Source organism: Loxodonta africana, chromosome Y (assembly GCF_030014295.1).
Source record: "Loxodonta africana isolate mLoxAfr1 chromosome Y, mLoxAfr1.hap2, whole genome shotgun sequence".
Classification (NCBI taxonomy): Eukaryota; Metazoa; Chordata; class Mammalia; order Proboscidea; family Elephantidae; genus Loxodonta; species Loxodonta africana.
Window position 1 is genome coordinate 24,885,575 of NC_087370.1, and position 72,089 is coordinate 24,957,663.

General features: G+C 48.3%; 1 protein-coding gene across 1 annotated transcript; it reads right to left on the bottom strand.

The window, feature by feature from the left end:
• Positions 1 to 4,915: 4,915 nt before the first annotated feature.
• On the bottom strand, positions 4,916 to 46,592 carry LOC100655607 (glycogenin-2). Its single transcript, XM_064278868.1, has 9 exons — positions 46,540 to 46,592; positions 38,950 to 39,091; positions 28,706 to 28,880; positions 25,494 to 25,656; positions 24,063 to 24,189; positions 21,986 to 22,208; positions 17,916 to 18,056; positions 12,639 to 12,746; positions 4,916 to 6,977 (listed from the first exon to the last, which is right to left on the bottom strand). Exons 1-9 carry the CDS (start codon positions 46,544 to 46,546, stop codon positions 6,816 to 6,818), a joined length of 1,248 nt encoding a protein of 415 aa, XP_064134938.1. The 5' UTR covers positions 46,547 to 46,592; the 3' UTR covers positions 4,916 to 6,815.
• Between the last annotated feature and the right edge of the window lie 25,497 nt (positions 46,593 to 72,089).

The window sequence follows — 72,089 nt, forward strand, 5'->3', positions numbered from 1 at the left end:
GTCCATTTGCCCTAGTAAATCCCCAAAGAAGATGTTTGCTTTTAGGGGGCAGGACCAAAACACCTTCCCTCTGCCTTCTCAGGGATATAGAAACTCTCCAGGACTCTGTCACGGCTTCCTCTGCAGAGATTGATCACTATTTTACTTCACAAGACAACACACTGGTCCACTATGACATCGATGGTGTTACGCTGACTTGGATGGGTTTGATCAGGAAGTAGCAACACTTCTAGACACCTTGGTAAGACCAATGTTGACCAGTGGGTAGGACATAAAGACCTTGTTATGGATTGAATTGTGTCCCCTATAAATGTGTGTCAACTTGGCTAGGCCGTGATTCCCTGTATTGCGTGGTTGTCCTCCTTTTTGTCTTCTGCTGTAATTTCGCATGTGTTGTAAATCCTAACTTCTATGACGGTAATGAAGCCGGATTAGAGGCAGTTATGTTAATGAGGCAGGACACCACCTACAGGGTTAGGTTGTGACTTGAGTCACTCTCTTTTAAGATATGAAAGAGAGAAGCTCGCAGAAAGGAGAGGGATCTCATACCACCAAGAAAGAAAGGCCAGGAGTGGAGCGCATCCTTTGGACCCGGGGGTCATGCGCTGAGAAGCTCCTAGATCAGGGGAAGGTTGAGGACAAAGACGTTCCCCCGGAGCTGACAAAGTCTTCCCCTGGAGCGGGCGCCCTGGATTCAGACTTCCAGCCTCCCAGACTGTGAGAGAATAAACTGCTTGTTAAAGCCATCCCCTTGTGGTATTTCTGTTATAGTTGCACTAGATAACTAAGACACCCCCTAAAAATCCATAGGTCTGCCACCTTAGTGAAATTTCTAGGAGTCCAGGGTCTGCAGCATGGTGACGTGTCCTTTCGAATGCGAAGGACACATTGCTGCATCTGTTCCCTCCTGCCACTGGGAACGAGGCACCAATCCTAGTGGCCTCTTTAGTTTTTGGAGACAACATGCACATGATTTGGGCCAGCTCTCCTGACCCATTTTCTGAGTAACCCTAACGTCTACGAGTTTTGAGTGGAGCCTCTGATACAATTTCAACAGGAAACAACATTTTCCAAGCGTTTGCGGGTCCTTTAATCATGGCGTTTTAGTCATGAATGTAGCAAAACTTTTTTGGGTCATCATAATTGTCTTAGTTTTCTACACCATTTTCTTACCAACCTTCACTATAAGGACATGGAATTCAGCAAGCACATAGAAGACCTGGACATCACCATCGCCGCCAACCAGGTTGACCTTTTGCGTGCCATCGAGTCCATTCCGACTTCTAGTGACACTCTATGACAGATTAGAACGGCCCCATAGGGTTTTGTGGGCTGTAATCCTTATGGAAGCAGATAACCAGGTCTTTCTCCCTTGGAGGAGCTGGGTGGGTTTGAACCGCCAATCTTTCTGTTTAAGCACTAAGAGCTTAACGATTGCAGTTTTTCTGTAAACATAAACTTCTCTGAAAATAGTCTATTTAAAAACAACAAAATACGTTACCCTTTTTTAAAAAGGTTTTATGGCAATGGCTGCATAATCTTTTGAACTTTCTTATATTTTCTGTGAACTGACTAGACATCATTTGTTTTTTTTTCCATTAAACTTAATATTGTAAAATACATGTAATGTAAATTTTGCCGTCTTAAGGTACATTCACAAGACTGTGCAAGCATCACCCCTATAGATAATGGATGATACGCAGACAGATAGGTAGATATATAGATACGGATAGACACAGATAGCTAGATAGATGGAGGATGGATGGATAGACGGATGATAGGTGGTAGGTGGATGGATCGATGAATGATAGATGATATATAGATAGATGATTGACAGATAAATGATAGGTAGAGGGTAGATCGATAGAAGGATGCGCAGATTGATTGATAGATGGTAGACAGACATGATGGATGGATGCATTGAGGATGGTAGATATGTAGATAGATGGTTGATAGATGATATATAGAAGATGGACACCAGACAAATAGATGATTGATAGATATAGATAGGTGATGGGTAGATAGATGGATGATAGATATATAGATAGATGGATGATAGATATATAGATAGATGGTACCTACCTATCCACCTGCCTACCTTAGAAACAAGGACGGTGAGACTTCAGCTCACTTCCTTTGGGCATCTTATCAAGAAAGACCAACCGCTAGACAAGGACATCATATTTGGTAAAGTGGAGGGTCAGTAAAAAACCCTCCATGAGATGGATTGACAGAGTGGCTGCAACGATGGGCTCAAATGTACCAACGATCATGAAGACGGCGCAGGACCGGGCAATGTTTCATTCTGTTGTACATTAAATCGCCATGAGGCAGGAGTGACTCGAGAGCAGCTAACAACAACAACAAAAAGTTTTCAGCGTTTGTCTATGATTTAACGACGTGGATAACTTTTTTTTTTTAGCCTTAGTAGTGTTCACTGGGTTAGTGTTTTACAGAAGGCAAATGATTGGCAGTGTCTCCAGAAATTCCAGTAATGTTACCAATGACAACAGCAACTACAGATTGAGTGCTTAAAACCACATGTCACGCTGAGCTGTGTTCTGTATCCTATTTCATTCTCTGCAAAACCCTGCAAGCACGCATCATGATAAACTCTTTTTACAGATAAGGAAAAAGGGAAGGAAAGCTTATTTTTTGTTGGGATTTTTCAGAGGAGGGCTTTTTAAGCAATGGGCTGTGTTCCATTCATGAGATGGGGCTGTTTTCAAAAAAGCACCGCAATCGGATGTTTAAAAAAAAAATGCTGATTACAGGTCTGAGAGGAGCAGGCATACAGTGTTTCTAGCAAGCTGTGTTTTCCCAGGAAACAAGGAAGTGGCCAGAGACCAACGGGGGCGGTCCAAAGTTATACCAGCTGCTGCTGAGTGGACCCTGGCTCATGGTGCCCTCATGGGTGCAAAGTAATGGTGCTCCACAGGGTTCTCAATGGCTGGTTTTTTGGAAGTAGGTTGCGAGGACTTTCTTCCAGTGTGCATCTGGGTGGACTCAAACCTCAAGCCTTTGAGTTAGGAGCGCAGTGCACTATGCACATGGCACACACACATCACACACCTAAACCAGTTGCCATCGAGTTGACTGTGACAGGAACCCCCGTGTGTCAGGTAGAGCTGTGCTCCACAGGGTTTTCAATGGCTGGTTTTTTGGAAGTTGATCTCAAGGCCTTTCTTGCAAGGTGCCTCTGAGTGGACTGGAATTGGCAACCTTTTGGTGAGCAGCTGAGCACGTTAACTGTCTGTGCCACACCCACTGCTGTCGAGTAGATTTCAACTCATAAGGACCCCTTGTGGCAGAGCAGAAGTGCCCCATAGGGTTTTCTAGGCTGTAATTTTTATGGGAGGAAATCGCTAGGTCTTTCTCCCGAACAGCTGCTCATGACTTCAGACTGCCATCCTTTAGGATAGAAGCCAAGTGTTTAATGTTTGTACCACCTAAGGCTTCCATATACACATATAAAAACCAGATAAAAAATCAACCAAACCCGACGCCCTTGAGTCAGTTCTGACTCATAGTGACCGTATAGGACAGAGTAGAACTGCCCCATATGGTTTCCAAGGAGCACCTGGTGGATTCGAACTGCCGACCTTTAGGTTAGTAGCCGTAGCTCTTAACCGCTGCGCCACCAGGACTTCCATGTAGCATATACATACATATGTAGTCAGTTGCAGTCAAGTCCACGCCAACTCATGGCAGCTCCATGTGTGTCAGTGTAGACCTGAGCTCCACAGGGTTTTCAATGGCTGCCTTTTCAGAGCTAGGTTGCCAGGCCTTTCTTCCGAGGGACCTCTGGGCAAACTCAAACGTCCAACCTTTCAGTTAGCAGCCAAGCACGTTCACGGCCTGTACCACCCAGGTGCTCCAACAATTCTGAGAACGCATTTAATAAGTCTCCTGTAGGAAAAAGGCGACCACGCGTCTTCTTCCAAACACAAAACGTTCCTGATTTCTCGCAACATATGCAAACACAAACCAGACAGAGAGACTACTGCTGGTTAAAAATTTTAATTTAAATGCGTTAGCGTTAGTCCAAACGTGATAATGCACGTAGAATACAGAATTCCGTGTGGAACTTAGACCTTGATACGATTGACCAGCGGCCCTGAACAAGCATTCATTCTCTTCTCCAGAGAAACCAAAACAGAGTCACTCTTCTCTGCAGTCTTCCCTCTGGACTCGTCGGGCAGAGACTTGTGTTATTCACAGCCAACACCATAGCTCACGGCACCTGCGCTCTGTCTCTGACCTGTACACTGGCTTTGATTCCCACCGCATCCCAGTCCACCCGAGACTCTGCCTGTATGGCCCTGTTAAGTCAGCCCCTGAAACATCTCGTACGCACTGCTAATCCAGACCGCAGATCACCTCCCAGAGGGAAATGAACCCTCCAGAACCCACGCCTTCCCCACATGGATGCCACAAGCAAAGAAACACAAGGGAAATTTCACCCAAATTCCCTGTTGGCTCAAAAATAATTTGCTTCAGGACCCGGTTAATCAAACTATCTGACATAGTCCTCCAGCTTTTTCAAAACCTGGGTCTAATTCATCCTTTGCTTTTTAATACTGAAAAACAAACAAAGAACCGTTGCCATCGAGTTGACTCATGGTGACCCCATGTGGCAGAATAGAACTGTGCTCCGCAGGGTTTTCAGTGGCTGTTTTTTTCCGAAGTGGATTGCCCGGCCTTTCTCCCAAGGCACCTCTGGGTGGACTTGAACCTGTAACGTTTAGGTTGGCAACCAAGGGCTTACCCATTTCTACCACCCAGGGACTCATTCTTAATTTTACAAATCACACTTCCTTCTCTTTGTTATGCTGATTTCCGTTTCCGATTATAATGGCTGTGGCTGCAAACTGGAGGCCCGATGAGATGTTACAACACAGTATATCATCAACACAGAAAACTAGGATATTTCTGAAGACGAGGCTCCCCCGTGGAATAAAGTGTCCGGCCTTATAAAACGGAGAACTCTCCTGAGAGAGCTGGGTTGAACGGCTTGGAGAACACAGTGGCTCCAAAGGTCATTTAGACTGAGGTAGTGAGGCTGAGAGATAGCAAGCTAGGCCAACCAAATTGCCATCAAATTGACCACAGATTGGCTTATCTTTAAATGAAGAATGTCTCCAAATCCTGTTACTATGAGTGAGCTGTTGATTGAAATTACAAACAAACAAACAAAAAACGCCACACCAAACCAGTTGCCATGGAGTGGATTCTGACTCATATCAACCCCATGTGTGTCAGAGTAGAACTGTGCTCCACAGGGTTTTTGATGGCTGATTTTTTGGAAGTAGATTGCCAGGCCTTTCTTCCGAGGTGTCTCTGGGTGGTGTAATTAAAAATGAAGTTCGACAAGGCAAACTAGACCACGTACTGTATATTTATGAAAATAATGCACGCCTTCTGTGTGTGTTTGCCAGCCGTGCCCTCCTCCACCCTGAGATAGTTTCATAGGCACTGCTATGCCCTTTTTTTGTTTTACATGTTGCTGCATTATTTTCATAAAAATACAGTAATCCTACTAAAACCAGTGGCCGTTTGAGTCGATTACGACTCATGGCGACCCCATGTTGTGTCAGAGTAGAACTGTGCTCCACAGGGTTTTCAGTGGGCCATTTCCCAGAAGTAGATTGCCAGGCCTTTCTTAGAAGGCACTTCTGACTGACTCGAACCTCCAACCTTTTGGTGAGCAGCCAAGTGTTTACCCATTTGTGCTACCGAGGGACTCTTGTCCAGAATCATTTAGGGTAAGGTCCTGAGTGCTTCTAAACCAGTCAGTAAATTTAGACGAGATTACATCACCACCATGCCTGTTAAAATCATCCTTCCAGATTTCTCTGGCATTTCCCAAGTTGAGTTCCCATCAAAGGCACCGGGAATCCTGAAAGATTTCAGAGCTGAGCGGACAGCCACCATGGTGGTTCTCAGACATGCTACACCGCGACTAAATGAGCGTCAGTCAAAGAGGACATCTGGATGCTAACTTAGCCCTAAAGGAGCAGACGTTTTTGTCCATGTATTCCGTATGTTGAAAACCGCAGGGAATAAAACGTCTGCTCCTTTCGGGTTTCAACATACGGAATACATGGACAAGTGTCAGTAGCTTAGCGGCAGAAGGAAATTTGCAGGGAAATGTTTAACTACACATAAAAAAAAAAATGTTGCCATGAAGTCATCTCTGACTCAGGGCGCCCCCATGAGTGTCAAGGTAGAACTGTGCTCCATGGGGTTTACAGAAGTGGACTGCCGGGCCTTCCTTCCAGGCACCTCTGCGTCGGTTCAAATCTCCAACCTTTCAGTTAGGAGTCAAGCACTTCATCATTTGTGCCACCCAGGGAAGCCCTGCCGGAACTCTGTTAGAAGCTCACTCCTGCTCACTCTGCCCACAAGGTGAAAAGACAGACTCGGCCTTTCCGGAAAGCCTGGAGGTTGTTTGTCACTCGGATCAGCAGTGGGCTGGGTTTTTTATTTCCGATGTGATTTTCCTAGGCACTCAAGTTGGTCGACCATAAGTAGAGGCACGTGGTTTAACAGCGTTTCCCTTTAGGATAGGAGATGTCCGAGTAACAGAACCATGGCAACAAGATAGTCTCTGACCACACACACACGCACATAAACACACACCTACACAGATCACTGCAGAAAGCGGTCCAACTTCTCCTGAATTCAAGCGAAGGCATCCACACACACACACACACACACAGCTGCACAGATCACTGCAGAAAGCGGTCCAACTCCTCCTGAATTCAAGCGAAGGCATACACACACACACACACACACACACACAGCTGCACAGATCACTGCAGAAAGCGGTCCAACTTCTCCTGAATTCGAGCGAAGGCATCCCTGCCCAGGTAGTCAATACGTCCCTCTTCCCATTTCTTCCGCTCTTCCTCCGGACTCAGTTCTCTGACCTTTTCCCGGATGGAGATCTCGGAGACAGAAACGGCCAGGTCGACCTGCAGAAGAGAAGCCGACAGAAGAGGGGTGTTGGCACTGTCCACCGCTGAATGGAAGGTGTCTACAGCATCCGTCTGCTCAGTAATCGATTCCATGAACAGTGGTGTCACGAGGGGGGTGTGGGGAGAGTGCACCACACCGGGTGACGCCATCAGAGGGGGTAACACCAGAATGACTGCCTCTAAAACTTTTGTACGGTGTTGCAGCAGACATTATTTTTTATAAATAGAGGGTCCTGCACAGAGCTGGAGAAAAATGTAAAGCAAAATTCTAACAACAGCAACAAAAGACCAGACTGACATGTCTGACAGCGACTGGAGAAACCCCGAGAGTATGGCCCCCGGACACCCTTTTAGCTCAGTGCTGAAGTCACTCCTGAGGTTCACCCTTCAGCCAAAGATTAAACAGGCCCATGTAATAAAACAAGACTAAAGGGGCACAGCAGCCCAGGGGCAAGGACTAGAAGGCAGGAGGGGACAGGAAAGCTGGTAATAGGGAGCCCACGGTTGAGAAGGGAGAGCGTTTATACATTATGGGGTTGACAACCAATGTCACAAAACAATATATGTATTAATTGTTTAATGAGAAGCTTGTTTGTTGCGTAAACCTTCATCTAAAGTACAATTGGAAAAAAATCTCCGCAGGTAGTTGTAACAACAAAAACATTTTTGGTAAGTCCAGCTTACATGTATCAATATACCTACAAAACTAAAACTCTATGCTAATGTACTTTGGTGAACTTCTAATGCCCTCCGGTCAGAACTGTCACTGTTACTCAATTACAATGACGCTTCGTCTGCACACGCTACAGGCACGCGCTGTTTTTGTCGCTCATGTTTTATAGTCGCTGATTTTGTCAAATTTTCTGGTGTTTTAGCTACGATACTGTGGTAATTAGTATTTGTGAACCTAAATCAACAACTTTTTTGAGAACGAAGTAGTAATTAAAGGAAAACAAGGAGTGATATACAGGAATTAAGGTTCACGAGTAACATCAGTACGAAAAACATGAGTAAGGATTCTGTATGGCCTGGTATGGGAGGAGGTCCATGGCAGGGTGACCCCAACCCTAGAGATGCCGGTGGCCATAAAGGAAAGTCGGTCCTCAGAGAGAGCCTGCAACCAGCAGCACTTTTTCTTGAACAAATACATACTGAACCTAATGTGAGATGCTTTTTGCACGTGTTCTTTGAAATTTTATAAAATATATTCATTGTACATATGTTCACATTTTTCCTGAGAATTGCTGTTTAATTTCTAATGTGAGCTGCCTGAGTCAGTCTCCAACTTACAGCGACCCCATGCATGACAGAATGAAACATTGCCTGGTGCTGTACCATCCCCATGATGGATTCCAGATCAGACCACTGTGCTCCACAGGGTTTATGCTGGGTAGATTTCAGCAGTACATCTCCAGGCCTTTCTTCCTAGTCAGTTTTGGATCAGACTGTTGTGATCCGTAGGGTTTTCGTGGGCTCATTTTTGGAAGCAGAGTGCCAGGCCTTTCTTCCTTGTCTTAGTCTGAAAGCTCCAGTGAAACCTGTCCAGCATCACAGCAACAGGCAAGCCTCCACTGACAAACGGGTGGGGGCTGCACACGAGGTGCACTGGCTGGGAATCAAACCCGGGTCTCCCACATGGAAGGCAAGAATTCTACCAGTGATCCGCCGCTGACCTACCTCCTGATTTCTGTGGGATTAACCATTTTCTGCACGCACACACAGACACACACACACACAATTGATTTAATATTTCCACTCACCAAAACCTTAATTTTGTATCACGGTAAATAATCAAGCTACGTTAAAGGAAGAAAATGTTCACCTCGTGTAAATTAAACCTATACTGTTTGGAATTGGATGGCAAAAAAAACCCAAACTCATTGCTGTCAAGTTGATTCCAACTCATAGGGACCCTATAGGACAGAGTAGAACTGCCCCATTGAGTTTCCAAGGAGCGCCTGGTGGATTTGAACTGCTGACCTTTTGGTTAGCAGTCATAGCACTTAACCACTATGCCACCAGGGCTTCCGGGACAGCAAGATAAGCTAAACAATTTCCTCTTTCAATGGCCAGGCTTCTATATTCTTAAGCGATAAAAACTTATTGCCGTTAAGTCGATTCTGACTCATAGCACCCTACAGGACAGAGTAAAACTGTCCCATAGGGTTTCCAAGGAGCGGTTGGTGGATTTGAACTGCCGACCTTTTGGTTAGCAGCCGAGCTCTTAACCACTATGCCAGCAGGGCTCCAGATATGATATATAAATATGCAGGTGTTGAAGCACACACACACCTTACTTCTGTTTAGTATTCAAGAGAGTCCACAAAAATAAACACATTTGCTTTAAAAACTTCTTACTAAGCATTAGAAAAAGACTTTGAAAAATACGTATTGGCAGTAATAACAGACTCACACAGACACACGTTTGACACTAAAATTGACCAGGCTTTCCCCAGATGGTCAGTGCTGGACACTTAGTTGTTTTCTGCTATTGAGTCCACTCTGACTCATGACGACCCCAGGTGATGTGGTAGAATTGCCCCATAGGGTGTTCTACGCTGTCGTCTTTACGGGAACAGATCACCAGGTCTTTCTCCTGCGGAGTCGCTGGTGGGTTCAAACCGCTGACCTTTCGATTAGCAGCCGAGTGCGTAACCATCGCACCACCAGGACTCCTTACAAAAGGCCTATCGTTAGGTGCTGTCAAATCAGTTCCGACTAGCAACCCCATGTGACAAAGTAAAACTGCCCCCATAGGGTTTTCTAGGCCTTTCTCCCACGGAGCCTCTGGGTGGGTTTGAACCGCTGACTTTTCAGTTAGCAGCCGATCGAGTAACCCATGATGGACACTAGCTACGTGAATTACAGTTCACGGGTGGAGTAGTGGTTAAGAGCTATGGCTGCTAACCAAAAGATCACCAGTGTGAGTCCACCAGGTGCTCCTTGGAAACCCTATGGGGCAGTTCTACTCTGTCCTGTCGGGTTGCTATGAGTCGGAATCCACTCGAAGGCAGTGGATTTTTTGGGGGATACCACTGGGCACACACTCGTTTTTCCACTTATTTTTTGCTCCGGTGTTTTCACAGTTAAGATTCTGCCTTCTACACAGACCATCATACATTCTATCTAAATATAGCCATCCCATTGATTAAGGAAATAGCAAGAGTTAAAAAAAACAAAACAAAACAAAACTCTATTTCAGGTTAGCATCACATTTCTCCCCCCCTAAGGAGTATGGAAAAACCTGTTGCCGTCAAGTCGATTTCAACTCATAACGACCCTACAGGACAGAGTAGAGCTGCCCTATAGGGTTTCCAAGGAGCACCTGGTGGATTCGAACTGTTGACTTTGTGGTTAACAGCCAAGCTCTTAACCAGTGTGCTTATGATAAACAGAGAAAAGATTGAAGTTGTCAAGGATTTCATTTTACTTGGATCCACAATCAGCACCCATGGAAGCAGCAGTCAAGAAATCAAATGACACATGGCATTGGGCAAATCGGTTGCAAAAGACCTCGTTAAAGTGTTGAAAAGCAAAGATGTCACCTTGAAGACTAAGGTGGACCTGACCCAAGCCATGGTATTTTCAATCGCATCATATGCATGTGAAAGCTGGACAGTGAACAAGGAAGACCGAAGAAGAGTTGACGCCTTTGAATTGTGGTGTTGGCGAAGACTATTGAATATACCATGGACTCCCAAAAGGATGAACAGATCTGTCTTAGAAGAAGTACAACCAAATGCTCCCTAGAAGCACGGGTGGTGAGACTGCATCTTACACACTGTGGTGACTGAACCAGTCGGGATGAAAAGGAGAATCCGACAAACCAAGTGGCCTTCGGTTTTGTGAAACAGATTGTTAAACGAGATGCTAGTTTGGGATGTTGCATGATACAGGGGCAGGAGTATGGCCAAGGGCCTGGTTAAATGGACAGATGACGACAGCAGGTCGCCTTCCCAGCCACGAGGAGGCCGGTTGGGGTAGGACTCCATATATATGGCAATGCCTCAGTGAGCTACGACACTCTTGGTGTCATCCACTAAGAACAGACCGGCAGTGGGACCGGAGCAGAGCATACAAATCAGGCCCTAAGTAGGGTTTCCTCCAGACCCCCTCTCCGACCTATCCCCCCAGCTCTCTGTGGTAGGGAGCTTGTCTGTATCTCACAGATACTGGGGGGAAGTCAACCAACTTAACCAAGGTCCCAATCTACTCTAGGGCAAATCTGTCAATGTGAGGTCTCCCATGATTCCTCTTTGTGCTCTGAGAATATAAATTCCATGATTTCTGGTGGGTCATTCTGTGCATGGAGCCCTGGTGGTGCAGTGGTTAAGACCACAGTTGCTAACCAAAAGGTTGGCAGTTTGAATCTATCAGCCGCTCACTGTAGGGTCATTATGAGTCTCAACGGACTCCATGGCAATGGGTTTTTTTCTTTTTTTTTTTTTGTATCCTGCATATACATGTCAAGGTACACATTTTGGATACCTCTTGAAATGGAAGGCTAGTTTGTCGACAGACGAGTTCACTATGTTGTTGTCATTTTGTTGTTGAGTGCCATCAAGTCAATTCCAATTCATAGCAACCCCGTGTGACAGAGTAGAACTGCCCCATAGGGTTTTCTAAGCTGTCATCTTTACGGGAGCAGATCGCCAGGTCTTTGTCCTGCAGAGCTGCTGGCAGGGTTCGAAGCAATGACCTTCCGGTTAGCAGCCAAGCACTTAACCGCTGTGCCACCGGGGCTCCTCCCACGCCACCTTACCAGCTGCAGTTGTTGAAAAGGCTTTAAGGAAATCTTTACTCTCTTGGAGAGCTGAAACCTGGTCACGCTGTTCTCTGAGAAGCTCTCTGGAGCCATCAGAAAACCAGTTCCCGTCGAGTCCAACTCCGACTCTCAGTGACCCCACATGTCAGGGGCAGAACTGTGTGCTCCATGGGGGTTTTCTGCAGCTGAGTTTTTGGAAGCAGATTGCCAGACCTGTCTTCCAAGGCACCTCTGGGTGGACTTGAACGAGCAACCTTTCAGTTAGCAGCCGAGTGCTCAACTGTTTGTGACACCCAGGGACTCCACTTTCCCCCCAGTAGCCTTTGGCTATTTTCCATTTACAATTACGTAGAAACCAATATGCCTCAGGAGATCCCTGTTAGGGGGCAAAGAAGACATGAGCCATGGCTGTCATCGAATGCATTCAGGGACAAAATGAAGTCTGAGACGGGAACACCTGTTCCCAGAGGAGCACTGGGCAGGAAGCAGGTGTCTTTCATTGTATTCTTAAAGACAGGACCACTGAGTGCTGCTGGGTTTGGATTAAAACTCCTCCCTCCTCCCCACCCCTTGGTTTCACAGCTCGGATTCTCTTCATTTCAGAAAAGGAATGGCCGTGAGTCAGCTTCCACGTAAATAACCTTTGCAGAGAAGTTTTCTAGGGCAAGCACTGCACGATTATCAGAGCCGTGGGCAGGAGACAGAGCAGACCAACCACCCCAGGCAAACACCGACAGACCACAGACAGACGGAAAGAGGGAGCCCAGAGAGACAGGCAGCTGTTATTTCCATCAAGCAGGGCTGAAATTGAGTTAGTGTGCCATGTATGCTTGCAGCCCCACGGGGTGCTGATGGCAAAGAGATTTCATCAGGAGGGACAGGGGTTTGGATACCACCTGCAATGTGTCCTGCGGAGCTGGGTCCTTTGGGGTCTGGACACGGGGGTCCTGCCAGGGTTCCAAGTTGTCCTCCTCTGGGCTGCTCTCAGCTTTATCCACTGGCTGCCAAAGACATAACCGCTCCATCAGTAATCTGCATTAGGCTCCAGGGACTTCAGTACCAACCCAGGGACTGGTTGTCCTTGAGTTGACTCCTACTCAAGGTACCCCATGTGTGTCAGACTGGAACTGCACCCTACAGGGTTTTTTAATAGATGTGCTCTTGTAGAAGTAGACTGCCAGGCTTTTCTTCCAAGGCGCCTCTGGGCAGACTCGAACCTCCAACCTTTCAGTAAGCAGCTAAGTGTGTTAATTGTTTGCACCACCCAGGGATCACCAGCCCAAAAGACAGAGAGATATTTTTCCCCAAAATTAATCAGCTGCGCTAGCTAGTCTTCTCTGGGGAGATCAAAAGAGCTTTGCTGCACAACTCCTAGCTTCCCCTGAGCCACACACATCATGTCTTATGCAAGATGAGATGCTGAAAGTTCTTAGGAAGTTTATCAAAGCTAGCCCGTGGGGATGCAAAGAGTCAGTGCGCTCAGATGCTAACCAAAAGGTCAGAGGTTTAATTCTGCCCAGAGGTGCCTTGGAAGAAAGGGGTGGCTATCTGCTTCTGAAAACAGCCACTGAAAACCCTATGGAGTGTAGTTTTTACTCTGACACACATGGGGGCGCCATGAGGCAGAGTCCACTCGGCCGCAGTTTTCTTTTGGGGGGGTGTCTGATTTAAATCATTTCCCCAGAACAGTTTGGATGTTCAAAGGAAAAAGAGGCTCTACATACAGCAACTTCTGAAACAGAAAAGGCAGTGAAAGCCTTTGATAGTAGAGGTTAAATGGGTAGATTCTTCTCCGTAAGACAGAAGTTACCGTGCATCTAGAGGAGTGGCTTTGGTGGTACAAAGAGTGAAGGTGCTCGGCTGGTAACAGAGAGGTCCGAGGTTCGAGTCCACCCAGAGGTGCCTCTGAAGAAAGGCCTGGTTATCTACTTCTGAGAAATCAGCCACCGAAAACCCTGTGGAGCCCAGCTCTACCCCCCGACACACGTGGGGGCCACCATGAGTTGGTGTCAACGCCTGTTTTGTTTTTGTTTTAACTGGTTGTCACTGAGAGTAAAGGTATCTGTAGAGTCTGTCATCAGACAACGTGCAGCAATGAAAGCCCAGATTCATTGGGGGTGAATTTTTTTTTTTTTTAATTAAACTTCCTCATCCTTAAATACAGATTCTAGATATTGGTGAAAAATCCCACCCACGATTAAAAAAACAAAACAATTTAGTGAGATAAACATGGCATATTGACATTATATCTTTTTACTTTCTACTTCCTAAAATAAGGAGCAAACGGCCAGATGACCGACATGGAATACAATGACAATATGAAGGAAAAAAAAAGTTTGAATAGATAAAAACCAAAAAATCCAAACGAGCTGCCCTGGAGTCAGCCCTGACTGATGGCGACCTCACGGGAATTAAGAGTAGAACTGTGCTCCACAGGGTTTCCAGTGGCTCATAGTTCAGAGGTAGGTCGCCAGGCCTTTCTTCCGAGGTGCCTCCTAGTGGACTTGAACCTCCGGCCTTTTTGCTAGCAGCCAAGCGTGTTGACCGTTTGTACCACCCGGGGACTCTTTGGATGGACAACCAGTAACCTTATCCTCGTGGATAGTAAGAAGTGAATGAATGATAACACGCTACTCTCTGAGGAAAGACTAGTCAGAAAGAACGTAGGATGCAACGCTTTCCTCGGTAGTTATCGGGCATAGACAAGCTGAGAAAACGAGGAAGGACGGAGAGAGATGTGTTTAAGGAGCATCACGGAGATATACCAAGGGCATTTCAGCCTCTGTGATGTCTGAGAACTGGGGGGAGGATGGTGAAACCGGGCCGCGCGCTACTGCAGCGGAAGTCTCCATTTCAGGGCGACCTATCACCTGTTACAAAGATAAAAGAGCAAAGGCAGGTTAAATAAAGTCAGGTCAGCCGCAACCTTCATGCCGATAAAAGCAGTTCAATGGAAAACACCCCATCTATTTATTTCTGCCTCCACGATGCAAAGGAAGCCTGATGCTGAGTAGGTCTTGTGCAAATGGTTTACGTTCGGCTGCTACCCCAAAGGTCGGTGGTTCAAACCCACCCAGCAGCACCATGGAAGGAAGTCCTGGCAATCTGCTTCCATAAAGATCACAGCCAAGAAAACCCTGTGGAGCACAGTTCTAGTCCGTAAAACATGGGGCGGCCGTGAGTCGGAATGCACTCGGCTGCAACTAACAACAACAACACGTCAGAGAGCGACAGGCTCACTAACACCTGTGTTTGCCCCTTCCTGGGCACACACCTGAGTCTACTTCTCAGCCTCCTCGTAGTCGTAAGTACGGCTATGGGGCTGATTCTCCCAGTGGAATAGGAGCAGGTGTCCTGGGGGTCCCCACAACACTGGGAAGGGGGAAAGGAATGCCCTTCCTACTTTCCCTTTCCCCACTGGCCATGTGAAGAACAAACCCCCAAGCCTTCCTCAATGGGGGTTTCACAAGAGAATGAAACCCCAGGAAAACAACCCTACTGACTCTTTTCTCAGTTCTAAAACCAAACCAAACCAAATCCGTTGCCAACAACTCGATTCTAAGTCACAGCAACCTGAGAACTGCCCCATAGGGTTTCCAAGGAGCGCCTGGGAGATTCAACTTTTTAGGTAGGAGCCGGGATCTTGCACACTGCGCCACCAGGGCTCCGCCACAAGTATAGTAATTTGGGAAAGCAACAGTCTCTTTCGGCCTGGATTCTGAACCAAAATAACCCGTAGCCACCCAACGGATTCCGACTCATGGCGACCCCATGTGTGACAGACCAGAGCGGCTCCGTAGGGTTTTCTTGGATGTAATCTTAATGGAACCAGTTTGCCAGGCCTTTCTTCTGTGGCACTACTGGGTGGGCTCGGACCTCTAACATTTAGGTTTGTAGTCGAGCTGAAACTTTTTTGCGTTCACCTGAGCTCCCCTGAAAAAGAAGCCACAGTAGAAGGACCCAGGGGCTCATGGTCCTCAGACCTTCTGTTAGCCCAAGACAGGAACCTTTCCCAAAGCCAACTCTTCAGACAGGGCTTGGACTGGACAACGGGATAGAAAATGATACTGATGAAGAGTGAGCTTCTTGGATCAAGTAGACACATGAGACTATGTGGGCAGCTCCTGTCTGGAGGGGAGATGAGAGGGCAGAGGAGGTCAGAAGCTGGCTGAATGGACACGAAAATAGAGAGTAGAAGGAAGAAGCGTGCTGTCTCGTTAGGGGGAGAGCAACTGGGAGTATAGACCAAGGTGTATATAAATGTTTCTATGAGAGACTGACTGGATTTGTAAACTTTCACTAAAAGCACAATAAAAAAAGAAAAAGCCACCTTCAGAAATTCAATGAATGGCCAGTAGGTGGCAGCAATGCCGCATAAATTAATTATCGAGCTTAAGTAGGAAGCGGGGGTGGAATAATGAGGTCAAAACCTGTGCCTTGTTGTCTCAGACTCATGGCGACCCCATGTGTGTCAGAGCAAAACTGTGCCCCACAGGGTTTTTGTGTGTGTCTGCGTGTGTGTGCTTTCGGTGAAAGTTTACAGCTAAATTAGTTTCTCATTCAAACATTTGTACCCGAATGGTTTGGTGACATTGGTTGGAATCCCCACAACCGTCAGCACTCTCCCCCTTCCCATCCCAGCTTCCCTGTGCTCATTTGCCTGGTTTTTCTGTGCCTTCCTGCTTTCTCATCTTTGCTTTTGGGCAGGTGTTGCCGACTTGATTGAACTAAGAAGCACGTTCCTCACCTGTGTTATTGTTTGTTTTATAAGCCTATTTAATCTTTGTCTGAAAGGTGGACTTTCGGATTTCAGTTCTATCAGTTCTCAGTTAGCAGAGTGCCCTGGGGCTATAGCCTGGGGGGTTCCCGCCAGTCTCCGTCAGACCAGTAATTCCGGTCTTGTTTCGTGACTTTGAATTTTGTTCTACATTTTTCTCCCTCTCTGTCCGTGTTTTCTATTGTGATCCCTGCTAACTGACAAGTTAAAGGTTCGAGTCCACCCAGAGGTGCCTCCAGAGAAAGGCTGGGGAATCTGCTTCTGGAAAACCAGCCATGGAAAACCCTGTGGAGCACAGTTTTACTCTGACACACACAGGGTCACCATGAGTCAGCATCAACTCAAGGCACCTGTTTAGGAGTCCCTGAATGGCACAGTTAACACACTTGGCTGCTAACAGAAAAGTTGGAGGGCACCTCAGAAGAAAGGCTCGGTGGTCTCCTGCTGAAAAAGCAGCCACTGAAAACCCTATCTGTGGAGCGCAATTCTACTCCGATACACACGGGGTGGCCATGAGTCGGCATCAACTTGACAGCAACTGGTACTGGCCCCATTGATGACGCTGGGCCGACCCATATGGCCCAGGATCCCCTTCCATCTCCTCTCATGAATCCCACCTGCAAAATCAGTCCCCTGTGCCTGATGATGTGCCATATCCATGGACTCCAAGGATTACGACCTGGACCCTCTCACAGACGAAACCTGTTGCTGTCGAGTCGGTGCTGATTCATGGCAACCCCGTGTGTGCACGGTAGAACTGTGCTCCACAGAGTTCTCAATGATTGTGACCTTTCAGAAGGAGATCACCAGGATTTTCTTCTGAGGCATGTCTGGGTGGATTTGAACCATCAACCTTTTGGTTAGTTTGCAAGCACTTAACCGATTGCACCACCCAGGGGGCTCTTTGGACATTCTTGGGGGGCCATTGTTGAGCCTATCACTACATGTGAATATGCAACGTCCTATAGGACAAAGTAGAACTGCCCCATAGGGTTTCCAAGGAGTGGCTGGTGGATTCAAACTGCCGACCTTTTGATTAGCTGCTGAGTTCTTAGTCACTGTGCCACCAGGGCTCCAAATGAAGGCCCTCATTCCCATCGAGTCAATTCTGACTCATAGTGACCGTAGAGTACCAAGTAGAACTGCCCCATGGGGTTTCCAAGGAACAGCTGGTGGATTCGAACTGCCGACCTTTTGGTTAGCAGCCAAATGCTTAACCACAGCGGCACCAGGGCCCCTGAAATGAAGGCAGGAGCCCCTAATGTCACAGAAGCCCTGGACGCCAGCTCTTCTTTGCCCTCGCTCCTCCCCAGGGAGCTGTGAGGGCCCCCTCTGCGTTCTCCCAATGAGGGTTAGGGTCTGACCTCCGTCACAATGTGGGTGAGGTACTCACGTCTTCCAGATGGCACCCGACGGGGCAGGGCGGGGTCTCGTCCACCACCACGGTCTCCGCTGGGGGGCTCTGAACAGGTGAGGGCTCGTTGGCACCTGACACTGAGCGAGCACACGGCTCCCCAATGCCACCTGGGGAAACCTGCAAAGTGGAGACACCTGGTGAGTGAAAGGCCTGGCAATCTCCTTCCCAAACCTCCCAAAATCACCAAAACCGTATGGATCACGGCGGTCCCAGCTATAACCAATCACAGGGATGGCTCAGGACCGGGTAGTGTTTCATTCGGTTGTGCACGGGAGAGTTGTGGGTTGGGGCTGACCTGACCTCAGGCAACAACGACAACACACTAAATTTTTACTCCTCCTTCAAAAGTAGCACCTGTTGTTGTTGTAGGGTGCCGTCAAGTCCTTTCCTACTGATAGCAACCCTGTGGGACAGAGGAGAACTGCCCCACTTTTTTTTTTTTAATCTTTATGGGGGAAACCCTGGTGGCATAGTGGCTAAGAGCTATGACTGCTAACCAAAAGGTTGGCCATTCAAATCCACCAGGTGCTCCTTATGAGAAGCTGGACTATATGAAGAAGAACGGGGCGTCAGGATTGGGGGAAGACTCATTAACAACCTGCGTTATGCAGATGGCACAACCTTGCTTGCTGAAAGTGAAGAGGACTTGAAGCACTTACTAATGAAGATCAAAGACCACAGCCTTCAGTATGGATTACACCTCAACATAAAGAAAACAGAAATCCTCACAACTGGACCAATGAGCAACATCATGATAAATGGAGAAAAGATTGAAGTTGTCAAGGATTTCATTTTACTTGGACCCACAATCAACAGCCATGGAAGCAGCAGTCAAGAAATCAAAAGATGCATTGCATTGGGTAAAACTGCTGCAAAGGACCTCTTTAAAGTGTTGAAGAGCAAAGATGTCACCTTGAAGACTAAGGTGCGCCTGACCCAAGATGTCACCCTGAAGACTAAGGGGCGCCTGACCCAAGCCATGGTATTTTCAATCACATCATATGCATGGGAAAGCTGGACAATGAATAAGGAAGACCGAAGAAGAGTTGACGCATTTGAATTGTGGTGTTGGTGAAGAATATTGAATATACCATGGACTCCCAAAAGGATGAACAGATCTGTCTTAGAAGAAGTACAACCAGAATGCTCCTTAGAAGCAAGGATGGCGAGACTGCATCTTACACACTTTGGACATGTTGTCAGGGGGGATCAGTCCCTGGAGAAGGACATCATGCTTGGTAGAGTACAGGGTCAGTGGAAAAGAGGAAGTCCCTCAGTGAGGTGGATTGACACAGTGGCTGCAACAATGAGCTCAAGCATAAAAGGATTGTAGGGATGGCGCAGGACCAGGCAGTGTTTCGTTCTGTTGTGCATAGGGTCGCTGTGAGTCGGAACTGACTCAACGGCACCTGACAACAACAACAACAACAACAAGGTGCTCCTTGGAAACCCCATGGGGCAGTTCTACTCTGTCCTGTAGAGTCGCTCTGAGTGGGAACCGACTGGACGGCACCTGACAACAACAACAACAAGGTGCTCCTTGGAAACCCCGTGGGGCAGTTCTACTCTGTCCTGTAGGGTCGCTCCGAGTCAGAACCAACCGGATGGCAGCTAACAACAACAACAACAACAAGGTGCTCCTTGGAAACCCCGTGGGGCAGTTCTACTCTGTCCTGTAGGGTCGCTCTGAGTGGGAACCGACTGGACGGCACCGGACAACAACAACAACAACAAGGTGCTCCTGGAAACCCCGTGGGGCAGTTCTACTCTGTCCCATAGGGTCGCTCTGAGTGGGAACCGACTGGACGGCAGCTAACAACAACAACAACAACAACAACAACAACAACAAGGTGCTCCTTGGAAACCCCGTGGGGCAGTTCTACTCTGTCCCATAGGGTCGCTCTGAGTGGGAACCGACTGGACGGCAGCTAACAACAACAACAACAACAACAAGGTGCTCCTTGGAAACCCCGTGGGGCAGTTCTACTCTGTCCTGTAGGGTCGCTCTGAGTGGGAACCGACTGGACGGCAGCTAACAACAACAACAACAACAAGGTGCTCCTTGGAAACCCCATGGGGCAGTTCTACTCTGTCCTGTAGGGTCGCTCCGAGTCGGAACCGACCGGACGGCAGCTAACAACAACAACAACAACAAGGTGCTCCTTGGAAACCCCGTGGGGCAGTTCTACTCTGTCCTGTAGGGTCGCTCTGAGCGGGAATCGACTCGAAGGCAATGGGTTTTCTGTTTTGGGGATTTTTATGGGAGCAGATCACCAGCTCTTCCTCCTGCAGACCCACTGACTGGGTTTTAAGCACCAACCTTTCCGTTAGCTGCTGAGCGCTTAACCATTGCACCACCAGGGCTCCTCCTAGCTCCACACAAATAAAAGCTGTAATACAGTGACGCCTGTGAGAGCCGGTACCCGACAGGACTGCCTTGTTTTTCTGGGTCTCGCAAGTTTTCCGCCCTTGCAGTCTCACCACTTTTCTGTCCTCTCTCTTGTCTGTTCCTGTTGCCATCGAGTCAGTTCTGACTCCCAGCGACCCTGCAGGACAGAGTGGAACTACCCCTATAGGGTTGCCAAGGAGCAGCTGTGGATTCAAATAGCTGAGATTTTGGTTAGCAGCTGAGCTCTTAACCACCGCGCCACCAGGGCTCCATCCTCTCTATTAGTGGAAAGCATTTGAGTTTTCCTTCTCTGATAGATTTTACTGTACAATTTAAAACGTGAACTCTACTCAAGGTCCCAAGCAATAAATGTGCTGACCCTTGACTAGGTGGCGATAATAAATTTGGTAAAAACAGACCAAGAATCAAGAATTTCCTGAGACTTCACTTAAGAGAGTCTTTTGTAAGACGGAGGCATCCGTATTTACGGGGTGGCAGAAGGGTCACTGTTGAGGGCGTGCTTGCTTATCGTGACTTAAGAGCAAACAAAATCAAGTCGGTGTCTATCAAAGCTTTAGGAATCCACTTCAGAAACTTCCTTCAACCGTTGCCTCAGATGATTTAAGTGGAAAAGAACTACTCACAGGAAACCGTAATCAGCAATTTAGGCACTTATCAGCAAGGGGCTCTTTCCCCGATGAGGGTGGCTGATTTAAATAACCTGCTTACCCGCCAGTTCTACAAATCTCAGGGGCACTTTTGCTCTTGAAACTTCACTATTTCCAGCCCGATTCTTCACCATCCGTCTTCATGAAATAGTGTCTTTGAACACAAAAGGGTCGTAGCTGAAGAAAACACCTTAGGTGTTGATAAAGGGAAGTCATGGGTAATGCCAAGGGTTAATGTGCTCGGCTGCTAACCGAAAGGTTGGAGAGTTGAGTCTGCCCAGAGGTGCCTTGGAAGAAAGGCCTGGCAACCTACTTCCAAAAAATCAGCCTTTGAAAACCCTGTGGAGCATGGTTCTACTCTGACACACATGGGGTCTCCATAAGTTGGGGTGGACTCGATGGCAACTAGTTTTGGTCAGTTGTGGCCAACACATGTTGGTACAAGAATGTAGTTTTCTCTTCGCTCAGCTTGACCCACGATACAGGGCGAGGTAAAGTCCAGTAACCCCGCAGCTTACAAAAGGACTACATCTTTTCAAGGAATTTAAATGAAGGCCCTTGGGTGTTGCGAAGAGTTAACTCGCTCAGCTTCTGACCGAAAGGTTGGAGTTCACCAAGAGGCATGTCAGAAGAAAGGCCTGGCAATCTACTTCTGAAAACTGAGCTATTAGAAACCCTATGGAGCACAGCTCTACTCTGACACACATGGGGTCACCAGGAGTCGGAGTCAACTTGATGGCACATGGTTTGGTTTGGAGGTCCCCGGGTGGTAAAAACCATTGATATGCTTGGCTGCTCACTGAAAGGCTAGGGGTTCGAGTCCACCCAGAGTCACCGCGGAAGAAAGACTTGGCAATCTACTTCTGAAAACTCAGCCGCTGAAAACCTTATGGAGCAAAGTTCTACTCTGATACACATGGGGGTGCCACGAGTCAGAGGTGACTGGACCGCAAGGGAACGGGTGTTAGGAGGAACCCCCCCCAGCTTACTTGGTGTCCGGGGGCTGCGTGCTCGTCCACGTCTCTAAGATTTTCCAAAAGAGGCAGGACGCTGCTGTGGTAGACCCCCCACCAGAGATTCAGAAATGCCAGCTGGTGTGGGGTGTCCGCACCCGAGCCGTCCTGCACGATGGAGCCGGTCTGCGGGTTGTACTTATAGCTCCAAGGTTTGGTGGACCCCAAGAAGTGCACCACCTTTGCGCCAGAACCAAACCTGAGAAGGAATCAGAAAGGATTCGATCAAAGATCCACAGAAAGCATCTACTTCAGACACTTTGCAGTAACGAGTGGCTATTGATGATAACCCACCGCTGCCCAGTTGATTCCAACTCACCGTGACCCCGTAGGACGGAGTAGAACTGCCCTGTGGTGTTCCCAAGGAGCGGCTGGTGGATTCGAACTGCCGACCTTTTGGTTAGCAGTCGAGCTCTTAACCACTGCGCTGCCAGGGCTCCATTTATATACGTATCTACTTTATATATACATCTATAATTAAAAAAAAACCAAACCCATTGCCATCGAGTCGGCTCCGATGCATAGTGACCCTATAGGACAGAGTAGAACTGCCCCATAGGGTTTCCGAGGAGTGCCTGGTGGATTCAAACTGCCAACCTTTTGCTTAGCAGCCGAGCTCTTAACCACTATGCCACCAGGGTTTCCATATATATAATATAAACAACAACAAAAAAAAACAACCCCGTTGCCATCAATTTGATTCTGACTCATAGGGACCCTACAAAGGAACTGCCCCGTAGGATTTCTGAAGCTGTCATCTTTACAGAAGCAGACTGCCACATCTTTTTCCCTCAGAGGGCCTGGTGGGTTTGGACCACCAAGTTTTCAGTTAGCAGCCGAGCACTGTAACCACTGTGCCACCAGGGCTCCTTATATAAAAAAAATGTATAATACCTATATGCATATATACTTCATTATATATATATATATACACATACACAGAAACCCTGGTGGCGTAGTGGTTAAGTGCTATGACTGCTAACCAAAGGGTCAGCAGTTCAAATCCGCCAGGCGCTCCTTGGAAACTCTATGGGGCAGTTCTACTCTGTCCTATAGGGTCGCTATGAGTTGGAATCGACTTGACGGCACTGGGTTGGGTATACATATATACATACATACACACGTATATATAATATGGAAATCCTGGTGGCACAGTGGTTAAGAGCTATGGCTCCTAACGAAAAGGTCGGCAGTTTGAACCTACCAGCCGCTCCTTGGAAACCCTATGGTCCGTGTATTATACATGTAATATGTATCTCTCTGTCCACATATATACATGATAGCTATGTATATAATGGAAAGGTTGGTGGCATAGTGGTTAAGAGTTCGGCTGCTAACCAGGAGGTCAGTAGTTCAAATCCACCAGGTGCTCCTTGGAAACCCTGTGGGGCTGTTCTACTCTGTCCTGTAGGGTCGCTATGAGTTGGAATCGACTCAATGGCAATGGTTTGGGTGGTTTTATATATATAATATACCGGAAAAAAAAAAAAAAAACATTGCTGTCAAGTTGATTCTGACTCATAGTGACCCTACAGGACAGAGTAGGACTGCCCCATAAAGTTTTCAAGGCTGTAATCTTTACGGAAGCAGACTGTCATATCTTTCTCCCAAAGAGCAGCTGGAGGGTTTGAACCAGCGACCTTTCAGTTAGCAGCTGAGCATTTTAACCACTGCCCCACCAGAGCTCCTATTGATAATATAACCACAAAAATTGTTAAGGTCGCCCTGGGTGATGCGTACGGTTAAGCGCTCAACCGCTAACAGAAAGGTTGGAGGTTCGAGTCCACCCAGAGGCACCTCGAAGGAAAGGCCTGGCGATCTGCGTTGGAAGGTCACAGCCTTGAAAACCCCGTGGAGCCCAGCCCCACTCTGCACACACAAACTAGCCCCGAGTCAGGATCGACTCGACGGCAACTAAGGACAGCAGTTATGCTCCACAAGGGCAAGTGGGGGGATGACCTAAATCCCTTCCACGTGGCACAGGCCGGCGTCCTCTGAGGGAGAAGCACGCCGAGTGGCACCGGGCCGGGAGGGCGCGGCGACGAGGACTCACTGTCTGAAGGCAGGGCCGTAGGTGTAAGCCGCGTTGCTGCTCAGGTTGTAGATGAAGGGCAAGTGTTTGCGGATGTCCGCCGTTGGCCAGCTACTGAAGAAGCTGTTCAGTAAGCCTTGGTCCGCCCCTGCGTCATGAACCAACACCGTTAACAGGTTAAGGCAGCACGCTGTAGGATGGGAACCGTTCCCGACTGTCTGTCTGTCTGTCTGTCATACTGTGGAGGCTTGTGCACTGCTGTGATGCTGGGAGCTATCCTGCCAGTATTTCCAACACCAGCAGGGCCACCCACGGTGGACAGGTTTCAGCAGAGCTTCCAGAGGAAGACAGACTAGGCAGAAAGGCCTGGAGATCCACTTGTAGAAATGAGCCAATGAAAACCCTATGGATACCAACAGCACATTGTCCGATACACTGCTGGGAGATGAGCTCCCTAGGTTGGAAGGCCCTGAAAATACATGCTGGCTGCAAAAATGGACTCAAGCGGACCAACGATCATGAAGGCGGTGCAGGACCGGGCAGCACTTCATCCTGTCGTGCATGGGGTCGCCATGAGTCAGAGCTGACTCGACGACAACTAACAACCGCAAACTTGGATTATTAGTAGCCGTTACGGGTGAGACTGTACATATGTCCTTGTTGTTGTTATTCCCTTTGAGTTACCCCCAACCCACAGCGACCCCCCTGAACAGCAAATGAAAAGCTGCCCCATCCTGCACCATGCCCATAACCTGCTGCGGATTGGACTGTCATGATCCAGGCGGTTTCCAGCACCTGGTTTGCGGAAGTAGATCTCCAGGCCTTTCTTCCTAGTCTCTCTCAGTCTGGAAGTTCCACTGAAGCCTGATCAGCATCACAGCCACATGCAAGCCTCCACAGACAGACAGGGGTGGCTCCGCGTGAGCCGCACAGGCCGGGAATCGAACCAGGGTCTCCCGCACAGAAGGCGAGAATTCTAGCACAGAACCACCACTGCCTTCTGTTTGGAAATGGGGTTTTCTTTGTTATGTGAATGAGGTCATAACGGTGGAGGGTGCCTCACAAACCTGACCGCTTCTGAGTTACAGAAGGAGCATGCTAGACACAGTGATACACAGTGGGAAGAAGGCACCGTGTGTAGACAGACACACACAGCGGATGCACCTACAAACCCTGGCCCTCCAAGGATGGCCGGCAACTACTAGAAGCTGGAACAGACAAAGAAGGACCTCCCCCTAGAACCATGCTCTGAATTTGAACTTCTAGCTTCCGTAACTCTGAGAAATAAATGGCTGCTCTTTAAAAACACCCACCTGCGGCATTTGTCTTGTTTCGTTTTGTTATAGCAGCACTAGGTAAACAAGACACAGGGAAACGGGGGCTGGCAGGGAGTGGGTACGGACTGACAACAGCCCCGTTCTCTTCTGCAAATCCGCAGGTCCCCTTGTTTACCATCAAAGCTGCCATGGTTGGCCGCGTGTTGCAGCAGTCGGCTGTGCGTCTCGAGAGAAGGCTGGAAGACAAATACGCCGCTGTTGAAGCAATCTGGCCACCCTGGGTCTGGGGCTGCAGACAGCTCTCTCCGGTCAAACAGCTCGTCGATATTGGACAGCACCTGTCGGAGAAAAAGGTACGAAACCCGTTGAAACATGTCTCTACCTCAGGTACGCAAGTAAGAAATGAAACGGGAGGTTAGGGTGGGCCGTCGGGAACCTGTGCCCAACTTTTTTTTTCACCCAGTATCAATATTTTGGGGATTTTTTTAATTGGGTGAAAATATACACAGCAAGACGTACACCAATTAGCAGTTTCTACATGTACAATTTAGCGACATTGATTACGTGGACCTCCAACCATCTCACTATCTTCTTCCCAGTTATCCCTCCACTATGAGCATAAACTCACCACCCCCTAAGTTTCCTATCTAACCTTTCGAGTTGGTGTTGTCAGTTCGATACCATATAGCTAATTCTTTAAAAGAGTATGATAATTAAAGGAGACATTCTTTTCTAGTTTGGCTAAATTCTTACTTGGTTCAAAGATGACTCCAGGGGATACTTTCCATTCAAGGTTTAAAGGTTCCCTCAGGGTAATAGTTTTTGGGGATCTCCAAGCTCAGTGGCTCCAGAAAGTCTGGATTCTGTGAAAATTTGAAATTCTATCCCATATTTCCCCCCCTTTTGGTCAGGATTCTCCTACAGAACCTTTAATCAAAATGTTCAGTAATGGCACCCTGCTAACTCAGAACGGAAGCCAATGCGCGAACCACCTTTCAGACAAAGATTAGACAGACCCATAAAACAATCACACACGTGAGGAAAATGCTTCTTTGTTCAACCAAGTGTATGAGACCAAATGGGCAACACCTGCCGAAAAGCAAAGATGAGAAGGCAGGAAGGGACAGGAAAACGAGACAAATGGAAGGGACAGGAAAACTGGACAAATAGACACAGGCCATCTGGGGTGGAAAGGGGGAGAGTGCTGACACATCGTGGGGATCGCAGCCCATGTCACAAAACAATTTATGCATAAATTTTTGGATGAAAAATTAATTTGTGCTGTAAGCTTTCACCTAAAACACAATAAAAAAAAAATTATTGATTTGGAAATTAACTTGCTCTGTAAACCTTCACCTAAAGCATAATGTTCAAACACACACACACACACACACACAAACACACACACACACACAAATGTTCAGTCATGTAGCCGGGCACCATCCAGGTCTTCTGGTCTCATGGTAAAGGAGGCAGTTACTCATGGAGATGCCTAGTTTTTCAAGTGATACTTTTGGGTTTATACTCAAAGGAGAAAACTTTGTGGGGAAGACTGCTTTCCAGCTTATTCTGAGCAATTGAAGTAGTGCCGTTTCCACAATGAAATTACTTTCTTGAGGCTCTTAAGATCCTCCATGGATTTCTCTTAATCGTGTGCCACCCCCGACCCAGCCAATGTGACAAGTGAAAGTGTGAATCCTATCCACAGAGACGGTGTGAGGGAGTACAACGCGATCAGTTGCCTTGGGGAGCGAGGCTGCTAATGGCAGTTCCCCCTGACACACGCTGGCTTTCTACTAAATAGTGCTCAGTTTAGAAAAACCACTGTTTTCGTTACTCCATTGGTCTTGGGAGCCTGGCGGCGCAGTGGCTAAGAGCTCAGCTGCTAACTGAAAGGTCGGCAGTTGGAATCCACCAGCCGCTCCTTGGAAACCCTGTGGGACAGTTCTACACTGCTATTTTTATCTTCTATTTTTTATACCTCGTCTCTTCCTTACAGAGCTGCTATTGTGATACCAAAAAACCAAACCAAGCCTGTTGCCGTCGAGTTGATTCTGACTCATAGCGACTCTACAGGACAGAGTAGAACTGCCCCATAGGGTTTCCAAGGAGCGGCTGGTGGATTCCAACTGCGGACCTTTCAGTTAGCAGCCGAGCTCTTGACCACTAAGCCACAATAGCCAAGACAATTCAGGACTGACCTCTGACAGGGGACCTTATTCTGCATTCTGACTTCCCAATGGCTGTTTTTGGAAGTGCCCGCCATGGGCTGGCAGAAGCCCTGGTGGTACAGTGGTTAAGCACCGCTGTTAATCAAAAGGTTCGAACGTACCCAGTACTCCCAGGGAGAAAGATCCAGCAGTCTACTCCCATAAAGATTACATCTTAGGAAGCTCTATGGGGCAGGTCTACGCTGTCATTGGGGTCGCTGGGAGTCCCAGTCGACTGGACGGCAAACAACGCACACAGCTAAGACACCCATGGAGTCTGTTTCTGTCCCTGCTAGGCCTCTCTGTCCTTCGCAACAACCCCAAAGATGCCACAGCTCCGTTCTATGCTTTCTGTGCTTCTGAGTTTGGCAATCCGTTCCACCTGGTAAAGCCCCTGTCCCGCCTTTTAAAAATTACCCAAAGTATCTACAGCACAGATCCAGAAAGGAGCCCTGGTGCCACATCAGTTAATAGCTAGGCTGCTAGCCTAAACGTCGGCAGTTCAGACCCACCCAGCAGCTCTGCGGGAGAAAGGCCTGGCGACCTGCTCCTATAAAGACGAAAAACCCACTGCCATCGAGTTGATTCCAATTCATCGTGACCTAGCAGGGTTTCTGAAGCTGTAAACCTCTACGGAAGCAGACTGCCACATCCATCAAGACTACAGTCTGGGAAATCCTATGGGACAGTTCTACGGTGTAACACATGGGGTGGCTGAGAGTCCTAACCTCGGTGATGTTAATGAGGCAGGGTTAGGCTGTTATGTTAATGAGGCAGGACTCAATCTACAAGATTAGGTTGTGTTTTAAGCCAATCTCTTTTGAGATGTAAAAGAGAGGAGTGAACAGAGAGACATGGGGACCTCATACCACCAAGAAAGCAGCTCCAGGAGCAGAGTATGTCTTTTGGACCCGGGGTTCCTGCACTGAGAAGCTCCTAGTCCAGGGGAAGACGGATGACAAGGACCTTCCTCCAGAGTCGACAGAGAGAGAAAATCTTCCCCTGGAGCTGGTGCCCTAAATTTGGACTTGTAGCCTCCTAGACTGCGAGGAAATAAACTTCTCTTTGTTAAATCAATCCACTTGTGGTATTTCTATTATAGCAGCACTAGATGACTAAGACAGAGGGGTTCATCAACAAGGGGAGCCTCTGGCCCTCACCATCCCCCTGAACTCACCAGCGTGTCCGCGTCCAGGAAGACGCACTTGCTGTAATGGGTGAGGGTCCAGCAGTGGAGCTTGGTGAGGGTGACCCCGAGCTCAGGTCTCTTCAGGTAGGCCAGGTGGATGTAGTCTGCGCTGCGTATCAGGTTCACCTCAATAACGTCATCGAACACCCTCGAGAGGATGACCCTGGAAAGACACGGGGCAGCAGCTACTGAGAGGGCCGGGATCAGCGAACACAGGACACCTCACCTCTTAAGGGGTGCCACCGACAAACATGGAGCATGGACCTACTTCCACACCTGTTACGGATGGAATTGTGTCCCCCCAAGATATGTGTTGTAAATCCTAACCCCTAAACCTGTGGGGAGCCCTGGTGGTACAGTGGTTAAGAACTCAGGCTGCTAACCAAAAGGCCAGCTGTTCGAATCCACCAGCTGCTCCTTGGAAACCCTATGGGGCAGTTCTACTCTGTCCTGTGAGGTCACCATGAGTTGGAAACAACTCCACGGCAACTCGGTTTTTTTTTTTTTTTTGCATACTTATGGATATAATGGCATGTAGGGATGGGGTTTTCTTTGTTATGGGAATGAGACCATATCAGTGTAAGGCGTGTCTTTAACCAATCACTTCTGAGATATAAAAGGAACAACTCAGGCACAGACACAAGCACAGATGGGGGAAGACAGATGGCGTGTGAGGATCCCCAAGGAACCAAGCAACAGAAGCAGGAAGGAGACAAGGACCTTCTCCCAGAGCTGACAGAAAGAGAGCCTTCCCCTAGAGCTGGCGCCCTGAATTCGGATTTCTAGCCTCCTGAACTGTGAGAAAATGTCTGTTCATTAAACCCAGAAACCCCAGTGCCGTCGAGTCGATTCCGACTCATAGCGACCCTATAGGACAGAGTAGAACTGCCCATTAAAGTTTCCAAGGAGCGCCTGGCAGATTTGAACTGCCGACCCTTTGGTTAGCAGCTGTAGCACTTAACCGCTACGCCACCAGGGTTTCCATCAAAGCTTCCCCCTTTTGGTATTTCTGTTATAGCAACTAGGAGACTCAGACACCATGACACTCAGTGCAGTTGCCATGTTTGGGGTTGGTTTTCCACGGTTGTCTTAGAGCTCGGCGCACTTTTCAGTTATGCTGAACACTTACGTAAACTTGAAAAACACGACAAATTGAACAGAACGGTGTTGAGACTCCAACTCGTGGCAACCCCGTGTGTGTCAGAGTGTAACTGTGTTCCATAGATGTCTTTGTTATCTAGTGCTGCCATTACAGAAATACTACAGGTGGATGGCTTGAACAAACAAGACTTTATTCTCTTACAGCCTAGGAGTATAGAAGTCTGAATTCAGGGCGCTGGCTTTCTCTCTCTCTTGGCTTTGGGGGAAGGTCCTTGCTATCAATCTTCCCCTGGACTAGGAGCTTGTCAGCGCAGGGACCCCAGGTCCAAATGATGGGCCCTGCTCCCGGCACTGCTTCCTTGGTGGTATGAGGTCCTCATGTCTCTCTGCTCCCTTCTCTCTTTTATATCTCAAAAGAGACTGGCTTAAAACACAATCCAATCTTGTAGATTGAGTCGTGCCTCAACGACATAACTGCCGATAATCCCACGTCACAGAGGTAGGATTTACGACATAGAGGAAAATCACATCAGATCACAAAATGGTGAACAATCACACAATCCTGGGAATCGTGGCCGTCTTAGTCAGCTAGTGCTGCTATAATAGAAATACCACAGGTGGATGGCTTTAACAAAGATAAATTTATTCTCTCACAGTCTAGTAGGCTAGAAGTCTGAATTCAGGGTGCCAGCTTCAGGGGAAGGCTTTCTTCCTCTGTTGGCTCTGGAGGAAGGTCCTCGTCTTCAGTCTTCCCTTAGTCTGGGAGCATCTCAGCACAGGAACCTCAGGTCCAAAGGACACACTCTGCTCTCGGCACTGCTTTCTTGGTGGTATGAGGCCCCAACTATCCGCTTGCTTCCCTTTCCTTTTTATCTCTTGAGAGATAAAAGGTGGTGCAGGGCACGTCCCAGGGAAACTCCCTTTACATTGGATCAGGGATGTGACCTGGGTAGGGGTGTTACAATCCCACCCTAATCCTCTTTAACATAAAATTACAATCACAAAATGGAGGACAACCACACCATACTGAGCATCATGGCCTAACCAAGTGGACACATATTTTTGGGGGACACAATTCAATCCATGACAATGGCCTAGCCAAGCTGACAGACATTTCGGTGGGACACAATTCAAGCCATGACAATAGGGTTCTCAGTGGCTGATTTTTCAGGAGATTGCCAGCCCTTTCTTCAAGTCACCTCTGGGTAGATTCGAACTTCCAACCTTTCAGTTAGCAGCCGAGCATGTTCACCATTTGCACCACCCAGGGGCCACCCATGGGGTCACCGTGAGTCAGAGTTGACTCGATGGCAATAGAAGTCCTTGGATGATGCAGGGGGTTAATGCAGAGGGTACTTTCCCTTTGAAAAACACATGGGTGGAGAGGCGTGAATGCTGAGCAGGTAGAAACCAACAGACTTCCGCTGCAACTTCTGTTGATACTAATTAGAAAGGAGTCCTGCTGGAGCAATGGTTAAGCGCTCAGCTGCTCACTGAACGTCTGTCAGTGTGAACCCACCAGCCACTCTGAGGGAGAAAGACCTGGTGATCTGCTGCCGTAAAGATTTTACAGCCTTGGAAGCCCTATGGGGCAGTGCTAAAGGGTAACTGTGAGTCGGAATCAACTCGACGGCACACAACACAACATCAACAACAACAATAACAGAACAATTAGATAAATCAGCATTTAGACCTAACTCAAAGTTTTACCCATTTATTTAGCACTGCTTCTTGTTCACAATTTCTTCTTTTCTTGATTTGTATTTCATTTTGCTTGAGTATATCCTAAAGTGATTCTCTCTCAAAGGTCATTGGTGAGTAAATTTTTTTTTTAATTTCTGCATATTTAAAATACCTTCATTTTGCTTTCAAAACATGCTAATTTAGCTGAATACAGAAGCCTCTTTTCAAACTTATTTTGCTCCAGAACTTTGAGACATCAACTTTCTCAACCCCGACAGATACTGAAGGGTATCTAAGTACTTTTTCTTTATCCTTGGGGCTCTGACATGACACCGCTTTGTAACAAGTTTGGGCTTCCTTCGCTCATCACGTTCAACCATCAGGAATATTCTCAGCTTCAAATTCTTTCTCAGAGCCGAGATACTCCATGAGATCTTTTCTCCACTCCATTCCCTCTGCTTTTCTTTCTTCCTGAAGCTTCTACTGGACAGGTGCTGGAGTTCCTGAATCTACTTTTTTTATCTCCCTGAACTTTGCTCTTGTATGTATTACATGTCTGTGTTCTTTTCCAGGCCACGGTTTCCAAGGTAATCCTGTCTCTAAGAAAGTATTCCATCTATTCCCCCACCACAGCCCCCTGCTTCCCGCTCAGTCATTCCTGGAATCTGTGGTATCTCCATGGTTGTGGAAAGATCCGGGGAGGCCAAGCAAAAGAGTATTCTGCTTCGGTACAAATAACAGTCTGATAGATGTTCCCCAATCCTGCTGGTCAGCTCTGCTCGGTCCCCTAAAATAAGTCCCTGGAAGTAGAATTAAGTTTCATGAATGCAACTTGTTCAAAGCTTCAGGCATACGGAAGATGTGGGTTTGTTTCACTTGCCGAAAGGATACCCCACCCCACACTTGTTCCAGAGCCTGGGCGAGTGGTGGTCTTTGTTACCCACATACCCGGTCATTTCTGGTTACCAGCCACTGTGTGTCTCCTAGGAGTGTGAGTATCAGAGGCCACCTCCAACCACCCCTTCCAACCAGTGTGTCACCTACATAATTCAGGTTTTTCAAAAGCTAAACCAGTCCTACAACTTTGAACTCCTCCAGCATTTCTCTGGAGTTCTTTCTGAATATTTTAATGTTCTCCGTGAGGACCTAACCTCTTTTTTGTGTGTGTGCTTTAGGTGAAAGTTTACATTGCAAATTACTTTCTCATTCAAAAATGTATATATAAAATTGTTTTGTGACATTGATTGCAATCCCTGCAATGTGTCAGTACTCTCCCCCTTTCCACCCCGGGTTCCCCGTGTCCATTCATCCAGGTTTCCTGTCCCTTCCTGCCTTCTCGTCTTGCTTTTGGGCAGGTATTCCCCATTTGGTCTCGTAGACTTCACTCATCTAAGAAGTACGTTCCTCATGTGTGTTATTGTTTGTTCTCTGGGCCTGTCTAATCTTTGGCTGAAAGGTGGGCTTTGGGAGTGGCTTCAGTTCTGACTCAGCAGGGTGTCCAGGGGCCATTGAGTAGATCTTGTTGTTGGCTGTAGTCAAGTCAGCCCCTGACTCATGGCAACCCCACACACAGCAGAACAAAACGCTGCCTGGTCCCGTGCCATCCACATGATTGGTGCAGATTAGGACAGGGTGATCCGTGGGGTTTTCATTGGCTGATTTTTGGAAGTAGATCACCAAGCCTTTCTTCCAGGTGTGTTTTAGTCTGGAAGCTCCCCTGAAACCTGTTCTGCGTCACAGCAACACGCAAACCTCCAATGACAGACGGTGGTGGCTGCGCCCGCGCTGCACTAGCTGGGAATCAAACCCAGGTCTCCCGCATGGAAGGTGAGAATTCTACCACGGATCCACCGCTGCCCCCTCACAGACGAAATAGGTCATATAAAGGCTAAACCAGTCCTGCAACATTTAACTCTTCTCTGTATTTCTGTGACATTATCCTAAGTATTTAAAAGTTCCTCTGGGAGAACCTATGTCTTGAGTAGACCAAGTTAATATTTTGGATGTTATGAGCCATCAAGTCGATTCCAACTCCTGGCGACCCCGTGTGACAGAGCACAACTGCCCCGTAGGGTTTCCTAGGTTTTTTTTTTTTAATCTTTACTGGAGCAGATTTCCAGGTCTTTTTCCTTGTGGAGCCACTGGGCGGGTTCAGTCATCAACCTTTCACTTAGCAGCCGAGCACTTAAAAGTTTGCTCCTTGTAGGAAGAATGAAGAAAACTAAAGACACAAGAGAAAGATAAGTCTAAACGACTAATGGACCACATCTACCACGGGCTACACCACACTGAGTCCAGCACAGTCCAGCACAACTAGGTGGTGCCCAGATACCACCACTGACTGCTCTGACAGGGATCACAATAGAGGGTTCCCGACAGAGATGGAGAAAAATGTAGAACAAAACTCTAACTCAGAAAAAAAGACCAGACTTACTGGCCTGACAGAGGCTGGAGAAACCCCGAAAGTATGGCCCCCGGACACCCTTTCAGCTCACTAATGAAGTCACCCTTGAGGTTTACCCTCAGCCAAAAATTAAACAGGCCCATGAAAAAAACAAGACTTAAGGGGCACAGCAGCCCAGGGGCAAGGACGAAAAGGCAGGAGGGGGAAGGAATGCTGGTAATGGGGAACCCAAGTTTGAGAAGGGAGAGTGTTGACATGTTGTGGGGTTGTCAACCAATGTCATAAAACAATATGTGTACTAACGGTTTAATGAGGAGCTAGTTTGTTCTGTAAACCTTCATCTAAAGTATGGTTAAAAAAAGTGAAAAAAAAGTTTGCTCCTTGAGTAAACCTCAAGGCTTAAAAAACATATGTTGATCAAGCCTAAGGAGGCAGGAGTTCAGGAGAGAGTCAGGTATGTTTTTCGGGACCCTTTTGGGTTTATCCTGACAGTTCTATAAAAGAATATAACTGTCCCACTGTTGTGAATTGAATTGTGTTCCTCAAAAATATGTACTGGGCTCTGTTTAGAAATAGGAGGTTTCTGTTATTATTATATGTGAGGACTGAGGTGGTTCTGACCCAAGCCATGGTGTTTTCAATCGCCTCACGTGCATGTGAAAGAATAAGGAAGATAAACAAGGAAGACTAGAGAGGAACTGATGCCTTTGAGTTATGGTGTTGGTGAAGAATATCGAATATACCATGAGCTGCCCGAAGAACAAACAAATCTGTCTTGGAAGAAGTACAGCCAGAGTGCTCCTTAGAAGCGAGGATGGCGAGACTTTGTCTCACGTCCTTTGGACATGTTGTCAGGAGGGATCAGTCCCTGGAGAAGGACTTAATGCTCGGTTAAGTAGAGGGTCAGTGAAAGAGAGAAAGACCCTCAGTGAGATGGCTGGACACAGCGGCTGCAACAAGGAGCTCAAGCATAACAATTGTGAGGATGGTGCAGGACTGGGCAGTGTTTCGTTCTGTCGTGCAGAGGGTCGCTATGAGTCGGAACCGAATCCGCGGCACCTAACGACAACAACAGTTATAATGTTATGTTCCAGGGTATCACAAATGTTTTGCATTCTACTGCTAACCTAAGAGTTGGCAGTTCAAACCCACCCAGTGGTGCCTTGAAAAAAAGGCCTGGTGATTTGCTCCCATAAAGATTACAGCCAAGAAAATCCTATGGAGCACAGTTGTACTCTATAACACATGGGGTAGCCATGAGTCTGAATAGAATAGACTGCTGGAAACGACAAAATTGTTGTGTTCATGAAGCCATACCGGAGTGGTGGTTGTTAGTTGTCATCAAGTCAACTCCGATTCGTGGTGACCCCATGTGTGCAGAGTAGAACTGTGCTGCATAGGGTTTTCAAAACTGTGACCTTTCAGAAACAGATGGCCAGGCCTTGCTTCCGAGGTGCCTCTGGGTGGGTTTGAACCAGCAACCTTGCAGTTATTAGCCCAGAGCTTCATCATTTGCTCCACCCGGGGACTACTAGAGCAGGGTGAGTGCTAAACCTTCTGAGTCGTGTCTTATAAAAACCGCAGAACAGACATAGAGACATACATGCAGAAAGGGAAAACACTGGCCACGTGTGGGACCGTCTACAAGCAAAGAAATACCAAGGATCGCCAGCAGACATCAGAAACTAGGAGAGACACCACAGAAAGAATCGACAAGGCCGAGACCCCGATTTGCACTTTTAGCCTCCAGAACTGTGAAAAAATAAATTCCTGTTCTTTAAAGCCACCCTCTTGCGGTATTTCTGTCAGGGCAGCCCTAGGACGTTAAGACGTCCATTCAGAGTCTCATTTAGGGATGATTGGATGGACAGGAGGCAGATCCCAGAGGGGCCCCCAAGACAAGCACCCACTCACAGGGCACCATTCCGTACCCCAGGCGCCTGGGGACTCCGGCCTGAATCTGGAGGCCCAGGGGGATGTTTACTGCAGCTAAATGAATTCTGTTCTCGTTTCTTCCTCTTTGGGGCCCGAAGGGTTCATCTTGGGCAAGAAGAAACACAATTAAAGGATCTGTTCGCTGCAAGTATGTTGTAAGAGAATGGGTTTCGATGCCAGTGCGGTCCAAGTCTAACCACACCGCTTGGTGGCAACGGAGAAGGCTGGCCTCGAGAGCCAACTTTTAAAGAAATATTGGCAACCCGACTGGGGGAAAACATTCCTAACATACTGTGTGATTTATGACTTCAGTTTCTCCTGAAGCTGAGCAAGGATTGAGGGTTTGTGTCTTCTCCCCACGGCTGTATTTGTCCGTCTTGTCCTACTGTTTGTAGGAGTTCTCTATAGATTATGGACAGTAACGCTCCCGCACCCCCATATATTTAGGAGTCCTGACTGCTAACTGAAAGGCTGTCAGTTTGAACCAACCAGAGGTGCCTTGGAAGAAAGGCCAGGCAATCTACTTTCGAAATACCAGCCATTGAAAACCCCGTGGAGCACAGTTCTACTCTGACACACACGGGGTCGCCAGGATTCGGGATCGGCTCCACTGACCACTGGTTACTGTACCTGTTCACTCACTTTTTTCGGTTTACTTAGGACAGAAAAACTTTCCTCTCGTGGAGTTATATTTTGGTAAGTATAATCTCAGCAGCACATTCATCTGTACCATTGGAGGGGTTATCATTGGATATCCACACTCATCCATTACCCCTCACCGTGGAGTCGATTCCGACTCAGCGACACCATAGGACTGAGGAGAACTCCCCCATAGGGTTTCCTAGGCTGTCATCTGAGGCATTTTTCTCCCATGAATTGGCTAGTGGGTCCAAATCGCCAACCTTTCAGTTAGCAGCCAAGCGCTTAACTGCTGCGCCACCAGGGCTCCTCATATACATATCCAGATACACCCTATATTTACCATATTCAATATACTGCCGACTCGTAGGACAACAATGGAGTCCCTGGGGGCACAGTTACCATGTGCTTGGCTGCTAACAAAAGGTTGGAGATCCAAATCCACCCAGAGGTACCTCAGAAGAAAGGCCTGGCAACCTACTTCCGAAAAATCAGCCAGTGAAAACCGTACGGAGCACCGTTCTACTCGGACACTCACGGGGGTCCCACGAGTCAGAATCAACTGCACGGCAAACAACATTATAAATATGTTTCCCAGTCTGTTGTTTGCCTTTTGTTTTTATGTATAACACATGCACCAAAAAACCAAACCCACTGCCGTCGAGTCGATTCCGGCTCACGGCAACCCCAAGTGTGCGGAGTAGAACGGTGCTCCATGGGGTTTCCAATGGTGTGACCGTAGCAGATCAGCAGGGCTTTCTCCCGAGGCGTCCCTGGGTGGATTCGAACCATCGAACTTTTGGTTTGTTTTCGAGCACTTAACCAACTGCAACACCCAGGGACTCCTTGGACACTCTTGGGGGGGCATTATTCAGCCTGTCACATGTGTACTGTGGGGTGTCCTCTAGGACGGAGTAGAACTGCCCCACAGGGTTACCGAGGAGTGGCTGTTGGATTCAAACTGCTGACCTTTTGGTTAGCAGCTGATTTTTTTAATCACTGTACCACCAGGGCTCCAAAGGAAGGCCCTCGTTGCCACTGAGTCGATTCTGACTCATAGCAACCCTATAGGACAGAGGAGAACTGCCCCCATTGGGTTTCCAAGGTTGTAATCTTTAAGGAAGCAGGCTGCCACATCTTTCTCCTGCTGAGCAGCTGGTGGGTTCAAACCGCCGACCTTTCGGTTAGCAGCCGAGCGCTTAACCACTGCACCAGCAGGGCTCCTTGTAAACACATGAAATACAGACACACAAACACACGCCTGTATAGTGAAAAACCCAGTCAGTGGCCACATACATGGAGGAAACAGGGACCTTCAAACCCCGAGAAACCCCACGGAGCCAGCTGTGAAGTTAACAGGACTTCCAGGCTTAAGTCTTTTACGTTGCTTACCGTGACTGCCTCTCGAAGTTGTCTTTTTCCTCAAAATTGGCTTTTTTTGTTGCTGTTTTTTTCTAATTGGGGTGAAAATATTCACAAGGAAACCACATCGATTCAATAGTTTCCACGTGTGCGATTCAGTGACACGGCTCACAGCCTCTGAGTTGTGCACCCATCTGGCTCTCCTTTTCCACCACCACGAACACAAACTCCGTGCCCCCTGAGCACAAACTTCCCCCTCCCTCCCACCCCTGGTGACCACGAATACGCTTAGATCTCTATGTATTTGCTTATTTCATGTAAGCGAGGTCATATAATACTTGGCCTTTTTGCAGCCGTCAAAACACTGGCTTTTCAATCTCCGTAGCTAAGAAAATGAACAGTAACCGTAACAAAAATGTCGTTTCTTATGCATTCCGTGACAAATCCTTGTACTTCAGGGATGATCTTAGGACACTGTACAAATGTTTTCTGCCTACCAGGATTGCAGACCACCCAGGTCTATGAAAAATGGTGCTCAGAAAACCGTCTGGTTTTCCCTATAAATGTGAAGCATTGAGTTACCACCGTTGTTGTTTGGTGCCATCGAGTCGGTTCTGACTCATAGCGACCCTGTGTACGACAGAACAAAACACTGCCTGGTCCTGCGCCATCCTCACAATCGTTAAGCCTGAGCCCACTGAGTTACCGTGTGACCCAGCAACTCCATTTCGAAGTATATACTCGACAGCATAAAACTTAGGTCCACGAAAGCTTGTACGTGGAGGTTTCTAGCAGCTCTATGCGTAAGAGCCAAACTGTGAAAGCCACCCAGACGTCTATCCACGGGCGAATGGATAAACAGACTGTGCTCCGTCCATACACTGGAATATTATTTGGTAATATTTATTAATCAATCTACTTACCTTCTCTTAGCCAGAGTCAGTATAAGCAATCTATAACTATCAGTGACTTTTTAGAAAAATAAAAATATGCAATTTGTTTTTAAAGATGGTGAGTCCAGACATTCAGAACAATCCCTGGGGCTTCCTAGAATATTAGGGGAACTGCTCCCAGGGCAGAAGCCACCTTGGGACACCTGGCGTCTTACCTGAGCAGGTGGGACACCTGAGGTGTAATCAGCACCGCCAGCTTCCTGGTGGTCCGGTGGTTCCTCAGTGACTGTCCCAGGACCAGCGCCCCCTGGCAGTAGACATCATTGGTGGCCAGTGTGACGAAGGCCTGGTCGGCCACTATGGGGTGGACAAGACACCAAGGTTACGCTCCCGAGGGGGCTCGTGGGGTGGAGGGGTGACGCTCACTCTCCCTCCACCCTGGCACTTCATGACCACTCAACCGAGTAAGTGGTCCACGCTCTACGGGTGTTTGCTGGTGACGCTTCACACACACCGTCTCATTCTTTTAAACACAGGAAGTGTTGTAAGGAAAAGCATAAACAGGAGGCAAAGTCAACTAGTACCCTATTGCTGTTTCCTAATACTACAGTACGATACTACACTGTCATACTACAATTCAACACCAGAATACAACATGACACTACAATACTACAACATAATACTATAACACTACACTACAACACAACACCACAACACCACAGCATAATAATATAAGACAATACAATACTATACTACAACACAATACTATAACATGACATTATAATTAAAAAAAACCCAAAAACCCATTGCTGTCGAGTTGATTCGGACTTATAGTGACCCTATAGGACAGAGCAGAACTGCCCCATCGGGTTTCCAAGGAGCAGCTGGTGGATTCGAACGGCCAACCCTTTGGTTAGCAGCCAAGCTTTTAACCACTGCGCCACCAGGGCTCCTATACTGTAGTACTACAACACAGTACTACACTACGCCATGACACAATGCTACAATACACTGTTACAACACAATGCTACAATACGTTACAATATAATACTGTGCTACAACACAGTACTACAATGCTACAGCACAACGCTACAGTACAATGCAATACTGTAACACTACAACACAACACAATACTATAACACTACAATACAATGCTGTTGTTGTTAGGTGCCGTTGAGTCGGTTCCGACGCATAGCGACCCTTGTACAACAGAACAAAACACTGCCCGGTCCTGTACCACCCTTACAATCATTGTTATGCTTGAGCTCATTGTTGCAGCCACTGTGTCAATCCACCTCGTTGAGGGTCTTCCTCTTTTCCGCTGACCCTGTACTCTGCCAAGCATGATGTCCTTCTCCAGGGACTGATCCCTCCTGACAACATGTCCAAAGTGTGTAAGACGCAGTCTCGTCATCCTTGCTTCTAAGGAGCATTCTGGCCGCACTTCTTCCAAGACAGATTTGTTCGTTCTTTTGGCAGTCCGTGGTATATTCAATATTCTTTGCCAACACCACAATTCAAAGGCGTCAACTCTTCTTCGGTCTTCCTTGTTCCTTGTCCAGCTTTCACATGCATATGATGCGATTGAAAATACCATGGCTTGGGTCAGAGGCACCTTAGTCTTCAGGGTGACATCTTTGCTCTTCAGCACTTTGAAGAGGTCCTTTGCAGCAGATTTGCCCAATGCAACGCGTCTTTTCATTTCTTGACTGCTGCTTCCATGGCTGTTGATTGTGGACCCAAGGAAAATGAAATCCTTGACAACTTCAATCTTTTCTCCATTTATCATGATGTTGCTCATTGGTCCAGTTGTGAGGATTTTTGTTTTCTTTATGTTGAGGTGGAATCCATACCGAAGGCTGTATACAACACAATACTGCAATATGCTACAATACAATAATATAACACAATACTATACTACAATACAACACTTCAATACAACACAGCACTACAGTAGGCTATAATACTACAATACCATGCAGTACTAAAGTACAACATGACAGTACAACACAACACAATACCACGATACAATACAATACCACAATATGATACAATACTCCAATATAACACAACGCTACAACCCTGTGCAGTACGACAATAACCTAGAACCCATTGCCGTGGAGTAGACGCATAGCAATCCACGTTACGGAGTAGAACTGCCCCATAGAATTTTCCAGGCCCTGGTGGCACAGTGCTTGAGAGCTCAGATGTTAACCAAGAGGTTGGCAGTTCGAATCCTCCAGTTCGAAGCCACCAATAAGCAGCCCTATGGGGCAGTTCTACTGTGTCTATTCTAGTCTGTCTGTCTGTCTGTTCTATTCTGTCTCTATGAGTCAGAATCGACTTGACAGCAATACGTTTTTGATTTTTTAATCTTTACGGGAGTAGATTGACAGGTCTTTCTCCCATGGAGCCGCTGGGTAGGTTCGAACTGCCGACCTTTTGGTTAGCAGTCCAGCGCTTAACCCATGTGCCACCTGGGCTCCTTCAATACTATAATACAACAGTACAACACAGTACAATGCTACAACATAACACTATAATACAACACAACACTACAATACAATGCCACAATACTACAATAAAATATAATACAAGGCTACAACACCACACTACAACACACTACTACAATACAATACAATGGTACCGTACAACACCACACTACAACACACTACTACAATACAATACAATGGTGCCGTACAACACCACACTACAACACACTACTACAATACAATACAATGGTGCCGTACAACACCACACTACAACACACTACTACAATACAATACAATGGTACCGTACAACACCACACTACTACAATACTGTAGTACAATAGAACGTGCATGGATATACCAATGCCTGTTGCCATCAAGTCACTTGCAACTCCTGGCGACCCCACGTGTGTCCGGGTTAGAACTGTGCCCCACAGGTTTTCAAAATCGCTGCTTTTTCAGAGGTAGGTTGCCAGGCCTTTCTTCCAAGGTGCCTCTGGGTAAACTCGAACCACCAACTTTTTGGTTAGCAACTGACCACGTGAACCATTTTCACCACCCGGGGTCTCCATGCATAGATGGAACACCTTGTTTTATTTTGCACTGGCCTCTTGCCTGTATGGACCACAACGAACGTTGTCCGACCCACAAGTGATCTCACGAAGATGGCACAGGACCGGGCAGTGTTTTGTTCCAGTGTGTGGGGTCGCCATGAGTCAGGGCGACTGACTCCACGACAACTGACAAGAACAATACAGCAATAGAGTCTTGAAAACTCACCCCAAGTACCTGGATCTTCGATGCAAGAAAAGCTTAAGAGTGGAAGCAAGGAGCCAATGGCTTAATTAAAATGAAGATGCCTCCCCAATTCAAAAGAGCCACGCCAAACGTGTTAAGTACATTCTTCACAGGTCCGCGGGAGGATCGCTTCGACTCAAGAACATGTATGAGGCCACGGAGACGGGAGAAGGGGGAATATATTGTTTCATGAACCCAAAGCACCTTAGTTTCAGAATGCCTCAATAAGAGAGCCAAAAAGTGAGATCTATTGAAGCCTAAAGTCATGTCCATGACGTGAACTTTTACAGTGACTTTAAACCACTCATTCTGGGCCCCCCAGAGCTCGTTTCTGGGATAGACAACACAGCCTGCGGGGGCAGATGAACCAGTGAGCAAGGTATGCCAGGCTTACTTGTGTTTGCTTACCAATCTGTAGCGCATGAATTTCACATGGGTTTGTGGTGAAAAACAGGTGGGACAGAGCACTACAGATTAGTAAACGAGCACCAGTAAGCCCGTGCGTACCTTGCTTCTTGGGTAATCCCTCCCTGGTGGCACGGAACAAACAGCCACGCTGGGAAACCGGGACCTTGTCAGACTCCGGCGCTATCTAAAGAAGTGAGACTTCCCAGCACTGAAGCGGGGCCAGAACACACAGACCTGTGCTTCCCAAAGACACCATGTTGTCCTCCTTCCTCCCTGAGTGCCCTGGGGCAAAAATATTCACAGTCACACCAAATAGACCCACCGAACCTAAGCTCCCCGGGCCTCCTCGCTCCCCAGGCTAAAGGGCGGCCTTCTTGCTCCAGAGGTATAAACCCTGCAATGTGCCTGTGACAAAAGATGGGTGTCCACACGTTTCTGGCATGTTTGTAATTTGAGTAGGACAGACAGGAAACTTTTGAACACCAATCTGCAGATACCTCTTCAGTACCTATGTCTGTATCAATATCTTTATCTAGGAAGCAAAAAACCAAACCTGTTGCCCTTGAGTCGATTCTGACTCATAGCAACCCTACAGGACAAAGCAGAACTGCCCCAGAGGGTTTCCAAGGAGGGCTGGTGGATTCGAACTGCCGACCTTTTTGGTTAGTAGCCGAGCTCTTAACCACTGTGCCACCAGGGCTTCATATTCGTATATATACATTTGTATATATGGAGGAGAGATTTAACTATATATGTGTATTTTTTTATATGATATAGCATACGATGTTCTGTGTGCTCCATGGGATCTTCACTGGCTGAGTTTCAGAAGCAGACTGCCAGGCCTTTCTTCCTAGTCCCTCTTTAGTCTGGAAGCCCCACTGAAACCTGTTCAGCATGACAGCAACACACAAGCCTCCATTGACACACAGGCGATGGCTGCACGTGACGTGCATTGGTCGGGGATTGAACCTGCGTCTCCCACGTGGAAGGCGAGGATTCTCCCACTGAACCACCCTGTCCTCACGTATTCTACACCCAGGTCAAAAAGCAGATTTGCTAGGAAAATCAGATTCAGCTTGGGGAGGATGGTGCCTGGGAGTTTGATAACGGGCCTGTAAAAGAGAGCCCCTGGGTAGTGCAAACGGTTCACACTCTCGGCTGCTCACCAAAAGGTTGCAGGTTCGAGTCCACCCAGAAGTGCCTCAGAAGAAAGGCCGGGCAATCTCCTTCCGAAAAATCAGCCGTTGAAAACCCCAGGGAGCACAGTTCTGCCCTGAGACACATGGGGTCGCCATGAGTCGGAGTCGTCTTGATGGCAACCGGTTTGGTTTTTTTTTGTGTGTTTTCCTGTTAAACATGTTTATTTCTATCCCTCGCCAGCCCTCCCCTCAACCCATCTCTCCTCACCACCTCCTGAAATATCATCCGCGGCGTCCTGCACCTTCCTGCCCCTCACTCAGAGGTGGTGTTGTTTCCTGCACTGAGCTGATGATACGCACACGGGATCCTCTGGCTGCGTTCCGAGGCTGATCGAGGTGTGCTCGGACGTCTGTCTGTGAATGTCGCCATTATTCAGCCCCAGCACTTTGGGGAGATGTGTGGTTTTCACTCTGGAGGGCTCCTGACTGCTCTCCCAACAACAGAGCGTCTTTTCTGCTGCTCCTCCAAGTGGAATCTTACAGCCACTTCTCCACAAAAGTGCCCTTTCTACTCCTGGCCCCACAACGTTCCTTTCCAAGGCCAGAAAACCAAAACAACAAACCCGTTACCATCGAATCGATTCCACCTCACAGCAACCCTATAGGACAGAGCGGAACTGCCCCACAGGGCTTCCAAGGCTGTCTTTTTTTTTTTTTATTTTTAATTGTGCTTTAGGTGAAAGTTTACAGCTCAAATTAGTTTCTCATTCAAAAATGTATACACAGTTTGTTTTGTGACATTGTTTGCAATCCCCACAATGTGACGCACACTCCCCCTTTCCACCCCAGATGCCCCATGTCCATTCGTCCAGTTCCTGTCCCTTCCTGCCTTCTCGTCTTGCTTTTGGGCGGATGTTACCCATGGGGTCTTCAATATTTGATTGAACTAAGACGCACGTTCCTCACGTGTGTTATTGGCTGTTTCATAGGCCTGTCAGTGGTTAACAGCTTGGCTGCTAACCAAAAGGTTGGCAGTTCAGATCCGCCAGCAGCTCCTTAAAAACCCCGTGGGGCAGTTCTGTTCTGCCCTATGAGTCGGAATCAACTCAGTGGCAACGGGTTTGGTGTTTGGTTTGAAATCTTTGAAAAGTGGGCTTTGGAAGTGAAGGCTGTAAATCTTTACGGAAGCAGATTGCCACGTCTTTCTCCCTCAGAGCAGCCGGTGGGTTCGAACTGCTGACCTTTCAGTTAGCAACCGAGTGCTTAACCATTGCGCCCCCAGGGCTCCACTTTCTAAGGCTGGTGGGTGCCTTCCTGTCAGCTGTGACTCACGGTTCTCCTATGGGTGTCAAAGTACAACTGTGCTCCATAGGGTTTTCTTGGCTGTAATGTTTATGAAAGGAGATCACCAGCCCTTTCTTCCTAGTGTCTTAGTCTGGGAGCTCTGCTGAAACCTATTCAGCAAAACCCAAGCCTCCACTGAGAGACAGGTGGTGGCTATGTGTGAGGTGCGCTGGCCGGGAATTGAACCAGGGTCTCTCACATGGAAGGTGAGGGTTCTACCACGAACCACCTCACCTCCTGTTAGTTACATAAAACCAGTTACCGTCCAGTCGGCTCCAAGTCAGGGAGACCCCATGTGTGTCAGAGTAGAACTTCTCCCTAGGGTTATCTTGGCTGTCATCTTTATGGAAACAAATTGCCAGGCCTTTCTTCCGTGGCTCTGCTTTGTGAGTTTGAACTGCCGACCTTTAAGTTAGCAACTGAGCGCAAACCGCATGTGGCACCCAGAGGGGTGAAAAAAAATCACAGAAGAAGCTCAATGATTTGCCAAATCCGTCCTATGAGTAAAAAGTAACCTCTTTAAAAAAAAAAAATCCTCATGCATAAATTATCACGTGGGACTAATTCAAGGAGTCCTTGGGTGGTGCCAATGGCGAAGATACTTGGCTGCTAACTAACTGAGGTTGGAAGTTTGAGTCCACCCAGGGGTACCTCAGAAGAAAGGTCTGGCTGGCAATCTACTTCCAAAAAATCAGCCGCTGAAAACCCCATGGAGCACAGTTCTACTCCAACACACATGGGGGCGTCATGAGTCCAAGTCAGCTTGACAGCAGTTGGTGGCACAGGTCTAGTGCAAGACGCATACGTCTTAATGATAAAAGGAACCTCTAATCTTTCTTCATCCTTGCATTTTCTCGGCCTTTAAAGTCAACTCTCCAAACCCGATGTTCACAAAACTTCTGGGCAGACCTCCTGGGATCCCCAACCTTCCCTGAGGTCCTAGCTACCTGGGTTTCCTTGAAGGGGGCTTTATTCCAACACGTTTTGCCTGTGGCCTGAATTCAGGAGAACTCTCCAGCACCAGAGGAGCCCTGGTGGCACAGTGGTTGAGAGCTTGGCTGCTAACTGAAAGCTTGGCAGTTGGAACCCACCAGCCCGTTGGGGAGAGAAAGATGTGGGAGTCTGCCTGGTAAAGATTACAGCCTTGGAAACCCTATGGGGCCCTTCTGCTCTGTCCTATAGGGTTGCTATGAGTCGGAATCTCAGGCTTTGTTGGGGTTGCTCGGGCACCATCTCCTTGATGGTTTTAGGGACAGGCACGTCCTTCCATCTTGCAGGCCAGGAGAATCACGACAGTTTAAGGATATTCCCAAGAAACTCACTGAATGAAACTTCCAGGATAGTTTTACATTTTACCGAGGGACAATTAGGAAAATTTTATGCCCCCTTACTAAGCTATAAATCACCCTTCCCCCTCCAGCAGCTGGGACCCACCCATGTCTCCAGCCAGCACAGGGTAGCCTCTTCAGTTCCCACAGACCAAGGAATGGGGCCAGGGAGACCTGGGGAAAGGCAGAAAACTGGACCTTGGGGTTTGGGGAAGCCCAGCGGGGTCTCCCTGGCTGAGCCTCATCTCTCAGGAGCCAGCAGGAGCAGGGGCTGGACCAGCGGGGCGACCCCGACTCACCCGACATGGTCCGGGCGCGGGGTGCCGGTTGTGGGGCGTGGACGAGCTGGGCCGGTGGAGGCGCCGCTCTGGACGCGCGGGTTCCCGGCCTGGGGGGACAGAGGTGCTGTCGAGACCCGCGCCTGCGACCCCCTCCCCCGGCCACCTCCCCAAGCTCGGGCTCGCTCTGTCACCTGCGCCCCGCCACGCCCCGGCCACCCCATGTCCTGGGGCCCTCCTTGCCTCCCTGCCCGGAATACCCCGGCCTCCTGTTTGCCCCCCGTCACCTGCGTCCGGCGCTCAAAGGGCCTCCCACGCACCCCAAAAAACGGCTGCCTTTGGCCCCGGAGACCCCCCCACCGCGCCCCGGCCACCCCCCTGCCCCGGGGCTACCTCTGCCTCCTCCGCGCCTGGCCGGGCCCCCCGACCCCCTGCCCACCTCTGTCCCCACCGCGCTCCTGCCACCCCGTGAACCTACCCAGCCCAGGGACGGCCTCTGCCTGGATCCGGAGCTCCGGAGTCCCTGCGCCCAGCACCGACTCTTCCCCCCAGACCCAAATCTGCCCAGTATCACCGTGGCTTCCCCGCTCCTCGACCATTCGCCTGCTCCTCGACGCCCCCGGCCACCCCTGGACCCAGCGCCCCCCGCACCCCCTGCAGCTCCTCGCCCTCGGCAGCCTCTCCCCACCAGCGCTGGGAGGCCGGCGGCCGCGCCCCGCAATCGGCAGCCCCCGGAAGCGCGCCCCGCCTGCTCAGCCACCGGGCCCGCGTCCCCCGCCTCCACCGCCGCAGCCCCCGCCCCGCCGCCTGGAGCTGGGCCGCCCCGAGAGGGGGAGGGGAGGTGAGGAACGGGACGGGGAGGGGAGGCAGGGGAGGGGAGGGGGGAGAGGAGGGGGAGGGGAGGGGGAGGGGAGGGGGAGAGGAGGGGGAGGGGAGGGGACGGAGAGGGAGGGGAGGGAGGGGGAGAGGAGGGGGAGGGAGGCGAGGGGACTGGGACGGGCGGCCCTCTATTGCGTCCCGCCCCCTGCCCGGCCAGTAGCCCGCGCTGCCTGGGTTGGGACATTTAACCTTTCATTGGCCATCCCCAAAGTAAATGTTTGCAATGGCTTAAGGGCCTGGGCCCAAGGCCAGCGGGCTGCCCGGGCGAAGGCCACGCTTCAAACCGCCCAGCCGGGCCCGGGCGCCAGGGCCTCAGTTGGTGATCTCACTGGGTGATGAGTGAGGGGAGGAAACAAGGAACGCCTGGGTGCCTGCGTGGAGGAGTGAGTGCGTGAGCTGAGCGCAGGACAGAGTGAATGAAGGAAGTGATGCTTGATCAGCGCCTCGGCTGAATGTATGCATGAGCCGATGAATGCAGGGGCCAGCGAGTGAATTCGTGGGCGAGGGAGTGAATGCCTGAGTGAATGAATGAAAGGATGCTTGTGCGAGTGAATGAATGAATGAGTGAAGGCGTGATTGAATGAGCGAAGCATGCATGGATGAGTGAATTCAAGGCACAAAAGCATCCATGCACTGATGAATGAATGATTCTATGAATGACTGAATGAAAGGACATATGCGTGAGTGAATGAATGAGTGAGTGAATGAGTGAAGGCACTGTGAACGAGTGGAGGAACAAATGGGAAGATGGCTTCTGATGGGAATCAGCCACCCCTGAGCCTGGTGACTGACTGGGCCGGGACCCCTTCACTGTCTCATGGCCGGAAGAGAAATAATCAAGGAGGGAGGTGAGGTGTGTGTCTAAGATGCCAGCTCTGGAGGCCAGGAGACCCGAGTATCCGATCTCCCCTCTGCTCCTCTGTTCTACATCAGGGCTTATAAGACCAAGTGGGCAGAGACCCATTCGGTAAGGCCACTGGCCCAGCCAGCACTGGGGCAGAGGGGTAGCAGGCTTCAGGCTGGCCCTCACCTTCAGCCAGATGTGTCTGGGGGGGGGGTGCGGAGGGATGATGCTGGCCAGGGTTGCCCGATCCTTATGATTCGTTCCGAGACACCCCAAGTTCCTGTGTGGTTGTCAATGGTGGCCAGAAGGTAAAGTTCCTCAGAAGTGAGGATGGCGAGACTTCTTTTCACTTACTTTGGACACGTCATCGGGAGAGACCAATCACTAGAAAAGGACACCGTGTTTGGTAAAGTAGAGGGTTAGCAAAAACGAGGGGAAGGCTCCGTGAGATGAATTGACGGAATAGTCTCAACAATGGGCTCAGACATACTTAGGCTCGTGAAGATGGTGCAGGACCAGGCGCCGTTACCTCCTGTTAAACGTGAGGTCACCGTGAGCCAGAGCCGAGTCAACGGCACCTAACAACAGCATGTATATGTGTAGCGTGACCAATTTCTAGAAAAGGACATCACGTTCGGTAAAGTAGAGGGTCAGCGAAAATGACGGAAACTGTCCCTGAGATGGATTGACGCAATAGCCAGAATGGACTCAAACACACCACTGATCGTGAAGATGGCGCGGGACCAGGCAATGTTTCGTTCCGTTGTGCACAAGGTCACCATGAGTCAGAGACAATTTGGTGGCAACTAACAGCAACATGTATGTGTGTATAGTGACCAGTCCCTGGAGAAGGACATCATGCTTCGTAAAGTACAGGGTCAGCGAAAAAGAGGAAGAGCGTCAGTGAGACAGATGGACACAATGGCTGCAATAATGGGCTCAAACAGCAACGATCGTAAGGATGCTGCGGGACTGGGCCAGGTTTCATTCCGTTGTACCTGGGGCCCCTAAGAGTTGGAGCTGACCCGAGGACGCTTAACAAGAATTTCAGTAAATCAAATCAACAGTCCAGCAAGGGGAGGGCGAAGGAGGTCTGTGGCTCAGGCATGGCCCCCGGTGGCAGCCAGTTTGAAAACTCAGATGCATGGTCAATAGAGTTGACCCTAAGAACTGAAGAGGGGAGGAGAGGGGAAGCTGAGTGTCCAGGTTTCCTGCCCTCCAGAGCTGGTGTCTAGACACACGCCTTTGAGGGGCTGGGGAAGGAGCCAGGAAGAAGCAAGTGCCATCTGTCAGGTAGGGGACACTTGCAGCCCTGAGAGTTCTAGAAGGGGGCGGGGTCATGACTGCCCGAAGGGGCAGGGTGCGCCTCAGAGAGAAGGCAAACCTCAGCCAGGGCCAAAGGAGAACACAAAACCCATGCGTGGAAGGACAGTCAATTATTTCAGGGATCCCCATCTTCCTGGACCTTCTTGGTTCAGCAGCTTCTTTGTCCTGAGGGCTCAAGTCTCCAGGGATGCAGCCCCAGAGGAAGGCGACATTCCTACTGTATAGGAATGCTTCCCCCCCGCAAAAAATTCCTCGAGTGTCACCTGGGGTGAGAAGGGGACGGCCAAGAAGATCACCTCCCCAATAAACCCTGCCGACCACACCAGCAGCCTTCTCTCTCGTGATGTTTTTACATCAGCAAAAATGCCACCACAATTAAAAAGACAAAGGATGTCTCAGAATTCTTTTTTTAAAACTTAATTTTGTTGTTATTCTTGAGAATACACACAGCAGAACATACACCAACCGAACAATCCCTATGTGTGCAATTCACGGACGTTGGTTACAGTCTTTGAGTTGTGCCACCATTCTTGTCCTTTTCTGAATTGTTCCTCCCCTGTGGTGGTGCACACACACAGTCTTGGAACTCCCACCCAATTGATTGGGTAGGACCGTGCAGATAAGCTGACTTTTCGGAGTTAGATTGCCAGGCCTTTCTTCCAAGATGCCTCTGGATAGACTCCACCATCCAACTTTTCAGTTAGCAGCTGAGCCTATTCACTGTTTGCAACCCAGGGACTCTATTTCATGCTAGATCATTCTTCGTTGGGGGGCCGTGCTGTGCACTATAGGGTGTTGAGCAGCATCCCTGGTCTCCACCCCCTAGTCATTCTCTGTGGTGGGGGCTGTCCTGTGCACTGTAGGGTGTTGAGCAACATCCCTGGTCTCCACCCCCTAGTCATTCTCTGTGGTGGGGTGTCCTGTGCACTGTAGGGTGTTGAGCAGCATCCCTGGTCTCCACCCCCTAGTCATTCTCTGTGGTGGGGGCTGTCCTGTGCACTGTAGGGTGTTGAGCAGCATCCCTGGTCTCCACCCCCTAGTCATTCTCTGTGGTGGGGTGTCCTGTGCACTGTAGGGTGTTGAGCAGCATCCCTGGTCTCCACCCCCTGGTCATTCTCTGTGGTGGGGCGTCCTGTGCACTGTAGGGTGTTGAGCAGCATCCCTGGTCTCCACATCCTGGTCATTTTCTGTGGTGGGGGCCGTCCTGTGCATTTAGGGTGTTGAGCAGGATCCCTGGTCTCCACCCATTGGATGCCAGCAGCATCACCCCATCCCCTACTTATGGCAACCAAAAGTATCTCCAGACATTGCCCAATGTCCTTGGGGGTGGAATCACTCCAGGTTGAGAAACACTGCCCTACAGCAACAGAGAAACTTCTGGGTAGAAGGCCACTGGAAACTTCACCACACAGACCTCCCCTCCAGCACTAAGAAAAGTGATGGGGCCATTCCACTATCCACAACAGCCCAGCAGCCCTTTGATGTTTGCTCTAGGGGTCTTTGCGTGCAACAATCTAAGCTGACATCCAATTAACATGGTTGAAGGTGATGCCCTTACAATTAGAAAAAGCAGAGCCTTCCTGTAGGTCTGGCTCCAAGACGGATCCCACCACTTCCGCCCCCCAACCCCCGCCCCTGCCTGCAGGGAAAGAAAACACATTTCTCTCTCCCAGCAGAGCAAACGCCTCTGGGTGCCTTCTGCTCACAATCTCCCCCTAGGCTCGCCCACCAGCAGCAAAAGTCAGGTCAAGAAGGGCTCCGACCTTGGGTCTCGGTTCTTGAAAGCTATAATTCTCGGGTGGGGCTGTCCTGTGCACTGTAGGGTGTTGAGCAGCATCCCTGGTCTCCACCCCCTAGATGCCAGTAGCTTCCCCACACAGTTGGGACCAGTAACCGGTTGCCATCAGTTGACTCCAACTCACGGCACCCCCGTGTATCTCAGAGTAGCACTGTGCTCCACAGGGTTTTCAATGGCACTGGGTTTTTTTTTTATTAGTTTTCAGAAGTAGATTGATGGCCAGCACAGCCAGGAGCTGCTTTGCCATTATCAAGCAAGACCTGCTCCTCCTGTCTGGTAGCAAACAAAACCTTAAGTGATAGTGCTGGGTGTGGCTCCGTTAGCAGGGCCTCAGACCAAGGGGAACCTGCCCCCTCCTGTCCACTGTCCTCAGAGCTGCGAGTGGCTCAAGCCAGTCAAACCCAGTTCACCGGCCTACACGCCAAAGAAAAAATGCAATTTGTCTCACTGCGCCTGCCGCCATGACAACCTATGTAGTCCGTGATGTGTGTCTGTACTTCCTTGTGAGATGGTATAAAAGATTCTGCCTCCCTTTGTTCGGCGACCTTGATCTGAGGTCTACACCTCCTCGCTCCTTGCCTTTGAACTTGCAAGGTACGGTCTTCCTCCCTCCTGACCTCGGTGTGTCTTTATTGACAAGCAGCCAAACAGAGCAGGACCTGCTTTGGGTAATAGATGGCCAGGTCTTTCTTCTGAGGTACCTCCAACCTTTCTGTTAGCAGCCGAGTGCGTTAGCTGTTGGCACCACCCAGTTGCCTGGAGTCGACTGTGACTCCTGGCGCCCCCATGTGTGTCAGAGTAGAGCTGCGCTTCAATGGCTGTTTTTTTGGAAGCAAATTGCCAGGCCTTTCTTCCGAGGAGCCTCTGGGTTGACGTGAACCTCCCACCTTTTGGTCAGCATCTGAGCACATTCACCATTTGAATTGCAGAGATGTTTAAGAAGAATGTTTAGGACTCGTGTTCTGCAGGGTGCCCAGTATGTCTCCCAGGACCCATCTGTAATGTTCACCGTCCCCTGTCCCCACTCCTTCCACCACCCTGTTTCTACTTGGAATTTATTCTCAGAAAGCTGGGCTGTGGCAGTAAGCTACAAGACAATTCCCTGAGGCCTGGGCAAAAGGGCACGTCCTTTTTTTTTTTTTAATTGTGTCTTAGGTGAAAGTTTACAGCTCAAGTTAATTTCTCATACAAAAATTTATACACATATTGTTTTGTGACATTAGTTGCAATCCCCACAATGTGACAGCACTCTCCCTCTTTCCACCCCGGGTTCCCCATGTCTGTTCATCCAGCTCCTGTCCCTTTCTGCCTTCTCATCCCACCTCCGGACAGGAGTTGCCCATTTGGTCTTTTTTTTTTTTTATCTGCTTGAACTAAGAAGCACACGCCTCACGTGTATTATTTGTTGTTTTGTAGTCCTGCTAATCTTTGTCTGAAGAGTGGGCTTGGGGAATGGTTTCAGCTCTGGGTCCATTTATAACACAAAGGCTGCCTCTCACCATGGGCGTTGTTGGGCTCCTATTTCTGTCGTGGGTTGGTCTCCAGGAAGCCATGGAGAGGTAGGTGGCTCTAACTTCTGCAGACAGCATTCAACACAGGGTGTTCTCTCCTCTCTGTGACCATGAACAGGAGCCTGCTAATGGTAAAATTCAGTCCTTAGGTGGTGCAAACGGTGAACACGCTCGGCTGTTAATCAAAAGATTGGAGGTTTGAGTCCACCCAGAGGTGCCTTGCAAGAAAGACCTGGCAGTCTGCTTCCATAATGATTACATCCTAGAAAGCCCTATGAGGCAGTTCTACTCTGTCACATGGGGTCACTCTGAGTGGGAATCGACTCGATGGCACACAACAGCAACATGCTAATTGAGGTGCCCTGGTAGCACAACCACGGGAGAGAGATGTGGCCGTCTGCTTCCTTAAAGATTACAGCCTTGGAAGCCCTAGGGGGCAGTTCTACTGTGTCCTAATGGGACTCAATGGCAGTGAGTTTTTTTGCTGGCACAGTGGTTACTTACTCAGCTACTAACTAAAAGGTTGGTGGTTGGAACCTAGCCATGGAAGAAAAGCCTGGAGATCTGTTCCTGTAAGGATTAAACCAAAACCAAACCCGTTGCCCTCGAGTTGGGTCAGTTTGGACTCATAGAGACCCAATAGGAACAAGTAGAACTGCCCCCTAGGGTTTTTAGGGAGAGGCTGGTGGATTCAAACACCCAAGCTATGGTTTAGCGGATGAGCTCTTAACCACTACGCCACCAGGGCTCCCCCATAAACCCTCTGTATACCCCAGCTTTAATCTTTCATTTCTTATTACCATGCAGTGGGTCACATAGCCGTCACTGGAAAGAAAAATGGATACTTTGACTGGCTTTCAAACAACTAAAATTGATGAGGTGAGAAAGGGTGAACGCTGGAGGATAATCCAAGCCCTGTCAACAATGGGCGTGATGGAAAATGTGGTTGAATGGGTAGCCAATAGCAAGCACTGTAAATCCTTTGCTCATTTTTAATCGAGCTGTTTGAAATCATGATTCTTTACAAATTACCATATTAACACATTGTTGTTGGTTCCCATCCCATGTGACAGAGTAGAACTGCCCCCAGAGGGTTTCCTAGGCTGTAAGCTTGATGGGGGAGCCCTGGTGGCATAGTGGTTAAGAGCTCATCTGCTAACCAACATGTTGGCAGTTCGAATCCACCAGTTGCACCTTGAAAACCCTAGAGGGCAATTCTACTTTGTCCTATGATGGGGTAACCGGGGTTGCAATTGAGCTGCACTCCCTCCCTGTTAACAACTTTCTGCACCTGGCGATTCTGCCTCCTCACCCATCACCAGCCCTGTTTAGCTGCCCTGGGATGAAGGGATGAAATGCCGTAAGCCCATCAGGTCCAGGAACCGTTTAGTCTCCAGGGTGAGGGAAAATTGGGAGGAAGGCAGACCTACCATGTTCAGTTCATACACCTCCAGGGGGTGGTGGAGAATTTGTGTCCGACTTACACCCGCTCAGTAGGGAACAGACAGAAGGGACCAGGAAGAACAGACGTGACGAGAGTTGGCTGGAGCCTAGAGAAAGCGTGGCATGTGTATTTGGGACCTCGGAGGATGTGCCTCAATTAGTTAGATGTGGTTTGGGCAGAAGCCAAATTTACCAAAGGCTGCAGCCTCAGAAGCCAGGGCAGGATGCAGGCTGCAAGGTCCCTGTGGGGACGGGGCTGGCTCCAGAAGTCATTATCACCCTACGGCCACATGCCTCACCCAGCTGGAGAAACGCCCACCTCGTCCCAGCCAGGGAAATCAACACCCAGTTTCAGAACAGTGGGGCCCAGGGAATGGAAAGGACGCCACTTTTCCAGGATGTGCATAGTAGACGCATTTTATTTATAATTTATCGGATTTGTTGTTGTGGTGGAGAACACACACAGCAGAAGGTACACCATTTCATTAGTTTTTGCGTGTACGGTTCAGCCACATTGATTGCCTGCTTCCAGTTGTGTTAACCATTCTCACCCTCCCTTTCTGAGCTGTTCCTCCCCCATTAACATACACCCCCTGCCCGCTAAGCTTCCTGTCTAATCTTCCCAGTTGCTGTTGTCAGTTTGATCCCATATAGATAGTACTTAACAGAGCACAATTCTCCAGGCAGACATTCTTTCCTGAGTAAGCTAAACCATTGTTTGGTTTTAAAAGAAGACTTCAAGGGATATTTTTGGTTTAAGAACAGATGCATTTGAGACTCACAGACCAGATGACATAGAGCCAGGGCTGGCACAGAAGGGCTTCCGTGCAGACTGAGGCACCTCCAGCAACAATACTCTCTGCCCTGATCAGAATCTCTGAGCAGAAACCCACCAGCAGGGAACGAAATACGCTGAGTGGTCGAGAAGCAAACGTGGGCAGAAACACTCTTCACAAGACCCAAGAGGTGGAAACAGCGCAAGCGCCCACCGATAGCTGAATGGATAAGTAAATACAATGGAACATTACTCAGCCATAAAGAGAAATGAAAGTTTAATCCATGCCATGACATGGATGAACCTTGAAAACCTTACGCCGAGTGAAATAAATCAGACACAAAAGGACAAAAACTGTATGATCTTACTTATATGATAAACGCAGGGAGACAGAAACAGATTTGTGGTGACAGGAGACCTGGGGGAGAGAAGAACAGGAGTTATCTATCGCTGAAGGGGGACTGAGTTTCTGTTTGGGGTGGTGGGAAACTTCGGGGAATGGATAGAGGTGATGGTTGCACAACGTGGAGAATGTAATTAATGTCACCGAATTGTATACACTTAAAGAGTGGTTTAACATTCTGCATCCCACCTTGAAGTGTGACGTCTGGGGTCTTAAATGCTAACACATGGCCATCTAAGATGGATCAGTTGGTCTCGACCCACCTGGAGCAAAGGAGAATGAAGAACACCAAGGACACAAGGTAATTATGAGCCCAAGAGACAGAAAGGGCCACATGAACCAGAGACTACATCAGCCTGAGACCAGAAGAACTAGATGGTGCCCGGCCACAACCTATGACTGCCCTGACAGGGAGCACAACAGAGAACCCCTGAGGGAGCAGCAGATCAGTGGGATGCAGACCCCAAATTCTCATAAGAAGGACAGACTTAATGGTCTGACTGAGACTAGAAGAATCCCGGCGGTCATGGTCCCCAGACCTTCTGTTGGCACAGGACAGGAACCATCCCCGAAGACAACTCATCAGACATGAAAGGGACTGGTCAGCGGGTGGGAGAGAGATGCTGATGAAGAGTGAGCTAATTATATCAGGTGGAGACTTGAGAGTGTGTTGGCATCTCCTGTCTGGAGGGGGCATGGGAGGATAGAGAGAGTTGGAAGCTGGCAAAATTGTCATGAAAGGAGAGAATGGAAGGGCTGACTCATTAGGGGGAGAGCAAGTGGGAGTACGGAGTAAGGTGTATATAAACTTATATGTGAAAGTCTGACTTGATTTGTAAACTTACACTTAAGGCACAGTAAAAATTATTTTTAAAAAGTGGTTTAAATGGTACATGTAACAACTGTAAGATGTATCTGTTACGTATACATTGCTGTTGCTGTTCAGTCGGCTCTGACTCACGGGGCCCCCATGTGTGTCAGAGAACTGTGCTCCACAGGGTTCACACCGGCTGATTTTTGAGAAGTAAGTCACCAGGCCTACTTGTTCCGAGGCTCCTCTGGTTGAGCTCAAACCTCCAACCTCTTCTTTAGCATCCAAGCGCTTGACCGTTTGCCCCCCCAAGGACCTTATAAAACATGGCTACAGCTACACATACTGACCTGCCCGAGGAACACACAACTGAACTTAGGAATTTTTAAAAAATATATTCATAGAGAAGTAACTTTGTGATTGTCAGGCCCTTCAAATGCCATTTCATAAAGTTTCATGTGCAAGATATAGAAAAAATGGCACACACAAAAATATATATATATTTTTTAGTTTACATTTATTGTAAGTGATTTAGAAGCTGCTCTGACAGTTACAAAGGATGTATTTACCTTTAAAAATGTTTACATTCCATCTATGTAAGTATATTTGTGTGCATGTATGTGTGTGCATACGTACGGACACACAGTTTTTAACAGGAATAAAATTAAACTCACACTGAAACTCATACGGAGAAAAGGTGAAGTGGGTATTAATTTTGTCACATCTGGAAAACCCTCTAGAAGAATTTAGAAGACTCGCTGGACATGCATTTGAAGTCAGAAACCCAGGCTATCTTTAAATTGCTTAAATGAAACATAAATCCGTGGTGGTGTGGTTGGGTGCCGTCGAGTTGATTCCAACTCATAGGGACCCCGTGTGACAGAGTAGAACCACCCCACAGGGTTTTCCTGGCTGTAATCTTTATGGGAGCAGATCAGCAAGTCTTTCTCCCCCAGAGCCCAGAGCCACTGGGTGGGTTTGAACCGTTAACCTTCCAGTTAGCAGCCAAGCACTTAATCGCTGCGCCCCCAGGGGTCCTTACCCCTGCTGTATGGCAGGCATTCTGAGTCATCTGGGTGGGTAAGTGCTCCTTTGAACACTTTTTGCCTTCAGCTCCCTCCGTTTGAGATCTACCTCCCAGCCTATCACCATGAGCGCAGAGCCTGCATATTTGGGGTTTTTATGGGCTCTCTAAATGAGCTCCAGATTGCAGTGAGTGACTTAATCTTAGGTTCTGATATTTAGGGCAAAGTCTGGAAGTTATATAAACACTAAACCTAGAACAATCAAACTGTAACAAATATACCCAAACTATCCTTTTTCCTCTCCTCACAGGGATTACTAAAAAAGAAGCAAATAGCTAGGATACCTTTTAGATGTTTAAGGAATTAAAATCTGCTACTCCAAAGGGGGAGCATTGTCTTGAGTCAACGCCAACCCATGGCGCCCCCATGTGTTACAGAGTGGAACTGCCCTGCAGGGTTTTCTTGGCCGTAATCTTTACAGAAGCAGGCCACCAGGCCTTCCTTCTCCAGTGCCGCTGTTTGGATTTGAACCCCCGGCCTTTAGATTAGTAGTGGAGTGCAAACCACTCGTGCCATCCAAGGATCACCAATTTAAAAAAAAAAAAAAGTATCAGAAATGGAAAGCAATGTTGTTGACTTAAGAGCTGATACCTAACATCAAGGACTAAAAATGATATGAAAAGCCTCCAAACCTGAAAAAAAAAACCAAAAACCCACTATTTCTGTTCTCTATTTTCCAAGAATATGGAAACTATAAGATTTCATAGGAAAAAGTATCCCCAAACCAACCCCCTGGATGTTTTTTAACATCAGCAGCTTTGCACTTAAAATATCAAAGCCCAGCTTTATTTTCTGCAAGTGGTAATGATTTTCCAGGCAGGCGAGTAGAAGCTGAAATGATGGTCAAACTCTGTTTTCTGTGCCCAAAATCACCAACGGCAGCTTCATTCTCGGTGAGGAACGCTCAGTCATTACTGATCTACCTAAAACATTTAGCAGAGGTTGGTCTTCTGACCGCAGTACCTTCGAGACCTCAAAAATACCCATCATCTCTCCGAAGCTGGCAGCGTCCCTCCAGACGGTGTGCCAATCCACTGCCTTTGTGCTTTGTGACTAAAGGAACTGGACTAAACGTTGGCGTGTTATTGTACAATGACGTGGTTTAAGAACTCCAAACAGAGTCGGAGGTCCCCTGTCCGAATTACCCATCAAACCGATAAATCAAGCCATCTTTTCACGAGGCGAGATTAAGCTATGCGACTTATCTTTACCCATGCACGCGCCCAACGAATTTGGGATCCTTTATCGCTTGGCTGACGCCTTTTAAACGGAAGAGAAAACGCTTCAGGGTGGCGGGTTCTGTCAAGAAAAAAAATTAACTTTCTGCTGGAGGGATCCACAGGGCTCTTGTCTTGGCGGGGCTTCTCTCTTGAAGTCCTCAGACATTCTCTGGTTCTGAAAGGGAAGATGGGGAGCAAAATGTCATATCTGGGGAAAAAATCGTATGGATTGGTTTTCAGCATAATTTTGTACTCCTTGCCATTCATCAAGGGTTTTGAACATCTTAGGTGAATTGATAACTATGTATCTTTTTTATGAAGCCAATATTCTTTGCAATTTAGTTTATTTTCTGTTGCCGTGGAGAATACACACAGCAGAACATACACATTTCAACAGCTTCCCCATGTACAATTCAGTGACACGGGTTACATTCTTCAAGTTGTGTAACCATTCACACCCTCCTTTTCCAAATTGTTCCTCCCCGTTACCATAAACTCTATGGCCCCCGAGTTTCCTATCTTATCTCCCGAGGGGCTGTTGTCAGTTTGATCCCATATAGATAGTTCCCAAAAAGAGCACAAAGCTCAAGGCAGACATTCTTTACTGACGAGGCTAAAGTACTGATAGCTTTAAAGAAGGCTTCAGGGATATTTGCGGTTTTTAAGGTTTAAAAATTAACCAAGGGCAATAGCTTCGGGGGTTCATCTAGCCCCGGTGGCTTCAGAAAGTCTGGATTCCATGAGAATTTGAAATTCTGTTCTGTACTTTCCCCCTTTTGATCAGGATTCTTCGATAGCATCTTTGATCAAAATGTAAAACCCATATTTTTTATTTTGCTTTAGCTGAAGGTTTGCAAAGCAAATGAGTTTCTCATTAAACAGTTAAAACCCACATTGTTTTGTGACATTGGTCATCAACCCCACAACATGTCAACACTCTCCCTTTCTCCACCTCGAGTTCCCCATTTCCATTTGTCCAGTTCCTGTCCCCTCCTGCCTTCGTGTCCTTGCCCCTGGACTGGTGTGTGCATGTAGTCTCGTATACACGCAAAATCAGGAGTTTTAAGAAGCTTCTATTAACACGTGGCATAGTGGTTACGTGCTACGGCTGCTAACCAAAGGGTCGGCAGTTCGAATCTGCCAGGCGCTCCTTGGAAACTCTATGGGGCAGTTCTACTCTGTCCTATAGGGTTGCTATGAGTCGGAATCGACTCGACGGCGCTGGGTTTGGTTTTTAGGGTATAACACATGCAGCCCTTCTTTGGGTATGGTCTCATCCATCTTCATAACCTCTGAAGTGTGTGTTACCTCAATTTTACAAAAAGAAAATGACAGAAGAAAATAATGATCGAAGCGTGGTCTTCAAAGAGTCTACTTTAGGAGACAGATGTCGCTATATAGGTAGCCCCTGTCCCTATAACTCCGTTCCTACATGGTGGACAAACTTCAGGGTGGGGTCACTTCTTAGGTGTTGCTATACTGGTCACCCACAATGCATTTTGTCAGGAAAATAAGATTGTTTGCTACAAACCCAGTTTCCCCCTACTCTTTCAGGGTGGGGTGTTATGTAGATGCAAGCTCACCCCAGCTGGGATGTTGGTCAGTGCCATCCAACTATCACCAGAGGGAGCCCGCGGGCAGGTTTTAGGATTTTGAAGCCCAAGAGACAAGTCCTGGAGACAAGACAAGAGGAGTAGCTTCCTGGGTCCAGGAAGAACTATTTCCTCCAAGGAAGATTCGGACAGGAGTGGTCCGTGGAACAAACCTCGAGAGACCCTGGGTTAAAGTTTGAGTTATTCTTTCTAACTCCCTCCTGCGGCTCTCATTTTAAAGGTGTCTTTAGGGAGCTGATCAGCAATGAGACCCTCTGCTCCCGAGGATGTCTAGCTGACTGGAAGTGAGCTTCATCGAACCCATAGCCTGGACCCCAGGTTGACCAGAAAGCCACTGTGGAATTCTGAGGCTGAGCTCAAACTCCTTCCTCCAAGGTCTGAGCTCAGCCTCTGAATTCCACGGAAATGCTTCAAGTGTGGGATTTCTACAACTTTGTTTTTTTGAGGGAGGAAGGGCAAACATTTCAGGTTCACTCCAAATATTTTTCCTGACTCAACTGCAATGAAAAGTTTACTGGAAAAAGCAAAACCTTAAACCGTGTTGACTAGCTGAATGCAAACCTCATGCTTGTGGTTTTCCAGTGTAAATCCGTAATTTAAGATCCGTGATGGTAAAAACCAATCTTGCAGGTCAGAAAAAGCGTTTCAATTTTTTTTTTTTAAAGCCTCTTTTGTTACAACTCCTGTTTTGGGTTCTCTCAAGCTCCCATGTGTCAGGGTGAAGCCTCAAGTTGAAAATACGTCATCATACCTGATAGCATGGGAGAAAGATGTGGAACAGAACCTCAAATTCTTAAAGAATCCAGACTTACTGGACCCACTGAGGCTGGAAGACTCCCCAGGACTATTGTCCTGAGATACTCTTCAAAGCTTAAACCAAAACTAACCCCCGAGGTCAATCTGTAAATAACAGATTGACTCACAAAATAATGAATATCTCCTGTAAATACTGTGCTCCTTAAAAAAATCACCTGGACGAGACCAAACGGTCAACAAGGACTTTAAAGCAAAGACGAGAAGGTAAGGGGGCAGGGAAGCTAGAGGAATGGAAACAGAACAACCAGAATGAAAATAATGAGAATGTTCACACATTGTGAAGAACGAAACCAAGGTCACCGAACAACTTGCGTAGAAATGGCTGGATGGAAACCTAAACTGCTCTGTAAACCTTCACTAAAAACAATAAAATGTAATTAAAAAAAAGAAAAAAAATATGTCATTATTCAGGTGTCTATAAAAACAAAAACAGAAAATCCCAAACCCATTGCTATCGAGTCAATTCCAACTCATAGCGACCCGATAGGAGAGAGTAGAACTCCCCCACAGGGTTTCGAAGGAGCAGCTGGTGGATTCGAACTGCTGACCTTTTGGTTAGCAGCCGTAGCTCATAACCACTGAGCCACCAGGGCCCCAGGTATCTATATTGGACATAAACAGAAATAGCACCATTGCCAGTGAAAGACACCATAAAGTATTTTTATCAGGCCTTAGAAAGAGGGAAAAAAACACTTTTTTTTCGTGTGAAACTTGCCATTACTCCTGAAGCAGTTTCTCCTCCGGTTGTAGGTGAAGTAGCTGGTGGCCGCCCCCACCAGCGCTACCACCACGACAGAAACGATGGGAGACACGATCTTGGCGACGGTGTTGCCTGCAGGAGCAGAGAGAAGCTACGTCTTTGGATAAAAGCACAGTTAGCGAGAAAAGCCATTCATTTTAAATAACCCCACAATCGCAGACCGGCCCATCCACCGCTGAGCCCACAGAAAGAGAGTGAATCAAACACAGAGCCTTAGAAATGATTTTACATTTGTAAAACGTCAGACTGATTAACGATGTCTTACCTGTCTGTCCAGAGCACTCAAAACAGTGCTGAAAACCAGAAAGGACCATAACCCGTCCAGCGGCTTCACCTATACCCACTGCCGTGGAATCGGTTCGGACTCACCGAGACCCCATGTGTTACAGACTACAACTGCCCCACAGGGCTTTCTTGATTGTGATCTTTATGGCAGGAGATTGCCAGGCCTTTCCTCCTCAGCACCGCTGGGTGGGTTTGACTCACCAACGTTTAGTAGAAGGGCACAAACCTTTTGCACAACCCAGGGACCTGCCTTCTGCCTATTTATAAACCTCACTTAACCTGTATTTTCCAAACCCACATTTTCCTGATACTTCATCAGACTAAAGCCAAGAATCCTTGTACCTGTTACCAGCGAAAGAAAGGACACGAAGCTCCATCCCATTTTTGCCCCCACTTTGAAAGGACCTGCCTTTGAACCTATCCTTTTTCCCATCTAACTTCCTCATGTTATTGTTAGCTGCCCTGGAGCCAATTCCAACTCATGGCGACCCCACGTGTGCAAAGTAGAACTCGTTTTCAAAGCCGTGACCGTTTGGAAGCAGGTCACCAGACCTGTCTCCCGAGGTGCCTCTGGATGGGTTCGAACTGCCAACCTTTTGGTTTGCAGTCGAGCGCTTAACCGTTTGCACCCCTCCGGGCTTCTTCAATTTCCTCGTAGCTTCTTATAAAAGGAGACGGTTCTCTTTGTCAGCGCCCTGGTGGCACACTGGTTAAAAGCCATGGTGAGCCATGGCTGCTACCCAAAAGGCACCCAAAAGGTAGTTGGAATCCACCAGCCGCTCCCTGGAAACCCTATGAGGCAGTTCTACTCTGTCCTGTAGGGTCGCTATGAGTCAGGAATTGACTGGACTGCAGCAGGGATTCTTTGTTAAGCTGCAATTCTCAGCACGTCTTCCAGAGGGCGAGCTTCTGGCCGCACCAATCCCTTTTCCTCCCAAATAAAGTCTCTTTTGAGTTTGGAAACCCTGGTAGCGTAGTGGTTAAGTGCTACGGCTGCTAACCAAGGGGTCAGCAGTTTGAAAGTGTTCTCAGGCAAAGAATGTTAGACCCAAAAGAACCCGGATAACCCTCCCTCAAAGACACCGGGAATTTGGATGCAGGCATACCTGTCCTCCACACCTTGGAGGAGGGGTTACCACAAGCTAGGAGCCCCCTGCTTGGTGAAAATGGTTAAGTACTCGACTGCTCACCAAAAGGCAGGAAGTCCACCCAGAGGTGCCGTGGAAGAAACGCCTGGCAATCTACTTCTGAAAAACCGGTCATTGAAAATCCTATGGAGCACAGTTCTACTCTGAGACACATGGGGGAGCCAGGAGTCAGAGTCAACCCAACAGCAGCTGGCTTTTCGTGTATACAAAAATAATTATATATAAACTCATACACATACCCATCACCCATCTATCAGTACTGTGGTGGCTTGTGTGTTACTGTGATCCTGGAAGCTACGCCACCAGTATTTTACAAACCAGAGGAGTCAGCCATGGCGGACGGGTTTCAACAGAGCTTCTAGACTAAGAGACTAGGAAGAAAGGCCTGGCAGTCTACTTCTGAGATATCAGTCACTGAAAACCCTGTGGATCACAGCCCTAGTGTGACACACGTGGGGTTGCCATGAGTCGGACTCTGCTCGATGGAAACCTGTTTTTAGTAGGCTTTGGGTGGTGCAAAAGGTTAGTATTTGAGTGTGTTAACTATTTATTTGTTCCACCCAGGGACTCCTCGTTATATTGTGAGGGGTAATCATTTCTGTTCAAAAGCTTCTTTAGAAAAATAAATATGAAAAATCAAAATATGAAATGAAATAAAATAAACAAAAATATAAAGAAAATTAGTTGATAATAGAGCCCTGGTGGTGCAGCGGTTAAGAGCTCGGCTGCTAACCGAAAGGTCGGCAGTTGGAATCCACCAGCCGCTCTTTGGAAACCCTGTGGGGCAGTTCTACTGTGTCCTGTAGGGTCGCTATGAGTCGGAACTGACTCAACGGCAATGGGTTTGTTTTGTCTCTTATTGAAGTTTGGGGCCCCCTGCATCAAACGGTTACCTTCAGGGTTGCCGTAAGTGGAAGGTCCATCTCCACCTGTAAGGGCAAAACACACATATTTGCTCATTCATTTCACAGAACTGACTGAGGCCTGGCTGATGTTTTCTCAAGCCCAGCACGGTTGGAGACGGTGATGCAACACTGAACTGGGCAGACAAAACTCCGCGTCTCCACGGAGCCGGCATTCCCATGCTGAGCCAGACAGCCATTACAAGGAATAAGCAAAGAACCTCACGGTCTAATGCTGATTAATAGGCTGCGGAAAATGAGACAGGCATTTCATTTTAGTGGCCGAGGACAATATGCAGGTACTCACACATGCAGACACGCACCCCCCTGCAAGTGGCCTTAGCTCCTGTCAAGAAATGAACGCTGCGTCACACATGAGCTCTCTCCCCATAGCACAGGCGGCTGCGGAGCGCAAACATCAGGGAGACAGGTTAGTGGGTCCCCACGGACGAGCCAACAGGCACGCTGTCCCCCGGCGCCACGACATTGGATTAGTTCCCCGTGAAGGAGACTTTCTCCTCCCTCTTCTCAGAAAGTACAGTTCCTTTACCGTAAACATTTCCATAATGAGAATTGGGTCTGTGGCCCCCTCCTGCAGGGGAGAAAAGACCACGTGAGTCACGAGATAACTCTCAGCAAGTCTGCACGGTGAACCAAAATCGAGGCCAAGGCGGAAGTTGGTAGCCTTAACCAAGGTGAGGGTAAAAAGCTGCAAAGGTGTCAGCGTGTCCCCCCTCCCCAGCAAGGAAAGGGGTTTTCTGAGCATGCAGCCAGTGGTGGCTGAGGTACACTCTGAAATGGGGAGGGTCTTACCAATCCGTTGGGGAATGAGGGGTGAACAGAGGCTTGTAGAACGTGGGCCCTGAGGAGTGGGGGTGTTAGGTTAGATGGTGGTGTGGGTTGAACTGTGTCCCATAACAAGGGTATGTTGAAGCCCTAACCCCTGGTACCTGGGAACATGACCTTTTTTGGGAGTAGGGTCTTTAGAAATGTTATCAGTTACGTTAACACCAGGTCATACTGGAGGAAACGAACCAAAAACCCATTGCCATGGAGTCGATTCCGACTCATAGCAACCCGATAGGACAGAGTAGAACTGCCCCATAGGCTTTCCAAGGAGCAGCTGCTGGATTTGAACTGCTGACCTGTTGGTTAGCAACCATAGCTCTTAACCACTGCGCCACCAGGGCTCCACACTGGAGTAGGGTGGGCCCTAATCCCATCTGAGTGGTGTCTTATGAAAGAGGAGAAACACGGGAGACAGAAGAAGGACGCTTTGTGATGTTACAGCTGCAGGCACTGGAGCCACCAGGAGCTGGGAGGGACAAGGAAGGGCCTGCCCCTAGGGCTTCTGGAGGGAGCACGGTAACCCGTGAGTAATCTCTGGTTTCTATATGGTTGCTTATTTCATATAAGGTAGATCACACAGTATTTGTCTTTTTGCGACTGACTTCTTTCACACAACATGTTTCCAGGGTCGTCCACGCAGTGGTGTGCCGCAGGACTTCAGTTCTCTTTCTGGCTAAGCCGTATTCTGTCGGTTGGTGTCATGGCTAAGTACCACAGCTGCTAACCAAAAGGTCGGCTGTTCAGATCCACCAGGCTCTCCTTGGAAACTCTGTGGGGCAGTTCTGCTCCATCCTAGAGGGTCACTATGAGTCGTTATTTTTTAGTATTCCATTATGTGAATGGACCCCATTGTGTTTATCCATTCATCTTTTGATGGACACAAGACGGCCACCTGAAAATGCAGCCATAAGCCAAGGAAGCACTCGACTACTAGCTGAAAGCTTAGCTGTTCAAACCTAGCCAGAGGTGCCACGGAAGAAAGGCCTGGCAATCTGCGTCTGAAAGGTCACAGCCCTGAAAACAGAGCAGTTCTGGGGTTGCCAGGACTCGGAGTCCGCTCGACGGCAACTAAGAACAACACCGCCGGGAGCTGGGAGGGAAAAGGGAGGCCCTGTCCCCTGGCGTGGATGGAGAGAAGGTGGCTCTGCCAACCTTTTCGTTCAGACTTCCTGCCTGTGCAGCTGTGAGACAATAGACCTCTTGTTTCCATATGTCATCCCCTTTGACATACTTTGCCAGGCAGCCCTGGGAGGCTAACACAGGTGTGAAACAGATGAAGTCAAAAGAAAACCGCAGCCAATTTCCGTAGAAAGGAGAGAGCTGTGGAAACAGACTATAAGTAATAACGTTATGGATTGATTTGTGTCTCCCAAATATGTGTTGTAAATCCGAAGAGTTGACGCCTTTGAATTATGGTGTTGGAGAAGAATATTGAATATACTATGGACTGCCAAAAGAAAGAACAAATCTGTCTTGGAAGACGTACAACCAGAATGCTCCTTAGAAGCAGGGATGGGGAGACTGCGTCTGATGTACTTTGGACAGGTTATCAGGAGGGATCGGTCCCTGGAGAAGGACATCATGCTTGGTAAAGCAGAGGGTCAGCGAAAAAGAGGAAGACCCTCAATGAGGTGGACTGACACAGTGGCTACGACAATGGACTCGAGGATAACAACGATTGTGAGGATGCTGTGGGACCGAGCAGTGTTTTTCTGTCATACATGGGGCCGCTGTGAGTCAGAAGAGACTTACTGTAGGTCATGTCTTTTGAGATATAAAAGCGATTAGGCAAGCAAGCCCAAGAAGCAGAGCTGGGGGAAGAGAGATGACAAGCCACGTGGAGATCACTCAGGAGCAGAAGCTCAAAGAGGCAAGGACCTTCCCCCAGAGCCGACAGAGAGAAAAAGCCTTTCTCTAGAGCTGGTGCCCTGAATTCAGACTTCTAGCCTCCTAGACTGTGAGAGAATAAATTCCTGTTTGTTAAAGCCATCCACTGGTGCTATTTCTGTTATAGCAGCCCTAGAGAACTAAGACAGTAATCATGCCCAATAAAATATAAAAGAGATTTCTGTAATTCCTTTCCATGTTTTTTTTTTTTAGTTGTGCTTTAGGTGAATTTTCACAAAGCAAATTAGTTTTTCGTTAAACAATACACATATTGTTTTGTGACATTGGTTGCCAACCCCACAACATGTCAGCACTCTCCCCTTCTTGACCTGGGGTCCCCATTATCAGCTTTCCTGTCCCCTCCTGCCTTCTCATCCTTGCCCCTGAGCTGGTGCGCCCCTTTTTTTGCCCCTTTAGTCCCGTGTAAATAGCTGAGCTGTGTGTGTTATTGTTTGTTTTAAGGGCCTGTCTAATCTTTGGCTGAAGGGTGGACCTCAGGAATGACTTTTGTAGTGAGTTAAAAGGGAGCACGGGGTCCATATTCTCGGGGTTCCTTCCTATGTCTGAGAACAATTTTTAAAGCAAGAGGTGAGATTTTTTTAATTTAATTGCTAATTTTGAACCTGAATCGTTTATGCAGATGTTTGTTATGTGTTGAAGGATAACTGAATACTAAAAGGCAGGAAGGGACAGGCGCTGGTTGGACAGACACAGGGAACCCAGGGTGGCAAGGGGGAGCATGCTGTTACATCGTGGGGATTGCAATTAATGTCACAAAACAATATGGGCATAAATTTTTGTATGAGAAGTTAACTTGAGCTGTTCACTTTCCCCTAAACCACAATAAAACAAACAAAATTTTGTCTGCATTGTCAGCTTGGTCTTGAAACCCTCCGAAAGGACAGCAGGCAGCGGGGACGCCCTCCCCAGCTGGCTGGCCAAGGTTGGCCGTGGCCTTCGGCGCTGGGCGTGAGGGCGGAACACGCTCTACCACCTGCAGGAAGTTCAGAGGAGTCTCTGGGGCAGAAACTGCCCCACTTCAGCGTCTATGCCAACACCTCAGGGCTAAACTCAGGGCAGAGTCCCCGGGTGGTACAAATGGTTAACCCACTCGGCTGCTCACTGAAAGGTTGGAGGTTCGAGTCCACCCAGGGGCACCTCAGAAAAAGACCTGGTGGCCTACTTCTAAAAACTCAGCCACTGAAAACCCGTGAAGCAGTTTTACTCTGACGGTTTTACACGTGGGCTCGCCGTGAGTCAGAAATGACGCGACAGCAACTGGTTTTATTTATCCTGACACACTCAGAATGCTATGACCTTGTGATTTTGAAATTCAGTGGATGTGTTTCTGCCATCAAGCCCTGGTCGTGCTGTGGTTAAGAGCTACGGCTGCTAACCAAAAGGTTGGCAGTTTGAATCCACCAGCTGCTCCTTGGAAACCCTATGGGGCAGTTCTACTCTGGCTTATAGGGTTGCTATGAGTTCGAATTGACTCGACGGCGATGGGTTTGGCTTTTGGTTATCCTAAGTGGTACAAATGGTTAACACGCTCAGCTGCCAGCTGAAAGGTTGGAGGTTCGAGTCCACCCAGAGTCTCCTCAGAAGAGAGGCCCGGCTATCTGCTTCTGAAAAACCAGTCACCGGAAGCCCTAGGGAACGCAGTTCTGCTCTGACACACCTGTGCGCGCCGTGAGTCGGGGTGGTCTCCACGGCCAACGATTTAATCTAGGGCTGATTCACAAATTCTGTGCTGAGGGCCACAGGGCGGACGGACGTCTGGACAGGGTAGGAGGGGGGCTGCCTTTTCAGGAGTCAGAAGTATAAATGATCATGTCGTTGTTGGGTGTTGTCGAGTCAATTCCGACTCACAGTGACCCTACAGGACAGAGTAGAACTGCCCCATTGGGTTTCTGGGGAGCGCCTGGTGGATCTGAACTGCCCACCTTTTGGTTAGCAGCAGAGCTCTTAACCGCTGTGCCACCAGGGCTCCTATATGGTGCCCCCCTCCCTCCAAAGCAGATGGCGGTGGATGACAGGACCGTGGCCTGCTGTTTGCACCTGGTGTTGGACTCATGGATTCTCGTGGTAATGGTGGCAGCTGTCTTGCTCGAGGGATAAAACAGCAGCCAGGTTGGTGAGTGTCAGGGACTGAATTGTGTTCCCCAAAAATGTGTGTCAACTTGGCTCGGCCTTGATTCCCAGTATTGTGTGGCTCTCCTCCATTTTGTTATCTGAGGTGATTTTCCTGTGTGTTGTAAATCCTAACCTCTATGATGCTAATGAGGCAGGATTAGAGGCAGTTATGTTCATGAGGCAGGACTCAGTCTACAAGATCAGGTAGTATCTTGAGTCAATCTCTTTTGAGATATAAAAGAGAAAAGAGAGCAGAGAGATGAGGGACCTCATGCCACCAAGAAAGACGAGCCAGGAGTAGAATGTGTCCTGTGGACCTGGGGTGCCTGTGCTAAGAAGCTTCTAGACCAGGGGACGATTGATGACAAGGACCTTCCCCCAGAGCCAACACAGACAGAAAGCCTTCTCCTGGAGCCGACACCCTGAATTTGGACTTGTAGCCCCCTAGACTGTGAGAGAATAAACTTCTGTTTGTTAAAGCCATCCCCTTGTGGTATTTCTGTCATAGCAGCAGTAGGTGACAAAGACAGTGAGCGTTAATCCCCCGGAGTCTCAGACGAGGGTCTCCATGAGGGGCGTGGCCTGATGAGAGCTCTGAGTAATTTCCTGGGAAATCACGCTGGAAATGGTCGGCGGTTCTGAGACAGCTGTTGGGTGAGTCGTGTCTTTCTAGCTTATGAACGTGATGAAGGACATAAGGACATGTTCCAGAGAGCCTCCTTGCAGGGGAAGAATTTTAAGAGAACCATCCATGGGGTAAAAGGGCTCTCCTAAATGAGATATTAAGAGTGGCAGTGGTGGTTCAGGGGTAGAATTCTCGCCTTCGATGCGGGAGACCTGGGTTCCAGTCCCAGCCAAAGCATCTCATGTATGGCTACCACCTGTGTGACAGTAGAGGCTTGCATGTTGCTGTGATGCTGAACAGGTTTCAGGGGACCTTCCACACTAAGACCAGGAAGAAAGGCCTGGCAATCTACTTCCAAAAACCAGCCATTGAAACCCCTGTGGATCACAGAAGTCTCATCCATAGCTGATCGTGGGGATGGTGACAGACCAGGCAGCGTTTCATTCTGTTGTGCACGGGGTCGCCATGAGCTGGGGCCGACTCAACAGAAGCTGGTTGAATGTTGCTTTCCAGCAGCGGTAGTTCAGGGGTGGAATCCTCACCTCCCATGTAGGAGACCTGGGTTTGATTCCCGCCCAGTGCATCTCATGTGCAGCCACCATCCGTCTGTCTGTGGAGGCTTGCATGTTGCTGTGATGCTGAACAGGTATCAGCAGAGCTTCCAGACTAAGTCAGACTAGGAAGAAAGGCCTGGCAATCTGCTTCTGAAAATCATCCAGTGAAAACCCTGTGGGTCCCAACAGAACACTGTCTGATGTAGTGCTGGGAGATGAGCCCCCTGGGTTGGAAGGCACTCAAAACACACAGTGGCCACAAGAGACTCAAGCACTCCAATGATCCTGGAGATGGTACAGGACTGGGCAACGTTTCATTCTGTTGTGCGTGGGGTCGCCGTGATTCAATGGCAGCTAAAACCAGCATCAATACCATAACGTATTAACAGTAGAGCGGAAGACCATGGAATTTGGCCTGGACATACTGGGGACAGGTCATTGAGCAGGGAACCACCCCCATGGAAGGGATCCCTGACCGTCACCCCACATGCCAACGAGATAGCTGGACACGCAGGCACCTCTCTCAGAAGTCGTCCCAGCCCCAGCACTGCTGGGTTATCACCCAGATGCTTCTTTTTTTTTAAATAATGTATTTTGTTGTTGTTATTGTTGAGAATATACACAGCAGCACATAAACCAATTCAACAGTTTCTACAAGTCTCCTTCCATTGTGCACGGGGTCTCTTTGAGTTGGGGTTGACTCAACAGCACCTAACAACAAGAACAACAATGAGATTTTCCCCTGGGCTATAAGGATGTGGGGCCATGTGACGGTAAAATGCTCCATACAGAAAGTACCAGATAGAATGGGAGTAAAGTGTAGGAAAAACCTCAGATTCCTAAAAAAGACCAGACTTACTGGACTGATACAGACTAGGGGAACCCCCGAGACTATCTATCATCCTAAAAAATCCTATAAACTTGGAATTGAAGCTATTTCTGCAGGTCACCTTTCAGCCAAGTAATAGATGGGGCTTATAAAATATACAATATCACCCATGAGTAATGTACTCCCTTAAATAATCAACTTTTTTTATGAGACCAAGCGGTCAACATGACCCAACAGCAAAGATGAGACGGCAAGGAGGGGAAGGGAAGCTAGATCCGAGGAAACAGAACAACCAGAATGGAAATAATGAGACTGTTGACACACCGTAAACGCTGCACGGAACACTTTGTAAAAAGTTGTTAACCGGGAACGTAATTTGCTGTGCTTTCCCCTAAAACACATGAAAATATTATTTAAAAAAATGCTCCATACAATCATTTATAAAAATATAAAACATACTTTTCCCTCAAAATTTCAGTTGCAAGAGTCTGATGGGAAAATTCTGGAAGCTTAAACTCCCAAGAGTTTAAAATCGACGACTCTCGACACCACCCCAATCTCCAGCCTTTCACGGTTTCTTTCTGACTAGTCTTGTTGGCCGCCATGCTGTTTGCTCCTACCTGAATAAAGGTGTCTTAGTCACCTAGTGCTGCTATAACAGAAATACCACAAGGGGATGGATTTAGCAAATAGAAACTTATTCTCTCATAGTCTAGGAGGCTACGAATCCAAATTCAGGGTGCCAGTTCCAGGGGAAGGTTTCTGTCTCTGTCAGCTCTGGGGGAAGGTCCTCGTCCTCAATCTTCCCCTGGTCTAGGAGCTTCTCAGTGCAGGGACCCCATGTCCAAAGGACGCCATCTGCTCCTGGTGCTGCTTTCTTGGTGGTTTGAGGTCCCCCTGTCTCTCTGCTCGCTTCTCTCTTTTATATCTCAAGAGATTACCTCAAGACACAATCCAATCCTGTAGATTGAGTCCTGCCTCATTAACATAACTGCCTCTAATCCTTCCTCATTAATATCATAGAGGTTAGGATTTACAACACATAGGATAATCACAGCAGATGACAAAATGGTGG

What these genes read in the sequence shown, in the direction of transcription:
- LOC100655607 (XM_064278868.1), bottom strand. An exon ending in CAGGTGTCCCACCTGCTCAG is followed by an intron (nt 28,881 to 38,949) that starts GTAAGACGCCAG and finishes GTGTCTTTCCAG; the next exon opens with GGTCATCCTCTCGAGGGTGT. An exon ending in TCGGGTGCCATCTGGAAGAC is followed by an intron (nt 12,747 to 17,915) that starts GTGAGTACCTCA and finishes TGTCTTTGGCAG; the next exon opens with CCAGTGGATAAAGCTGAGAG.